The sequence below is a fragment of the Macrobrachium nipponense genome, chromosome 41 (genome assembly GCF_015104395.2).
Source record: "Macrobrachium nipponense isolate FS-2020 chromosome 41, ASM1510439v2, whole genome shotgun sequence".
Classification (NCBI taxonomy): Eukaryota; Metazoa; Arthropoda; class Malacostraca; order Decapoda; family Palaemonidae; genus Macrobrachium; species Macrobrachium nipponense.
In genome coordinates this window covers 13037687-13109775 of record NC_061102.1, presented here as the reverse complement: position 1 = coordinate 13109775, position 72089 = coordinate 13037687, and the positions used below count along the sequence as shown (strand labels likewise).

General features: G+C 44.2%; 1 protein-coding gene across 6 annotated transcripts; it reads left to right on the top strand.

The window, feature by feature from the left end:
* Positions 1 to 12222: 12222 nt before the first annotated feature.
* On the top strand, positions 12223 to 59535 carry LOC135212515 (zinc finger protein 665-like). 6 transcript variants are annotated; one of them, XM_064246034.1, is made up of 5 exons: positions 12223 to 12241; positions 16943 to 18411; positions 22781 to 22948; positions 23380 to 23492; positions 58500 to 59535. In XM_064246034.1, exons 2-5 carry the CDS (start codon positions 17160 to 17162, stop codon positions 59379 to 59381), a joined length of 2415 nt encoding a protein of 804 aa, XP_064102104.1. In that variant the 5' UTR covers positions 12223 to 12241; positions 16943 to 17159; the 3' UTR covers positions 59382 to 59535. The 6 variants fall into 6 exon arrangements, with proteins under 6 accessions (XP_064102104.1, XP_064102099.1, XP_064102100.1 ...); XM_064246029.1 differs by having other exon boundaries at positions 12223 to 12277; XM_064246030.1 differs by lacking the exon at positions 12223 to 12241 and adding an exon at positions 12257 to 12390.
* Positions 59536 to 72089: the final 12554 nt, after the last annotated feature.

Below are 72089 nucleotides of genomic sequence, written 5' to 3'. Positions count from 1 at the left end.
ACTCATGGAATCTGGAAAAGAATCCCAGATTAAACGAGATAAAAGGAAGATGGCTTCTTGCTTTGATTATTAATTCCTCTAATACTGGGAGAAGGAACTTTTAAGGTTTTCACTGAGTATGCAATGACTCCATTGGTCTGGGACGATCACACAAGGGGAAGCATGCGGCCATGAGAGGCAGTGCAGAGGGAACAAAGGGATGAATTCCTTTTGTTGCTGGCAAATTTGATTGGGAGAATGAGGATCACAATGATAATAGGTTGGGAGAGACTGGCCAATATGCTGTTCCACAAGACGTACCTGGATGTCGTGTTCAGTGTGGACCTTTGAAGAAAATGTGGCTCTTTGTAGGAAAGTATGGGTGGGGGCCCCTTTGTCTGAGGCCTGGGTCATCAGCGCGCCACTCACGCCCTGGTAGGCCTAAAGGAAGGCAGGTAATTTGGGCCTCTGTCCGAGATCACATCTCGCAGCCGACTGAGACAGAATTCAGTTGGGTTGCTTGGGGGTTGGAGGTCAGCTTAACCCCCCACGATCAAAGGCAAATCCTGGAAAACAAGCATACAGCCAGCAGAGGGGTCACAGGAAAGAGAGCTTAAGGTATAGGTCTAAGAAGTACCAATCTTGCCTACACCCTTCCCTTTTGAGATACGTCCCTACAGCTGATAGAACTCTTTTCCCCAACTGGGGAACTTCCTATCTCTAGCTGGCGGGTTTTGGGTTTCCCGCGGTTACTGAAAATCAGCTGATATCCTAAAGAAATGGCTGCCGTTTTCCAAATCAAATTATTTAGTTAATTGCGGGGTAGACGAACGATCTATAAACGTCACAGCTCCCCCTGTTAAGAAGGCATTCACTCCCTTTCGGGTGTGAAGGTCTTGGCTTAAATAAATTGATCGTCTCGACTACCCCGTTCTCCTACTCCAACTTGAAGTTTTTTTTGAGCAGCGATACAGCTAACTACAGTGGCCTACCGAACTTATTTAGGCAAAAAGATGCTAAGTTGTACTAACTTAAATTTAGTGATGTAGGTCTTAGCCTAATTAATAACTACGGGTTGTCTTGTGAACGACAGTCTAACTCTTACCCCTAGATAAGGTGGTTTACTTGAAAAGTAACATTTACTTGACTTACTACTAACCTAACTGCCCTGGTACTAAAATCATTGAGCCTAACCTACTCAATACAGTTAAATGAAGACGCAATCATTCCAGAGTGTGGTACGCACAGCAGTAGTTCAGCGACGGAACTGTTAAAATACATAATGAGAGGTAATGATGCGTGGGATGATGAGTGGTTAATTTACCAGGGGGAAAATGCAAGAGGTAATTATATTTAAGTGAGTTTAGTATTACAATGGCTAGGGGTTAGAGGGTTAGTGCTACTGGAGGGATCGGGCTGGCTACCTTCTCTGGGTAGGTGCCAGGATCATTCTGCAAATGAATGTGACACTGTACCTCAGGCACAGGTGTCAAGGAGAGCATGTGGCTCTTGGGTTAGTTTGTTAATGATTGGTTACGTCCCTTCTTCTTCTTCTTCTTATTCCTCCAGGACCTGGCTATACCAGTCCTAGGAGTAGACGGAGGCACCGACTCTGGGGAAAGGCCAGAAACGCCGGCAGGAGCAGAGGCAGTGGTAGCCTGAGGGATTTCAGGAGAACACCCTACTTCGGTATCTGCAGAGCAACCGTCGTAGAGGTGGAACCTACTGCAGGGGAGGCCCTCACTTCGGCTGCTGCAGCAGCCGTCTAAGGGGGAAAACTCCAGGCTGACTCCTGGTCGGGCAGTTCCTGGTTTTCCAGAGGAGGTACAAAGGTAAGGTCTGCCGGAGGTTCATCCTCGGGCGCCAGAGGTAAGGATGAAGAAGAAGGGAAAACTAGTGATTGGCCATGGGCTGTGGTAAGCTCCATGCTGTTGGAGGATCTCCTGTAGGAGGATCCTTGATAAGGTTAGGCGCCGGCGCTAGCTCGGGGATCCAGGCGCAGAGGTCAAGTTCGTGTGGCTCCTACGTCCAGGCTGGACGGAGCTTGGCACTGCTCAGTGCTGCCCAGTGGGCCTGGCAGAGAGTTTGAGGTCGACTGGACCTGTGACGGGTACTGGAGGTGCAATACCTCTCAGCGTGCCCTTGGAAATGGGAGACAGAGGCTCCTGTCTCTTTTGGAAGGCTAAGCCTTGTGGAAAGTGGACATTGTCCGCTGCTGTAGTCGGCTAGGGCACCTAGGCCAATTCGTGGAGTGCCCTATTACGTTGCAGGTTTTGCAACGGAACTGTGAATGGTCAATCTCCCTCCTTGGTAACGGGGAGACTGTTGGTGGACGTACTTCCTGGAGGAGTAGAATTTCGGTGACTCCTTGCTTTGGAGTGAATTGACATGGGGTTAGGACCCCTAGGCTTCTTGAACGGTGAGGGAGACTTCATGTCTTGCCCTAGGAGGAGGTCGTAACCTCCTGAATGTAGCTTGCAACTGCAAGGGTACAAATTCTGGAAAAATGTGGGTCTGGTGACCCTCAATTGGACGGTCGGAAGGATCAGCTTGATATGGTTGATACCTTCAATGGTGATCAATCGACGTCTATCAATGTTAGCCCCTCGGGGAATTCTGTCTTCCCGTATCAGGGAGACTTGAGCGCCAGAGTCGTCGTAGGCTCTGACCGTGGCTTGGCTGATAATGACTTTGGAGGGGTGCGACGGTTATAGGGCCCTTAGCTGGGGGTCCTAGAGAAGAAGGATTAGTAATGGCCATTGCGACGGCAGGAATATTGTGGTTCGCGCAGCCCCTCCGTAATGTGCAGACATGTGACCCTTGCGGCCACAGTCTCGGCAGAACGTGTTCCAGAACCTCTTCCGTGGCACTGGATGATAAGACCGAGATGCCCCCACAGGTTGCGAATCTGTGGAGTCACCAAGGCCTGGCAGTGTGGCTCGGGCACAGGTGAAGAGTCCTCTCTGGCGTGATTGAGACTGGGGAGGTTAAGGAAACCTCTGTTGAATCACCCTCGGAACAATTCTGGGTTAACTGGTGGCTTACCTCTTCCAAAAGGGAGGAGGTAGGCGGTAAAAAGGTAAAAGGCTGGCAGGATGCGGCAGGAATTTCTATCTCCGGCACTGGATCAGGACCAGGCTCGCAAATCGAAAGGATGTCAGGCTGACCAGAGACGGCGGGACTAAGAGAGACAGTGGGTGCAGGGCTGGAAGCTGGCAGAGTGGCTTGAGCTAGGATACTCTCCTTACGGGCCTTCTCCCGCTTGATGTAGAGTTCCTTCTCCTTGAGAGCGAGCTCATGCTTTCGCTCCTCTTCCCTTGCCTTCCTTTCGGCTTCTCTTTCTTTTCTCTCTGCTTCTCCAGCTTTTCTCATGGTTTTCCTTTGCTTCCTTTTCTTGCAGGCGCGCGGCAGCCTGCTGCGCCTTTATCCACTGGTCTAGTGCTGGTCCAGTGTAACCAGCCTCCTTGCCCAGAGTTATGAGGGCTCGAGCTTCTCTAGCTCTCTGGCAAAGAAGTTTGCGGGAAGCAGGGGAAGACATTTCCCTTAGGCTGCAGCAGAGGCTCTGATGAAAATGAGAATAAAGGACCAGGAAAGGGTATTGAATGGAATGGGAGTGCCTACTGTGGAAGTAGCACTCACTTGGAAATGTGTTCTGCGACGTGGTAATAACCAAAAGTGAAAAGACTGGGTGCTCGGTGGCACTTTGTGACTGGCACCTTCTGATGAGGTGGAAAAATCGAATGCAGTGTGCGGCGTACGTCACACTTACGGGCGTTCCCAACTTGGGAGACGTTGGAATGGGCTACCTGTAGGTCCAATACAGGTGCACGGCACTTATGAGGAGGCGTTCCTTGGTTCAGTGATCCAAAATGGCGGATACTCTATAATGATGAGCGTTCCGTAGGACAGACACGCAGGTATAGGGCTACCTGTACGTCTGTACATGTTGCGCGGCACTTATGAGGAGGCGTTCCTTGGGCAGCACTAGTAGTGCTGGTATTGCGGCACTTTGGGGAGGCGTTCCCTTGTTGAGTGTTCCGAAGGATCACTGACCCTTGTACACGGACACACTAATTATTTGGGCGTTCCGTAAGGACGGACACACAGGTTTTAATGGCTACCTGTACGGCCTGTACAGGTGCAATGGCATTTATGGAGGCGTTCCTTGGAGCACTGGTATCGTGCTGGTGTGTCCCGGACACTACATGCAGTATACTTAAATATACTGAAGTGAAATGGCACTGCTCATGGCAGAGGGTAATAGTGGAGGAGAGAAAGTAAAAGGTGGGAGTACTTCAGCAGCCAGTCGATGGACAGTGTCAAGAATTAGTGGCACTGTGAAATGGTAAGACCTGACGTGCACTGGTGGTGGCCAGTCCTAAACTGGTAACGACTTCCCTGTCTGGAAGTAATGAATTTGCGTGGCACACTGTGCGAATTGTGCTTGCGGTATACGCAAGTCTTTCGTGATAAAGAATGAACAAGACAATCGGGGGCAACGACAGGTAATGGGAATTTTAGAAATGCTCAGTCACTCGCTGAGTACTCGATAAATGAAACAAATAAAATGTTTGCAAACTGCAATGGACCCATGCGCGTACGTATCACGCTGTGTAAATGAAAGACACAAGAGACTAAAATAAGGTTAATTCGGCATGCTATAATTAATGGTAAAAAAAAGATGTAGTACTCTTGGCTCGTGAATGGGTTCTGGGTTTTTCTCTCTCTCTCTCTCTCTCTCTCTCTCTCTCTCTCGAGAGGGTGGGTAAATGATATATGAATGAACTCCCTTATATTTGAATTGAACTAATGTTCGTTTAATATGACGCAACTTGCGTTAAATTATCTACTTACGTTAACGTTTTTTTGTGAAAGAATTGCTTTTGATAACGTTTTATGAAAAATGATAACGCGCTCGCGTTGAACGATTTTTACGTTAATGTTAGCGGCTTGCGCTTATGAAATGATTTGCGTTTCAATATGAATTTCACAAAGACGCGTTTTACGTTAACAATTCTTGCAAGTGACTCTACTTTTAAGATTTACGTTAACTTTACGTAAGGACAAGTGAAAAATTACGGTAAGGATTTGAAACGATGTTAGCAAACAATTGTAAATTAGGTTACGTTAAGTGAAAGAAATTTCGCTCAGCGCGCGAGTGAGCGATGCAGGTGCAACACGTGAGGCGAGAAGAGCGGGTTAGCACCACGGTGTGCTAGCATTGATGGCGAATCAGCTGATTCTCTGTAAATGCGAAGGCAATTTACAACACAAAATTCTACTTTCTTATTCAAGGCGAATTACGTTAATTTCTCTGGCAGAACGATAGATACTAGTACCGAGATCGATATTATTTACGTTACTTTGAGACTTACGTTTAACTTTGCTTAAATTGTTGTTTAGGTAACTGTTTAAAGGGATAAAACATGGCTGCCGCTGTGAATGAGACGAAGGTTGGTTGAAACCGCGCAGGCGCGACGAGAGCGCGAAGCTGAATTAGCCGAGAGGTAAGCGGTTACCAACACTTGAATGAAAACTCAGTTAAAATGGATTCCCTAACATATCACAGACAAAAGAATTGTAACACTTCTTTTGGCCGTAACTATTAGTAAAACACTCCTAACTAGCTAGGCTTTCAAACACAGCAATAAACCCTGGCAAAGCACTTCCTAGTTTTGATCTGGTTCTTTCTGGCATCTATCTGCACACGTGTTCGTGAGAGCTCCTACGAGGACAGCACAAAGTAACAGAAAATTCGCTGGGCAAATTGTTTGCTCGCCGCTAAAATAAAGCTCTGGCGCGTTCGCCGTTACAATAATAAGATTTCTACCTACGCTCTTTTAAACACTTCTACAATAAAAATACTTAAACGTACCTTAAGCTAACATTGGTTATAGAATAATCATATTAATGAATGGAATACCTTACCGTGAGTCAGTGTGTCTTCTTTCCCTGCAAGTGTGCTTGATTTACGCTTTGTACATAATTTACAGTTTGTACGTTTTACAACGGATAACGCGATTTACAAGCTTTTTAAGCAAGCCCGGATTCGATCCTCGGCGAGGTCGACAATGTTACGTATATCAGGGCCTTGTGAGAGACTAGATACGTAAACGGAAGTAATTTAGGGATTTCAAGAGGGAATTGCTTGAACTTACCGTAAACTGATTATTATTGATTTCTTTCTTTAAAGGGAAGGTCGCCAGAAAAACTCAGCTCGTTACTTTAAAAAACTATTTATTTACAAAAAGGCGTGCTGGCCTGGAGAAAAGTTAAATGATATTGGCCCCACGTTGGGGCTTATAGTCTCATTCAATTCAAGCTGATTTTCATTCACTTGGGTTAATGCACACTTGCGGCAGAGAGACGGCACGTGACTCATGGAATCTGGAAAAGAAATCCCAGATTAAACGAGATAAAAGGAAGAATGACTTCTTGCTTTGATTAATTAATTCTCTAATACTGGGGAGAAGGAACTTTTAAGGTTTCACTGAAGTATGCAATGACTCCATTGGTCTGGGACGATCACACAAGGGGAAGCATGCGGCCATGAGGCAGTGAGAGGGAACAAAGGGATGAATTCCTTTTGTTGCTGGAAATTGATTGGGAGAATGAGGATCACAATGATAATAGGTTGGGAGAGACTGGCAATATGCTGTTTCCTACAAGACGTACCTGGATGTCGTGTTCAGTGTGGACCTTTGAAGAAAATGTGGCTCTTTGTAGGAAAGTATGGGGGATGCCCCTTTGTCTGAGGCCTGGGTCATCAGCGCGCCACTCACGCCTGGGTAGGCCTGGAAAGGAAGGCAGGTAATTTGGCCTCTGTCCGAGATCACATCTCGCAGCCGACTGAGACAGAATTCAGTTGGGTTGCTTGGGGGTTGGAGGTCAGCTTAACCCCACCCCCACGATCAAAGGCAAATCCTGGAAAACAAGCATACAGCCAGCAGAGGGGTCACAGGAAAGAGAGCTTAAGGTATAGGTCTAAGAAGTACCAATCTGCCTACACCCTTCCCTTTTGAGATACGTCCCTACAGCTGATAGAACTCTTTTCCCCCAACTGGGAACTTCCTATCTCTAGCTGGCGGGTTTTGGGTTTCCCGCGGTTACTGAAAATCAGCTGATATCCTAAAGAAATGGCTGCCGTTTTCCAAATCAAATTATTTAGTTAATTGCGGGGGTAGACGAACGATCTATAAACGTCACAATATATATATATATAATATATATATATATATATATATATATATATATATATATATTATATATATATATATATAATATATATAAGCGAATACCACGGGAAAATGATAGTCAGAAATCCCGTGGTATTCGCTTATTTATGAAGTTTTTCCCCCACTGTGCATCTACTGTGATTTTTTAGGCATATATATATATATATATATATATATATATATATATATATATATATATCTATATATAATATATATTGGATTGAAAATTGCCAATACCTTTCAGTTCTGTGCTAGACGTCTCAGAAAATCACCGACGAAACCAGCCGGGATTTACTTACAGACTGTTTATATCCCCTGTGCCACATCACCATTAAGTCATAACGCGTCAGTATAGAACGCATTTTCCACGTGGCCAGGACATAACGAAGACAGTAACGTACGGGTATTGGACCAAACACGATGCCGTGTGGTACGTTACCACAAGAACATTAGTATGTAGTACTTTGGTCCTTGGCTCAGCATATTAGTTTTAAGGGCGCAACGTAGCACACTTAATTCAACACACTGTTTTTAGACGTATAACGCGTTATTCATTTAGGGACATTAATTAATGAAGGATACCAGCACGAGAAACTTGCGTCGAAATTGTTTTATTAGGAATGGAGGTGCTCTATATCAATGCCATTTCCCCCAAAATAACTAATGATGAATGACCCACTTCAGTATGAGAAAAGTCAGGTGAACGTTCTCGAGTTAACGTATTTCGGCATCGTAATGGTCGACAGACTGCCCCTGTTCTCATGGCAATTAGACTCCTTATCTTAGTGGAGTATCTACATCCATGAATGTTTATCGCCAAACCTCCACCATTATTATTGACTGATATTATGGCAGCTAGCATCGGCAGTCATCATTTCCCGAACCAAGAGGCGGTTTCAGAGGAAATCAAGAAGATAAGCAAAGCGCAGTGATACCAACCGTATGGTAATTGCCCTACACGTAAACTACCAAATATTTTAGACCGTATAGCAATATTTTTAAGTGTATTGTAATTGTAGCAATACTCGTTTTAATCAATATGGTTGTTATTGGTATCATTTATATCACAACCTCAGAATGTTTGGTAATTTTCAGTTATGTTGGGTAATTTCTTGCCTTCTGTAGGGTGCTTATGGTTGGAGAGGTTGGCATCACTGGCAAAGCTCTGCCACAGTAGATTTGACTGCTGGGTCAAAGGTATTCCTTAGGGCTCTCTCTCTCTCTCTCCACGAACTTGCATAAATAAAGTAGCGTAACATGACCTGTTTCATTTAAGACTCATAAGCAGTTCATCGAAATCATCCAGATTATTATTATTTATATATATCAACCCTTTTTCGTCATTTCAGCGTTGAATGACCTCATAAGTCCCAGTGCTTGGCCTTTTTCCTAAGTTCTAAATTCAGTTCGGCTTCGTGCGCCCTCTTGACAATATGTTTCCCTCTCAAATAAATCCGAAAATCCTTTGTGACCAGTTTCCAGTAGGGGGGCAGGGTTGTGCCGTCAGTGCTCCTTATGCGGTGCAATGTAGGCATTACTTAAGGGTCTTTGCAGCGTCCCATCTGCCCCCTAGCTGCAACTACTTTCATTCCTTTTACTGTATACTTCCGTTCATATTCTCTTTCTTTCTATCTTACTGTCTACCTTCTAACAATTGGTTCATAGGTGCAACTGCTTTGAGGTTTTCCTCCTGTTACACCTTTCAAACCTTTTACTGTCAGTTTCCGTTTCATCGCTGAATGGCCTTAGTTGCCTCAGTGCTTGGCTTTATGCCTAAGATCTATAAATCAATCTTTGTGACCATTTGGGATGAAGTATTCACTAGACCTTGTTCAAGCCAACACAAATTAGATAAGCGATCGGCTACGTGATGAGCGTACGCTAACATCAACAAAACTTCCTGCGTCCTTCCTTCGCAGATGACATCTAGAGTTCTCGTTTTTATAAAAGAAAAAAAAAACATGAGATGTAAACCATTAGATATTGGATAAAGAATTTAATCCTAAGCAATATTTTGTTATGCTAAAATTACGACACTTCCTTTCGAGAACCAACCCACCACAATCTATATCCAGCACTAAGTCTTCTCTTCTTTCCTTCTAACACATCCAAACTAGAGACACTTCAAAATCTTATTTTCCTCCCGTCTTTCCATTTAACTTTCAAACTATCTCAGAACACATGACCTATACAGTACAAACAGTTTATATCTACAACTTAAGCCATCACGCCTTCCGGAAGATACTAGACAGCCAGTGTAGGCATAAAGCATCATTGTCTCGGCGTACGTCACGTTTACAACTTCTATACCTTCAGCTTTTCCCATTTCTACATGGGGCCGCTGTTTCTAGTCAGCCAGCGTCACTTTTACAACAAACCGTCCATATTCCTGTCTACATATTCAAGCTTGTTTTTTTTTCTGTACTATTAACCTCACAGTATTGCTTAGAGACACTTGTTTAGCCTTACCCTCTTCCTTTTTCTTTCTATGATTCATCTTACATTCTGGATAGCCATACAACTTCCTTGGTATAGTACTATTAGTATATGCCTCTGATTTTTTCGACCCATCGGCTTTTAATTTATACAGAGGAACGAATATTCCCCCTTAACCATTCCTTTAGATCTTTTTATTCTTCTAAACCCAACTTATATTCTTTGGTCAGCCACTCCAAAGACCATAAGTTGGCTTTGGAAGAGTAAAAAGATCCAAGGGAATGGTAGACTGTCATTCCTTCACCGTGCCGCAGACCGCAGTATCTTGATTTTAATCCCACCAACTCTTGGCGTTTTGACATTCGTTAGATTATTCTTACTATTAACCGTACGTTCCCAAATAGTCACTTTCATGAGTACTCTCAAACCAACATTAACCCTTTCAAGTTATATAGTACCGTTCAGATATCTCCCTTCTATCCTTAATAATAATAATAATAATAATAATAATAATAATAATAATAATAATAATAATAATAATAATAATAAGCAGGGGTTAATATCAGGAGAGGGATCTTCCAGGGCGACTCACTGTCCCCACTACTCTTCGTAGTAGCCATGATTCCCATGACAAAAGTACTACAGAAGATGGATGCCGGGTACCAACTCAAGAAAAGAGGCAACAAAATCAACCAACTGATGTTCATGGACGACATCAAGCTGTATGGTAAGAGCATCAAGGAAATAGATACCCTAATCCAGACAGTAAGGATTGTATCTGGGGACATCAGGATGGAGTTTGGAATAGAAAAATGCGCCTTAGTCAACATACAAAAAGGCAAAGTAACGAGAACTGAAGGGATAAAGCTACCAGATGGGAGCAACATCAAACACATAGATGAGACTGGATACAAATACCTGGGAATAATGGAAGGAGGGGATATAAAACACCAAGAGATAAAGGACACGATCAGGAAAGAATATATGCAGGGATTCAAGGCGATACTCAAGTCAAAACTCAACCCGGAAATATGATAAAAGCCATAATCACATGGGCAGTGCCAGTAATCAGATACAGCGAAGGAGTAGTGGAATGGACGAAGGCAAAACTACGCAGCAGAAAACCAGGAAACATATGACAATACACAAAGCACTACACCCAAGAGCAAATACGGACAGATTAACACGAAAGGAAGGAGGGAGAGGACTACTAAGTATAGAGGACTGCGTCAAACATCGAGAACAGAGCACTGGGACAATACCTGAAAACCAGTGAAGACGAGTGGCTAAAGAGTGCATGGGAAGAAGGACTAATAAAAGTAGACACAAAGACCCAGAAATATACAGAGACGGGAGAATGACAAACAGAACAGAGGACTGGCACAACAAACCAATGCACGGACAATACATGAGACAGACTAAAGAACTAGTCAGCGATGACACATGGCAATGGCTACAGAGGGGAGAGCTAAAGAAGGAAACTGAAGGAATGATAACAGCGGCACAAGATCAGGCCTAAGAACCAGATATGTTCAAAGAACGATAGACGGAAATAACATCTCTCCCATATGTAGGAAGTGCAATACGAAAAATGAAACCATAAACCACATAGCAAGCGAATGCCCGGCACTTGCACAGAACCAGTACAGAAAGAGGCATGATTCAGTGGCAAAAGCCCTCCACTGGAGCCTGTGCACTTGCAAGAAACATCAGCTACCTTGCAGTAATAAGTGGTACCACGAACACCAACCTGAGGGAGTGATAGAAAACGATCAGGCAAAGATCATCTGGGACTATGGTATCAGAACAGATAGGGTGATACGTGCAAATAGACCAGACGTGACGTTGATTGACAAAGTCAAGAAGAAAGTATCACTCATTGATGTCGCAATACCATGGGACACCAGAGTTGAAGAGAAAGAGAGGGGAAAAATGGATAAGTTTCAAGATCTGAAAATAGAAATAAGAAGGATATGGGATATGCTAGTGGAAATTGTACCCATAATCATAGGAGCACTAGGCACAATCCCAAGATCCCTGAAAAGGAATCTAGAAAAACTAGAGGCTGAAGTAGCTCCAGGACTCATGCAGAAGAGTGTGATCCTAGAAACGGCGCACATAGTAAGAAGTGATGGAGCCTAAGGAGGCAGGATGTTCAACCCGGAACCCCACACTATAAATACCACCCAGTCGAATTGGAGGACTGTGATAGAGCAATAATAATAATAATAATAATAATAATAATAATAATAATAATAATAATAATAATAATAATAATAATAATAACAAACTTTTCAACTCAACCATTGGCATAGGACTGCGTTTCTCCATTATCTTCTTGTATTCTGAGGACCAAATTTTTTTCTTAAACCTGCCTTAAATATTGTCACTGCATTTGCTTTATTTAAACACTACCCTTGAAAGTTATGCATGTGCTCTATCTTCGTCGATTATGTTACTAATAGAAGTGTTACAAAAAACAATACGTTGTCACAGGAAATGCGTAAACCATCAGTTGGGTATCTATGAAATAGAATTTCTAGTCGCGCTTCCTTTGTTTTACATTGAATCTGCTGGTGTACCATCCAACAGTAACAAACATAGTCGTGTTCTTCTTAAGTGTATCTGTTAGTTATAGTGCTTGCTTAGTTCATAAGTTCCTGTCACACTAGAAGTTTATTTACAATCGGATGTGATTGTAAACTTGATCGATCAGCTGTGATGATGATGATGTGCTTTTGTAAATGAATATAGTTTTGAATAGTTAAACCCATTAAATATTAGTATATATTATCAAATCCCTGCCCGTTCTGGTAAACTGTCAGGTATCAGAGTGAATGTTAATGTTTATATGAAAAGTGTACTTCAGGTGTCAAATGGTTTACATGGGTTAGACCAGTTTCGCTCTAGGACTTGACGTTAGGTTAAGTCCTGGTATACGGAACTAAACTGAAAACTACTATATAGCCTCCTTTACGCATAATGGTGCAGACTTTGTGATCACAACAACCAGTAGGCTCCCTGGAGTGTAGCTAGCCTAGTACCTAAAACACTTGAAGGTAGATCTATATGTAGCCTAGGTATATAGCTATTAGGTATTATTCCGCTGCGGCCTAGACTATGACAGTTGCTGTTTTTTCTATAGGCTATTATTACCCTATTCCGCTGCGGCCTAGACTATGACAGTTGCTGTTTTTCTATGCAGTTTTAGGTACCTCCTGAACAAGAATTACTAAAGGATATAAGGTGTAAAAGAAATTAAAAGCTGTAAAGTGTCCAGTATTAGAGTACAGGGATAGGCTAAATCCAAACCTAATAAATTACCTAGGTTATAGGCATTCCTAATGAGGGTGGCTCAACATTTCCTTTGTACCTACATTTCTACCTTGACTACCATGTACACTCTGTGCCTCTTCCCAGTCTATTGCAAACGCTCTTCTTCCTTTCTTGTCTCGATAGTTCTGTTACTAACCTCTAAAGCGGTCTATCATTGATTACTAGGGCTACCTAGCTAGTAGGTACAGCTGAAGATTATGCAGTGCACTGCTAAAATGTCTCCCATTGATGGGCTAATTACAAGTGATTCATTGTAACGTAACAATTTAGGGCACAGCATCTTACCTGGGTTATGTTAGGTTAGTTGCTGATGTAGGCTTGGTTGTTTCTAGACCACCATGTTTGTTCAAAGGGGAATACTGACTATCGATATTGATTTAGGAGTAGCCTATTCCTCAGCTAGAGTTGGTTGTTAAAACTTGGTAACAAGCACCCTTTGCCTTCAATTGTTTCAGACAGCAGTAGCTAAAACTTAACCCACTTACCTGGTGTGTGTTAAGGGCAACTCGTCACCCATACGTGGTAGAACCAGCATTACCCCAAGCATGATGTGCATATATGATACCTGGACCATGCTTGTACTGGAGGGTGTGTGCTAACCTACTTGCCTAGTAATACAATACTACCTATACTTAGTGCTAGTTGGTCCCTATACTGTTCACGAGCACTGACAGCGATTTCCTCTCAGAAGAAATGGCTTTCTTTGTGTGTGGTGAGTGCAGTAGCTCTTTATCTTTGTTTGAGGTAGCTTTACCCTTGCATTGAATGCATACATAGTCCTTGGACTGCGTGTATACAGAGGGTTATCATGTGAAGGGCTTCCTTTTTCAGTGCATTTGAATGCAAGGATGATTTGCTTGTATGTGATCGTGTCGCACCATGGTCTACTAGTGGTTTCAGCCAGCGCAGAATCAAAGGAATTTATTTCTGGAGATTAGAAATTCATTTTGTGATGTAATGTGGTTCAGATCCCACAATAAGCTGTGCTAGGTCCTGTTGCAAAGTAACCAATTGGTTTGCCATGTAAATAAAAATTAAACCTTCAGACTAGCCCTAGGAGAGTTGTTAATCTGCTCCGTGGTCTGGTTAAACTAAGATATACTTTACTACTAATGGGTTGCCACAGACCTTAGAGTTGCTTACACATAGTAGCTCTATGTCTGCACTCCTGCAGTCTGTACTATTCATTGTCACTGAACATAGGGAGCTTCCTAGGATGGATGCCCTAGTCAGAACTTTGTTCCATTCACAGGTTGTTCACTACTTGCCATATTCAGCTGGTGCTAATGGTATTGATCATTTACCACCATCATAGCCTATGCTTCTCCTGAAGCTTGCTGGGTTGAGTCACTGTTACCCACTTGTTTGGTCTGTGCGTGGCGCTGAACTATGCTTGTATAAACAGGATGTTTGCATTACATTTCTCTGTTTTGCACCCACAAAAGATGTTCCAGTTCTCTCAAGCCTTGGTGTGCTTATGCAGTATAGCACATGTGAACATGTTTGTAGCATTGTGTTTGGTTTGACCAGTTATGTTGTAGTGCATGGACTGTTGACCATGATTCCAGGAGTGTATGAGATAACCTAAAAATTATTTTACCTGTAGTACAAAAGTTTATTGATTGATGGACTATGATTCATAGTGGTTACAACTGTTACAAATTTCTCTCTCTCTCTCTCTCTCTCTCTCTCTCTCTCTCTCTCTCTCTCTCTCTCTCTCTCTCTCTCTCTCTCTCTCACACTGTTGGTTCCAATTGTTCCTGTCCAGAGTTCAAGAGTGCTTACCAGAACAGTTAATTTTTCAGTTTTCCTTCAAGGAGAGAATCCAACTCTTCCTTTAGAGAATCTGTTTAAAACTAAAAGTTTTGACCTCCTTTGAAAGCACCATCAAGAGATCTGGAACAGAGAATGTTTGCCTCTTTGTGAGCTTAATGATCTTGGAGTAACCATTGTCCATATGTTGAACCTGTCATCGATGGGGCTTTCTTTAGGGTTCACTTAGGGTGTGTCAGTAAGATTGTGTCCATTATCTTACTGCTGTGATTGCAACTTGTTTTTGGTACTTTGGATCAAGTCAACAGTCTTATCTACAGATCAGTGAGTTCCCTGCTATCCAGCAACCAAACAAATCACTTATGTAGTACTACTGTGGGACATGCCCTAGTAGCATCAACCATGGCTTTTATTATGATAATGAAGACAAGCCTAGGCTAGACCAGCTATCCTGCTAGTAGTACATATGAGGAAAGGAAGACTTGAGCCAGGGGCAGGGAATGAGCTCCCAAGCATTTTCCTTATGAATAAGAAGTACAAGAAGACCCATCAGAAGAAGTCTCATGAAACTTCAAATGAGCAGCCTTCCCTGGTTCTTGGAAGTGATGGTGTTAGGCCATTCATGGATAGCAGGCAGGGGTTTTACTGAGTTCACCAAGTACCCTGTCCCAGTCCACTTTCTATTGGACAAAAGAATGGCTCCAGGCACTTCCATCCATGTTTTGCCTGAAACAACTGGTTGAGCTAGCGCTACCCTCTCCTTCTGCGCATTTATGGTCATTATACACACAGACATGTGACAGGTCTTGGCTTGATTCTCACCAATTGAGGATGATCCTCCTTCCTTTAGTCTTGCTGTTCCCTGCTCACCCTGTGACTTACAATGGTTCCCAGGTTTATGTTCCTATTACAATGTGTACATGGACATTCAAACTTTGGGAGGCATATGGGTCACTTGACCATGGCTTTGAACCTCTTTTTGGATATAGGTCCTCTGGATGCATCAATCTGTACTGGCTGTGCTGATTGTGTACCATGTTCCTATGGTATAAGACCAATGAAGTACACTGAAGCAACTGGTATAAGACTCATGGAGTACCACTGCTTTATCAGTAACAGGAGCGTTTACAAGTTTACAGCCCTAAGCTGTATGTTGGCAAATTGATGTTCATGAGAGTTTCCATCCTTGCTTTCAGCTTGGACACATTTGAGTGGTAGTAAATGTGTGCTGCGTTACATAGTTGGCTGGCATGTTCTGGCATCCTCAGAGGTGCAGTTACTTCAGAACAGAGATTGCCTACCCACATATTGTGACAACCTGGGTGATGTTGTAAACTGGGAGAAGTCAAATTTCAAACCCCAAGCAGCAGACAAAGCACCTAGGTATCTTTTCTGTCAACCAGCCTGGTTTTGGTGTCTTCGTAGCCACCTGTTGTATTTAAGTAAAAGTAAGTTCATCTTGCACAAGTAATCGCCTCTGCACTCGTGTCGGTGACAGCTAAAGCAGCAAAATTCAACTCCAAGCGATCCTCCCTCCCATTTTTATCTATGGGCAGGAAGCTCAGAGAGGATCTCACATGGTTCCTGAATGACAGGAACTTCCTTGCTGGAGTATTGTGCAAATCTCCACCACCCATAATGCATCTGCTCACGGTCGCACTGGAGGGGGATTTGAGCACTCGTCTGAGCAGCTCATTCATCTCGGGTACAAAGGCAAAGAATGATCCTCCAATACACATCCCCAGTTGGGGCTAGTACCGTTAGTGTACCTTATGTGGTGCACTGTAGGCAATACAATAGGGTGTTTGCAGTGTCCTTTTGGTCCCGAGCTGTACCTACCCACTTTAAAGCCTTTTATTTTACCTTTCTTCATTCATGCTGTGTAACCTATCTAGTAATCTTAGGTGCAGCTATGGGCTTTTCTTTGAGTTTCACCTTTTGAACATTTTGCTGCATCTCCTTTATTTTCTGGAGCTCTTTATGTTTCTGTACAATCATCTGAACTCACTCATATATCTAAAATTAACTACATTTTATCCCACATTTTAATGACCATTACCAGCTCACATTGTTTATAAATTAGTTTTAAAATTTCTCATATCTGCAATTAATCAAGCCTGTGAATACCCAGTTAACTATACTGTATATATGTATGTTCTAATGTGTCATTTTTCTTCCTTCAGGTTAAATTGATGTGCACGTCAACTGTATTCTATGCCTCTTTTAAAGACAGTACATAGTTGATATTCCTAGGAGAGTGAAAGGGCACACTTCCAACCATGTACAGTAAAAAGTTTAGCAGAAATACATTTAAATTGCATTTTTAAGGTGCCACTGAAAAGATAGCTTAAAAAAGCTAGAGATATTGGAGGTAGACAAAGTCACAATTCAAATAGCAAGATGGAGGAAAGGATCCAGAACATATATCAGTGTGCAGTGTGTCTGAAAGAATTTTCACGCAAAAGCACATGCAAGAGTCACATGAAGTTGCACACAGGAGAGCGTCCCTTTGAGTGTGAAACATGTGGAATGACATTTGCTAGCAAAAGCAATCTTACAAACCATGTTTTGACACACACTCACCAAAAGTGCACCACTTGTGGCAAGACATTCACAAGCAAACCCCTCTTAAAGAGTCACATGATCATGCATTCAAGTGAGAGACCTCATGAATGCAACCTCTGTGGTCGATGCTTTAAGAGGAAAGGAGAACTGCGCTCACATATGGTAACACATACGGGGGAAAAACGATGGAAATGTGAAGTCTGTGGAAATCTCTTCACTGAGAGGCATAGCTTAAAAACACACATGCGCTTGCACACAGGTGAGAAGCCTTATAAGTGTTCCGTATGTGAAAAGACTTTTTCCCGGAAGAGCAGTTACAATAGTCACTCAAGAATGCACACTGGGGTTCAGCCTTACAAGTGTTTTGTATGTGGAAAGAAGTTTGCTCACCGAAGTGTGATGGTTTGTCATTCAAGGAAACACATGATTAGGGAGTGTATCATGTGTGGTATGAACTTTATGAAAGAAAATGAACTAACTTCACACGTTAGAGAACAGCACCAAGATGACTGGCCCCACCGGTGTAATATTTGTGGTCTCCTGTTCACAAATAATGCAAAAGTCAGGAAACACATGAGACTTCACACAGAAGAAAAGCCATTTCGATGTAACGTATGTAGTAGACAGTTTCTTCATAAAAGTGCACTTCAGAGCCATATGTTATCGCACTCAGAAAGTGAAGGTAGACCAACTTGTAATATATGTGGGAAGTCTTACACAGCAAAACTGTCATTGGAAATTCACATGAGAACCCATACAGGTGAGAAGCCATTTGCATGTTCAGTGTGTGGCAAGAAATTTACACGAAGGTCTGGTTGCATTAGCCATATGCGTCTGCACACAGGAGAAAAGCCCTATGATTGTCATATATGTGGTAAACGATTTGCCTATTCAAGTGGAATTCGATCACACATGAAATTACACAGCCGAGCAGAGTGCAACCTATGTGGTGTGAAACTTATTGGAGGGATTGATCCGAAGAATCATGTCACACATCATATTGTTGCTGTTGGAGCCAAGTGTGGTCTCTGTGACATTGAGTTTAAAAGCCTTAATGTATTTAAAAGTCATCTTTACAAGCACACTGGTAAGTATTTAGCCTCTTAACAATACTTATCCCAAGAAAATTTGAATAGTTATTTTTGTTTTATCTTTTTTTGTTTAGTCAGTTTTTCGTGCAACAGATAGACTGGATGCATTCCTGCTAAATGCTATTTATTAGCTACTACCAGTGATTATCCATGAGTAGACCTGTATGTTCCTATGGAAGTACAAACCATTGTCTTTTATACAGATGTATCCTTTGGCAAGAGCTAGTACAGTCATTGATCTCGGTAACAAGGTTGTTAACTTGTGGTTAAGGGAGTTGATTGGGGAGTACCCCACACTCACTCACTCACCATTACTTGTCACTTTTTCATGGGTCACTGGCATGTGAAAACATACTGCTGCACTCCTTCAGACTGCTAAATTGACCTAGAGTTTTTTTGTTTCTGAGAGAAGTGATTTTTACACGTAAGAAAGATTAGTTTCTTAATTTTTTTTTTTAAGATCCCCACTCTTTTTAATGATCCCCCCTTTTTTATACTAATTTTCCTTGGATTTTCAGTAGTATGTATATTGTTGTTGTAGGAGAGATGTTCTTGCCTTTGGGAGGCAGTGGGCAGAAGAGTAAACTTGCCAGTGTTAGCCTACCTCTTCCTCTTCACTGCCAAAGTTCCTTCTAGCTCCTTCCCTGATTACACCCTTTCTGATGCCTTCTGTGAGGACTGATGGTACTTCAACCCTTATGTTACTTGCTAGGACTTCAACATCATTGAATCTGTAATAGTATTCTTCCTTCCAAGGACGACTGCTACCTCTTCAGGGAAGAATCTAGACCTGGGTGAGGAGAGGACGTGCTGTTCTTCTACCACCTCCCTCTCATCGTCAAAGCTCTTCTTCACTACCTCTTCTCCCCTTGTCCCTTAGGGAAGAGGAATAGATGGGGGCAAAGTCTAAGGACCTCTCTCAAGAAGTCTTTGAGGTTTTACTTTAAGTACTGTCCCTTTTCAAAGGAAGGCGAAGGCGCTCTTGTCACCTGTGTGTGATCATTTTAGCCTTTGGCAGGGCAGGTATGGGCCACCCCCTCACACCTACCCTCTTAGTAAAGACTTGTGTAATCTTGAGGTACTGTAGAGGAGTATGCTCATCCTGATAGCTCTGCAAGCTTTTGTTCTCAGGACTGAGCACTCTTGCATACCTGAGACAAACCACATTCTCATTTCACCTCTTTGTGCCTGTGAGGAGAGACACGGGGGTTTTTGCAACATGTTTGTATTGTGTGTGTGTGTGTGTGGAAGTTGCTTGTACTGTCTATGCTTAGGCAACTGAGTAGGGTCATTCCCTTCCTAACTTGCACCAAGCACTCTCTTCAGGGGAGATTTCCTTGGAGTTCTTCTTCCTGTATCTTTATCAGAGACAAACTTGACAGATCCTAGGTCCATACTTGGACCTTGGATCATGTGTGTACCGGAGGTGGTTTTGGTTGTACAACACCGTGCATACTTGGTCTATAATAGACCAGTGTGTGGGTAAATCTTCCCACTGTGCTTCTCTGAAGTACATCTAGTTGAGACAACTAGGCCTATTTACTAGGTGTGTGCGCTTTATCATCTGATCATGTGCATGTCAGTAGTTGGTAGTTTCAAGACATACCTTAAGGGAAACACAAATTCAGAGGTTGTGTAGCAGTGGGTGTGAGTGCTCCTGTTCACCTGGTGAATGCAGCCATTCAACAACCACAGAAGCTGAGAAAGTTGACAGATTGCTGAACTATGACTTCACTAACTCTCCCAGGTGGGGAATGACCTTAAGGATTTTGTCATCTTGAGTTATATGCAAGACCTGCCAGCCTTGGCCTGTCAGATTGCACATTTTATGAAGATATAATGGCCTTCAATATTCCGTAAGAATGTTAATGCCTTGGGCTAGTGATGAGCTATTTGGCCTCTTTTGAAACTTGCTCTTTACTTCAAAACTGCTTTACATTATAGCCTATCTTTTACAGGCCATCTAACTCTCTATAGAAGGTGGCCCCACACAATAGTTTTGGGAAGGAACTCCTTTGTTTATAGCTGGATAGTTATTTATCCTTGTCTGTACTGTGGAACCTTCTTGTAGGAGGATCTTGACAGACCTCCGTTAATAGCGTTCTCAGTGAACTCTACCACAGCTATCCTTCTCAAGTCCATTGGTGTTTGGTCTTGACATCCGAGGGAAGTTTAAAAGGCATCTAGTATTTGGACTGCATGGAAGAGAATTTATGGGCTGAGATGAAGGGTGAGTCCCATGTCACCTTACTGGAATTAAGGGAAACATCTTGTCTGCTTATACACTCCATGCCATCTATATGATATTTGGTTGTCCATCTTAGGATTGAGGTTATGTTGGACAGTCCCTCCATAATGACTTACTCTTTGGACCAAAAGATACAGTATTCCCTGGGATGTACTGTTCTTCTTTTTGAAGTTTCGGTGATGGCAAAAAGGACAAAATATTGTGGTGGTTCTGAAGTACCTATGTGATAGTTAATGAGAGTCAGGTGGTTGATGGTTCTAGTGAAATGGAACACTCCCTACCTGCTTGTGGTTTCAATATACCATGGAACCTACATCTTGATAGTCTGCTAATTAGTGTTCCTTGACTCTAGCTGGAGAATTGGCTTAAAGAAACTCCTGGTAGGGTCTACTTATCTTTTCTAGCCTTTAGTTGAGTTCAACATCCATAAGCTGGTACAGTGGTCATGGTAACTCCTGTTGGTTTTGTCAGATGGGGGATCCAATCTTATGACTAGTTTAAGGACATGCCTGCCTTACTTCTTAGTTATTGGAACCTGTACTGAATGGCTTCTTTAACCATTTTGGTTGAAATGTGAACCTCCTCGTCTGATTTTCTGAAGATAGGTTGGGTGATGTGGTAATGTTGAAATTTCAACTGAAGCAGTTCTTTCCAAAGAACCAAAATAGGTTTCGTTTTTTTGCTCAAGATCATGGATCTGCAACACTACAAGTTTTAAGACTAGAAATTATTATCTTGTGGAAGCAAGGAAGGTTCATTGGATATGCCATGATTTAGGAAGAGGAACCACCAGGACCACTAAGGCTTTCTTAATATATTTATTGCTCATTCATAGATCCTTACAAACCTCCGCTTATATTACAATTGATTAATATCCTTTGAGAAATTTAGAATTGTTTTACTCTACTCTCTGGATGCAGGATGAGTGCTGGGATGATATGCTTACTACGGCAGGGATTCCATGTTATTAGATAATGGTATAATCTGGTTCTTGCCATTTCTAATTGTGACAAGAGGGGCTTATCTGAATTTCAAGCATCCCAGCTGATTTTCGAAGATTACCAAGTCTGAGTCTACTCACACTTTTATGGCTAATGAATTAAGTCGCATGATTATGATTTTAATTTATTGGTTGCTAAGCATATCAAAACCTTTCACCCACTGATTGTGGAAGGCCAAAATTGGGGTGAGTGGGAGGTTTGCATGTTAGTCTCGTCCTCTTTGTCTGAGTTGCATTCCATTTAGCTGTGTAAGTTCCTCAATGGGTGATTGGACGTTTAGGGCTTAGTTAATATATTAGTGGAGGTATTGGTCATGTTATAATATTCCTAATCAACTTTCAACCCAGTGTTAGTAGTACAGAGATCTGATTTCCTGGCCTTGTTCACTAAGCCCCCGTCTTTAGATTTTCTTTCTTACAAAAGGAAGGCTCCCCAACTAAATTGCTTTCAGGCTTATGTAAACAGATTGTGTTGTATGAAACAAATAAAATTTTGAAAATATTTCTTCATTCAAAACTATCAATTTACATCATAATGTCCTCCCAACCCCACACTTATAGAAAGTCAGGGCAATAGAAGGAATAAATTAACTACCATTTTTACCACTGGAGATGCTCCCCAGAAGGGTATATGGTCAAAAGAGGGTGTAGTTGTTCTTTTTACATGTTCCCTGGGAGCTGCTGGCCTGACTTTAGGTATATGTGTATGTAAACTGAGGGGGTTTTATTAAAAAAATCGTCATTTTGTTTTTAAACATCTCTTATACAGCACTGTACTATATGATTAAGGGAGTTATACTAAAGCAAACATGACCTTCTTGACTGTGGTAGTACGTAAGCAGTTTGTCTGCTTTTCATTTCCCTGTCATGGAGTATTTAGATTGGAGTAGTCATTTTATATCAGTATCAGTTAATTTTGCAGTCTTGAATTGCTGTATTGAGATATATAATGTTATGCCAGTCATTAGAAGTTTTAAAGAGCATAAAACTCATTACAGTAGATTAAAATTATTTTGAGCACTATGCAGTGTATGTATTGTTTGCTAATGACTAGTGTGTCTTGTTAGTTTTACCTCATTTCACTAGGAAAAGATAATTCAGTAATAGCTTTTTTCAGTGGCTGAGAGAGAAGAGGAATGTCGCAAAAATGCAGAAACAATGGGTATTGCACTGGGCCAAACAGATAACAAAGATGATATTGATGGAAACCATACAACACAGCCACCAGAGCTACCAGTTCTGGTAGAGGAGGATGCAGTAGACAAGAAAGTGAATATTCCTGAAGGTAATATTTGTCAATATGAGTTACAAACCTCTTGGTTATACTTGTGCAGACAGGTTAAGAGCGGATGAGCTGAATATCAAAAAGGTGCTGAGAATAATGAAATTGTTATTAGTGAATGATGAGACTTTCCTTCACTAACTTATTGTAATTACAGTACTTATGTCGTCCTATACACAGTCGAGTAATATATATTAGTTTCATCAGATTACAGAGTGCTTGAAGAAAGATATTTTTGTAAGATTTTGGTTAACTTTTTGCATATGTTGGTGTCACCAGTAGCTATTACTTAACCAGTAACTAGCTTTTTATGTCAAGTTTATTCTTTATATGTATATAATTAAATGTGTGTATTTTATATTTTCAAAGAAACTACTACTATTGATTTATCTCAGGATATACATTTCAGTGATAATCTTTTCATTCTGCTACAGTTGCCATGTTGGAGGCTTTTCCAGACCAGGAGGACCTTCTGCTTTCACCAGAAATAAAAGAAAATGAGAGGAAAGGAAATATGAGCACAGTTATGCAAAGTGTAGTGAAGGTGGTACGTATTATGGTTTGTCTATGAAGGGAATTTACCTCAGAAGTAGAAACCATTGATTTACTAATGCCTTTCTCTCCTGGTAATGACAGGTTACCTGTTATATTTCTTTTTTATAGTTAACCAACAGTTGAAACAGCCATGGGAATGCTTCTGTTACTTTGGTTAACACTGTCTGTTGTACATTTGACTGAACTATGAGCATTATTATTCAGTCCCCGGTTATCGGCGGGGGTTCCGTTCTGACATCTTGATGCTACGTAAGAGAAAATTGCAGACAACCAAAAATCGTTGGCTCTTCAGAACCCAGCGGAAGCCATCCTTCTTGGCATGGAGTGTCTGAGATTTGCATGGATGCACAGGTAAAACTAATGGGGTTTTACTAGAAGAATCAATTTTTTTATTGAAAACTATTTCTCGTGTAATTATGCAAGTTCTCTATCTCCCTAATGGTTTGGTTAAACCATTAAACATTCCCTGATATGTAGTCTTTCCCACCTAGCTTGGCAGGATCCTAGGAATTAGTCCTGTAAATTGAGAGAAAGTTAAATCTCACAATTTGGTTAGTAAAGTGTGCATTCCACAAATCAGAATACAGTATGTTGAATTAAATTTCAATATTTCTTCGTTAAATAAGAATTGAAAACTTTCAGCAGGGTAGACTAGGAATGTTGCTGAGTTGGAGGGATCTCAGCCAATAATAAAGTACAGTCCAATCTCCTAAATCCAACAATCCTCGGTCTGGCACGCCCGGGATCCAGGATGTTTTTGAATCAGCTGCCATTAGTTCTTGAGCAGCTACAAGGGTGATGCCATGACTTTTCAGTTTTGGGATTTTTTTTATTTTGGAACTGAATCTTGCTCCATAAACATACATGCTCAGTTTATTTCCAATGAAAACATTCTGAGAAACTCATAAGTATGTATCATGCAGTCAATATGTCCAAAGACAAGAATTCATACACATTGTGTATAGTTTGAGATGCGTTTTCGGTGGTTTCTATGCCTGACTCAGTTTTGGTAGATACCATTGATAATGCATATTACTACGTATGTATATCCAAATTAGCTTTTAACTAATATATAGGCCTAGAAGCAAAAGTTTATTAGGTTAAATGCAAATCTTCATACATTAAATCAGGCTTACCAACCTTGTGATTTGTCTAAGAATTCATTACTATATTTATTGTAATCAACAACCACTTACGACTGCATACAAGAAACTGGCATAAACAACAGCAAGTACTGATTTAAAATTGAATCGAGAAACAGCCGTTTGCTGACGTCAGTTATGGAAACTGACACACATTAATTTGTTGATTTGTTAAAAATTTCTCATTGATTTTCAATGGTGACATCCTTAAATTAAAATAAATCATTATTTTTCCTTCACACAATGGAGAGGAAAGTGTTATGGAGGTACATCACAAAATTTATGGCTGTACTATGTAGATGTAGCTGAAAAAGTGATGATCATAGATTAAGCCAGCCTTATGCTGGCATGGGCTCTTGCTCCTCAGCAGCCTGTAAAAAAAAAAAAAGTTAATAATGTGCAGGCCACAAAACATTTCAGAAGAGGCAAAAGCAGCGTCTGATACCGGAGAAATCAGAGCTTTACTTCCTTTAGTTTACTACATTTATAAATAAAGTACTAGTAGTAAGTTGCATTTCTGGGTCGACCTGTGTTCGCCGGTGAAAAGGATCCTGCTATCCACTTTTCTAGTATAAATCAGGATTGCAGATGGCGCTCTGGTCAGGTAGTAGTAGTAGTAGCGAGAGAGAGGGGGAAATAGTAGCCGTTGGGTCGGCTCCCCCCATGAGAGGGATTTTGGGGAAGGAAACCTCTAATTGGCAGGAGACCTGTGAATAGTGGCTTCCGCTCGCCTTGTACTTTATACCCGACACCCTTAGGGTGCTCGCACGAGGGCAGTAACCTCAGCATACCATGCTAGCTTTTTTCTCTGGTATATTTAGAACCTATTTATACTAGAAAAGTGGATAGCAGGATCCTTTTCTCTGGATGACACAGGTCTCTCCCCAGAAATAGATTTTCCTTCGTCAAAATCCCTTTTTTAAACAGCTCTGATAATTTATGAAAAAACCAAGTTCCAAAATGTTTCATTTAGCAACTAATAGCTGAGTAAGCTGATGATTTTCATACATTCAACTTCCCTGTCAGATATATACTTAGCTATAGACTCCGTCGTCCCCGACAGAAATTCAAATTTCGCGGCACACACTACAGGTAGGTCAGGTGATCCCGCCGCCTGCCGCTGGGTGGCAGGAATAGGAACTATTACCGTTTTAAGCCAGATTTTTCTCTGTCGCGGTACTAGTAACATCGTTGCTAGTTCCTCCTGACTTGAATTTCGAATTTCATTACGCCGTTGATCTTTTGGACTGCTATTTGGTGACGTATTGGATCTTTGGTTTGGCATACGCTATTGTGGACTTTTCTTTTGGATTTGGCTTTGGAATTTCTCATAATGTCTGACGTGTCGATTTCGTTCAGAGTGTGTGTGAATGAGAATTGTTTTGTGAGACTGCCGAAAGCTTCGGTGGATCCTCACACCACTTGTAAAAATTGTAGAGGGAATGTATGCTCTCAATTGAATACATGTGATGAGTGCAAGAATTTGAATGAGGAGGAATGGAAGTTGCTTAATTCCTACCTAAGAAAGTTGGAGAGAGATAGGGCTAGAAAAGCCTCTTCCAAGAGTGTAAGTAGGTCGGTCTCTAACGAGCCAGTTAGCGGACTATTGCCTATTGATAACCCTATTGTTTCCTCCCATACAGCTTTACCTTCCCGATTATCGGACTCGGCAAGCTCAACATCTGAAATTGCGAGTCTGAAAGCTTCGCCTAAACATATGGAACAAAAAATTAAAGAACTGGAAGGTAAGTGGCAGTGAAAGTGTTCCCAGTGAAGTGGAGGGTGCGTCTGATCGGCTCTGTCTCGCTCCCAGGCCTAGACCTCTTTCAAGCTCCCAAGACCAGTGAGAAGAAATGTCGAAAGCCGCAGGGAGGTTTCAGAGAATCCCCACCGGTCAGGCGTCCCCTCAGCAGATCCTGTAGTTACGTCCCGGGCTGCCAAGGATAGTCGTTGGAAAGACGTCCTGAAACAGTGTTTTTCTTCGTCTGATTCCTCATCTAAAAAAGGATGGAGTTCAGATAGATTGTCGAGACCTTCGAAGAGAACTTGGAAGTCTCTTTCATTCGACTCAAGCCCTGAAGAATTTTCGGAAGAATATCCTCCGGAAAAGAGGAAGAAGAATGTATATTCAGAAGCTTCTTCTCCTGCATCGGAGGTTGGAAAGAGAGACGTAGCTACGAAGATGTTAGAGGATATGCAGAAACAGATATCTTCCCTAGTAGGAGTTCTTAAATCTGATCAGCCTAGAAGGAAGGATAGATTTCTCCCTATCAAAAGATCCCGTCCTTTAGAACTATCTGAGAGCTCGGACGAGGCGCCTGCCAGAAGCCTGGCGCCAGCCAGACGTCAGGCTACTGTCAAGCGCAAAACGCCGTCAAGGCGACAAGATGTGTATAGGGAACTTCCTACTAGAAAGAAAGCACATGAGATGTCCGTATCGAGGAGTAAAATTGGAACTCCCGAAATCGGACGAACTCCTGAAAGGAAGCGCAAAGAGCCTGAAGCGCCTGAAGGGAGGCGCAAAGTAACTGAAGATCCTGGAACTCTTTTGGCGAGGCGAAAAGAGTCTGGAGCGCCTGAAATGAGGCGTAAAACTCTTCAAGTAAAAGAAATGAGGCGCAACGCGCCTGAAAGGCCTGAAGTGGCTAAAAGGAAATTTTTATGCATGACACTTACCTGGCAGGTATATATATAGCTGTATTTTCTGAAGTCCGACAGAATTTAAAAAACTTCCGACACACGCAGTGGTCGGCCAGGTGGTTAGTACCCATTCCCGCCGCTGGGAGGCGGGTATCAGGAACCATTCCCATTTTCTATTCATAAATTTTCTGTCGCCGGTACTGAAAACACCTGTTTTCAGTACCGGCTTAGGATTTTGGAAACTTCATTTGCCGCTAAGTATCCTAATTGTCTTTTAATTTATTTACTTGGATTTGTGGCTAGGCATACGCTATCTTAAATTGATTTGAATTTGATTCATTTTTGCATAAGATATCTGAATCTAGTTAGGCTAGTTTCAGAGGGTGTTGTCTGCAAAGATAGGGTGTGGCTACCGAAAGCTTCGGTAGTTCCGCACTTGGGGGGTGCAATTAATCAGTAAACATGTCTATTTCCGTAAGGAAAAAGTATGATTCGTATGTACGCAATTAATCAGTAAACGTGTCTAATTCCGTAAGGAAAAAGTTTGTTTAGTATGTACGCAATTAATCAATTACGAAAGTCAGAGTAGTGATACTGCTAACCTTCCGGTAGACTTTATTTTGCCTAACGCTGTAGTATGGCCTACGGGTTATGACTATGTCTGCGAGAGGTGATCGCTCTCCTTCATTGTTGTGAAGAGTTCTACTTCTGTTTTTGTTACGCCTAACCCGTTAATGTTGCCTTCGGGCCCTAAAACAGTGTCTGTAGAGGTTATTGCCCTTTCTCTTATACTATTTCGATTCGTAACTTAGAATCGAAAGTGCTTGCTTTAGAGAGCAATAGTGAAGTGGCTAAGTGCAGTGACAGTGCCCCTTGTGTAGTGGAGGGTGCGTCAGATCGGCCTTATAACGCCTCTAGGTCTAGACCTCTGTCGAACTCCCAGAACCAAGGGAGAGGGCATGTCGAAAGCCGAAGGAGGGTTACAGGGAACCCCACGATCTGGCGTACTTCGCAGTTTCTGATGAAAATCCCCAGACTGCCAAAGTGCGTGCACATGCACGAATCCTGAAGGATTGCTTCTCGTCCTCCGAGGCGTCCTCCCGCACAAGGGTTGGAGCTCTCGGAAGGACTCGCGCCCTCTAAGAAGCTTTATAGAAGAGGACGCTTCACGTCCCCTCTCCCTCGTTATGTGTTTCAGTGAGAAGTAAGAAGGCGAAAGTTGCCTGATCACGTGTACGTCTTTCCACCAAGAAATATGAAAAAGAAGGCAGTTTCTCTCGCTTGTTGGACGCATGTCAGGAGCGTGACGCTTTTCTGCACGCTTATTTGGACGATCGGCTTGAACAGGACGCTCGGATGGACGCACGCACCAGTGGACGCCGAGCGTCCTCGCCAGTGGCCGCCGAGCGCACACCAGGACGCCGAGCGTCCTCGCCAGTGGACGCCGAGTGTCCTCGCCAGTGGACGCCGAGCGCGCACCAGAACGTTTCTGTTGAACTCTTCAAGCTCTTGGTTAAGATTTGAGCCTCAAGAAGTGAACAGAACTTCGTCTTCGAAACCCAGCAAAGACCTCGGGTTTTCGTGAATTCAAGAGGTCTCTGTCATATTATATTGCTTTTCGCAAAGGTGGATGGAGTTAAGGAAAGCTCAAGGGAAGATCTCGTTTTCTCTACCTCAGTCAAGACTTTGAGATAAGACAGTTACGGGTTATGTAAAGGCTCGACGTCCTGAACGTCAGGATTTTCGGCAACGTTCAGTAGGATTCTTGCAAAGGCACTCATCAAAAGGACGCTCTTCAGGAAAGCGCAAGACAGGACTTCCTTTGCCATACTGCCAATAAATTTAAAGCTTTTTAGACCATCTGAAAGGGTTTTTCAGATGATAGATTTTGTTAGTTTCTAGTCGAGACTTCCATGCCGATTGAACATCGTCGTTCTACCTACCGTAAGCCCAGTCTCTTAACAGGATTCTTGTACCTTCCTTGTTTGAGACGGGAATCGAAAAATAAAAGGCTCGACTTCCTGGATTACGTTTTGTCAATTCAGTGACTTTCCCCCATTGACAATATACTATCGTTTTGTCAAGTAAGTGGGTCTCCCCTCATTGACAAAATATCTCTCTGTACCGTTAATGGGTTAGTTCTCATTGACAAACATCTCATTAACTTGATATTGCGTAAAGCGAATAAGGACAAGGTTCGGAAGAGCTCTCATTCCTCATTCGCAGCTCGTACAAGAATAGACTTGTAGACTACGTCAATGAACGCTTATGTCCAGTATCTTAAGAAGCTTGAGCTGTCTGCTTCGATTCTCTAAGTTTTGTTCATGAAACTTGCCTGTCAGATATGTATGTAGCTGTATTTCCGAATTCAGCTATATATATGTCTGCCAGGTAAGTATGAAAAAACTTTATTGTGATATATCATTTTTTTGCCTTGCGTTATTTTACTACTGGTTGGTTCAAGTCATATACGCTTGCTGTAGTTACCGCTTCGGAGGGCAACCGAGAGCTCTATTGGCTATTATTTTAAGGACATTTAATCGTTACTCCCTGCAGACTTCCGGGAGTTTCCAATTTATCTTTTACCGATGTATGGTAGTGTTCTGACGACACAAACGCATCTATATATTTAGCGTTGTCGGTTGCGCTTAAATATACCAGTTTCAGAGTCTTTCTGCTCAATAAATAACGGACCGATCTCTTCGTAGAATAGGGTAGCTGGCAACCCAGACATAAAGTTAGAGACGACGTTCGTAAGCTGCTGGCGGCTGCTGTCACGCTGTGTCTGACTCTGTCCTCCAGTCCATCCGAGCCAGTAACAGTTCGTGCGCTGTCATGCGCGGTAGGTTACGTCTCTCTCTCCTGCGGGATTGACTGACTAACCTATCTCTGTGCTAGCGGTTGCGTCTCTCCTGCGGGATTGACTGACTAACTGTTTATCTGTCCTACAATCACGGACTTTAGCCTACGATTGAGGGGATTTCTTACGTGAATGAATGAACGTTGCATTCGTTTTGCTTTACTATGTTCAACAGAGTTATCTCTTAATCCTTTCGGTTCTCGTTACCGCACGGTATAGAACTACGAGTCTACCGCAACATTGCACTTTTATATGCTCTCCTGCTTAGGCAACCGCAGCCTTATTAGGGAAGTAAGCAATACTCAGTGGAGGGAATGGATGAGCTTGCTGGGGACCATTTCCTTCCTGAAGAAGTTTGTTTCCCCGAATAGACTGCAATGCAGACCACAGTTTTTTACTACCGGGAAACTGAAATATTATTCAAGATCTAGGAATGATTCTGTACATCTCTCAGTGCATCTATCACCTGAGGTGATAGAAAGAAGGTGCCGGACATCTGGGTAGGGTTTCAGATGTCCTGGATCTTAATCTGAAAGAAGTAAAAAGCGATTCGGTAGTCCCTCCAGTCCTCGAAACGAGTTTTTTGGGAACCAGTGGTCCAGATCAACTCTGATATTCCACAGCTCTCTCATATCTTAAGAAGTATCTTCTCTCGGTCCCTGTTCGAGTTTACGAGAAAGAGCCTATTATAACAACAGGCGTAGAATGTAACGATCATCTAGAGGTTCGTTACAGGATTGCAAAAGTCCGTACGAATCGTCTCGATCGACGGCAGCAACGATAGATTACTAACATGCTAGGTATTTTAATTAAGTGGTGTTCTTTTTATGGTTTGTCCTGAGGGTTATTTCCTCTTCAGTATGTGAAGTGTAATGTGTTACGTTAGCTTTGTGTGTGGTTCAGGTGGTCTAACTTATCCTAGCATGAATGCCCCTGGTAAGAGAGGGCTAGGGTTTCCTGTCAACAAATTGGTCCCGTCCAGTGTCAGACCCTTGTTGTTAGCTTTCTCAACAAACAGGTCACATCCTAGTTGAGAGCTACTAAGGTTTAGCAGGCTAAGAGGCAGGACCTACGAAGTCAGCTACCTTAGCAGGTAAGGAACTTAATAAATAATTTTAAAAATTAGTTTAATTTTTGAATTATGACGATGTTGCTGTCTGTAGACCCACCTCCAAATGTGTCAATCAGCTATATATACCTGCCAGGTAAGTGTCATGCATAAAAATGATATTGTTATGATACAATAAAGTTTTATGCATACTTACCTGGCAGGAGGTATATATTAATTAAATTCCCACCCTCCTCCCCTCAGGAGACAGGGTTCAGAGAAAATCTGAGGAAAACGGGAATAGTTCCAACGTACCAGCGCCACGGGAACGTGGGGGAGATCACCTGAACTACAGTGGTCTAGCGGTTGCGAGAGTTTTTGAAAATTCTGCCAGTTGGCGACAGACAACAGAGAATGTTGTTTGACAGATTTGCATCTGTCAAACAACAAAGACCTTCACGATCATTGAGGTCTGTGGAATCTCGATTCTAGCTCACCATCTACTTTTTGTCTCGCCTGTTTTCTCGGAGTCAGACACTCGTGCGAGATCAGGCGACATATAGTAGCCCTGAGTTTCTTATTGACGAAGTCGATTGCGGACGACGTTGGGTTGCGTTGATACACCCCCCCCAAGGTTTGCTTAGATTGAATTGCCCAGGCAGTCCAGACACTCATCCTTCAGCTAAGAATAGTGCCTTTTGGTCTTCAGGGTACAGCCTTGCTGTCCTTGATTCGTTTGACTGGTCAACTGGTCGTTCACCTGACTTTAGTACAGACTGTGCATTTCCGGATCGAAGCTTTCAATATGGAACTTAGACGTAGTCTGAAGTTCTATGATGTCAAAGCATTCGAACTTCTCCTGCCTGTTAACTTCTTGCATGTGATCAGGAAGGCCTTCTTCTAACCACCCTAGATACGACAAAGAGGGTTAGTGAGATTTTAAGCCATCGTCACAAGTTTTGGCTTTAGAGAACATAAGGCGGTGTGCTCTCTAAGCCTTTCGTTATGGCCTAAGAATGGAAACCCTTTTTGTCCTTGGGCCAGGATCTTGGAAGCAAGGATGGCACAAGTTAGTGAGCAGGAGCCAGAGAGAGTCCTGTGCCCTGTCAGGTCTCTCAAGTTTTATCTACTTAAAATCAAGAAAGTCGAAGTCAGTCGGGCAATCTGCAGTGTTCCGAAAAAGACCAGACTTGCCCATATCGAAGTACACCCTGGTTTTAGGGTTAAGGAGTTCTTTCAAAAAAATGCTCCTTCATTGTGTTTGCACAAAGATTTGAAATCTTTTTATCTGAATGCTCACGAGGTGAGGGCGCGGCCTCGGAAGCATTTCAACAGAGCATGGCACTCAGCAACATCCTGAGTACCATGTTTTAGCGAAGCAACTCTGGGTTCACTTCACACTCCCTGCGAGATGTGAAGATGGCATATGAGATCTGCTGCTCGCTAGGGCCATACGTGTCTGCAGACACAATCTTGGGGGCAAGAAGTACCACTCATCCTATCCTGTAGAAAATGGTTAGGAAGAGCTCTTAATTTAGTTGTGGAGTCGCTGACAACGGCGACTTCTTAACTCTGAAGCCTTAGTTAACACACATTAAACTTTGGCTAGGTTGGTCAGGTGGTGATATATATAATTATATATATATTTATTTTACTTCTTAGCCCCCCTCATGTATGGTCAATATGGTCTAGTCACATTGTGGTCACGCCCCCGTTGACAGATCATCTGGAGTGCACCAGCTTTATAGGTCTCTACCTCGCTGGCAACTCTAGTAAAGCAGAAGCAGACGTGGGTGACAGTAATCACGAAGTCGGCTATGCTAACAGGTGGAACCAAGATGTAAATCATCTGCATGCATTTGTGTCCCAAAATCCTTCTATTCTGTCCCTTCCCACCTCCAACGGTGGGGTTCAACTATATATATATATCTGACAGGTAAGTTCATGAGCAAAATGATATTGTTATGATACAATAAAGTTTGTTCATACTTAACTGGCAGAATATATATATAGTTCAAGTACCCACCCACCTCCCTCAGGGACAGTGGAAAAGAAAAATTATGAATAGAAATGGGAATGGTTCCTGATACCCGCCTCCCAGCGGCGGGAATGGGTACTAACCACCTGGCCGACCACTGCGTGTGTCGGAAGTTTTTTAAATTCTGTCGGACTTCAGAAATACAGCTATATATACCTGCCAGGTAAGTATGCATAAAACTTTATTGTATCATAACAATATCATATTTAACTCCTGGAGAGCCTAGAGCGCCTGATATGAAACGTAGAGCGCCTGGAGAGCCTAGAACGCCCCAAAGGAAAAGCAAAGAGCCTAGGGAGCCTGAGGCGCCTGAAAGAAGAAGTAAAGCGCCTAAAGAGCCTGAGGCGCCTGAAACGAGGCGCAAAGCGCCTGAAGAGCCTGAAGCGTCCAAATGGAGGCGCAAGGCGCCTGCAAAGCCTGAAGCGGCTGAAACAAGACGTAAAGCGTCTAGAGCGCCTGAAAGCAGGCGCAAGGATTTGTACAATCCAGAATACAATTTGGATGAGTTATCGGAGTTTGAAGCGGACTTGGAGCTCCTCTTTGGGATTTTTCTCAAAGATCAATTTCCCCTGAACAGGGCCCTCTAGGTGTCGCACAGGTGATCGTAGCCCCTGTCGGGAAGGAATTGATCATGACAAAAGGGAACGACATTTAAGGACTTCTCCTGGTAGGGACGAAAGTTGTCGCACAGGCGGACCGTCGTCCTTGTCCAGAGGGCCTTAGGGTAAAAGAACAACATCGGCCTTCTCCTGGCAGGGACTCAAGATTGTCGCACAAGCGACCGTAGCCCTTGTCAGGTTGCAGCCGGTGTTGCTGCAAGCCCTGTGCATTCCCGAGAGAGGAGTCCTCCGGTCGCACACTCTTCTCCGAATAAAACTCAACCGGAATTAGAGGATGTTTCGGACTCTGAAGAAAACAAGGGGGCAGGTCTTTCTGATTATAAGATACTAGCAGCCCTCTTGTTAAAAGAATTTGGAGAGTCTCTGAGTCCTGCTGCCCCTCCTTCTCCTCGGTCTTTATTTTCGAGTACGAAGGCTGCGAAGTCTTCCTCTTTCTTGAAGATGCAACCGACCATTTCAATGAAGAGGGCTTTGCAGTCGGTCGGGAATTGGCTTTAAAACCAAGGAGGAGGCGGGGAAGACTGTGTTTACCTGTCCCCCTTCCAGGCTATCACGGAAGAGGGGGATTGTATAGCACAGGAGAATCTATGGGACTTTCTCTTCCCTCATCTGCTGAAGCGGACTTCTCAACCTTGGTGGATTCGGCAAGGAGGCATGCACTTCCATCGGCCAAAACAAGCTGGACAATGTCTGAAATGGACCATCTCCTCAAGGGAATATTCCATGTCTTGGAAGTTTTTAACTTCCTAGATTGGTCCCTTGGGGCTTTGGCCAACAAGACTCAAGACCCTCAGTTTTTGGAACCAGAAGTCTTGCATAGTGTTTTGGCATGCATGGACAAGGCAGTCAGGACGGATCGGCTGAAAGTGGCATCCTTGTTCGGGACAGGAGTATTAAAGAAGAGGGCTGTCTTTGGTTCTTTTCTTACCAAAGCAGTCTCTCCAGTACAGAGGGCTTCTCTTTTATACGCCCCTCTGTCTAAACAGCTGTTTCCTTCTCAGTTGTAAAGGACATTTCCCATACGCTTACTGAGAAGGCAACACAGGATTTGCTGGTACATTCTGCTAAGAAGCCTAGCCAGCTGCTTCTGTCTCGAAGAGGGAGCCAAGACCTGCCCAACAGCCCTTTCGAGGTAGAGCTTTTAGCCGAGCCCCAAGGAAGAGAGGAGGAGAGTAAAAAGAGAAGGAAGATCTTCCATTAGAGTTCCAAGAAGAACGCAAAATGAGATTCCAGTCCTCCAATCACCAGTAGGGGCCAGACTTCTGGGATTCTCGGAGCATGGGCTTCAATGAAAGCAGATTCTTGGTCCCTGCAAGTGCTGAGGAAAGGATACCTCATCCCCTTCAAGAACAGACCTCCATTGACGACGACTCCGAGGGAGCTGTCCAGCGAGATACAAAGACCCTGTAGAGAGATCCTTCTTGGACTGGTGCAGCAAATGTTGGAGAAGGAGGCCATCGAGGTAGTACAGGATCGCACTCCCGAGGTTTTTACAATCGCCTATTTTTTTGGTGCCGAAAGCCTCGGGGGGGTGGAGCCTGTCCTGGACGTGAGTGCATTGAATCGCTTCGTGGAGAAGACAAAGTTCTCCATGGAGACATCCAACTCGGTTCTCTCTGCTCTCCGTCCAGGAGATTGGATGGTCTCCCTCGACCTGCAAGATGCATACTTTCACGTCCCCCTGCATCATTCGTCGAAGAAATATCTTCGATTCATGGTGCAGGGAAGGATTTATCAGTTCAGGGCTTTGTGTTTCGGCCTCTCGACGGCTCCTCAGGTGTTTACAGCGTTGATGAGAAATGTAGCAAGATGGCTACATCTGAAGGGGGTGAGGATATCTCTTTACCTAGACGATTGGCTTATAAGAGCGCAGACAAGACAAAAGTGCTTGGAGGACTTGGAGATAGCTCTTCAATTGACCAGATCTCTCGGATTACTCGTAAACCTCGAGAAGTCTCACACAATCCCCAGTCAGACTATCGTCTATCTGGGGATTCGGATGGATTCTCGGGGTTTTCGAGCGTATCCATCCCAGGAAAGAATCTCGAAAGGGTTGGAAAAAAATCTTGGTCTTCCTAGAGAAAGAACGAAGCTCAGCGAGGGAATGGCTCAGTCTTCTGGGCACTCTCCTCGCTGGAGCAGTTCATCTCTCTAGGGAGACTGAATCTGAGACCCTTGCAGTTCCATCTCAGAAGGAGTTGGAACAGAAGAAAAGGAGATCTTTTGGTTACCTTTCCTATAGGAGAGAGTATCAAAAACCACTTACGATGGTGGTTAGGACCACTGAGAAGAAACGAAGGAGTGTCCTTGGCCCTTCAGAACCCTCACCTAGTGTTATTCTCAGACGCTTCGGACACGGGGTGGGGAGCAAACACTAGGGAACGCAGGGAAGTGTCAGGCAGTTGGACAGAAGAACAGAGGGCCTGGCACATAAATGCAAAGGAACTCTTAGCAGTGCACTTAGCACTGCAGTTTTTCGAGAACGAAGTCAGAGGCGTGGTGGTCCAAGTCAACTCGGACAACACCACGGCTCTGGCTTATATAAGAAAACAAGGGGGGACACACACTTTCTCCCTTTACCAACTAGCAAGGGATCTGTTGATATGGACAGAAGAAAGAGGGATTCGACTCCTGACGAGGTTCGTTCAAGGAGGGAAGAATATAAGAGCAGACAGATTGAGCAGGAAAAACCAGGTCCTTCCAACAGAGTGGACCCTTCATTCACAAGTCTGCCAGCAACTATGGTCTCTTTGGGGGAAGCCTCAAGTGGACCTGTTTGCAACATTCCTATCCAGGAGGATGGAGAACTTTTGCTCGCTGGGGGACGATCCCAGAGCCCTATCCATAGATGCTATGCTCATGGATTGGGAGGGCATAGACGCGTATGTGTTTCCCCCATTCAAGATGCTGGGGGAAGTAATGAGAAAGTTCGTGTCCTCGGAGGGAATGAGGATGACATTGATCGCTCCTTATTTGGCCTGCAAGAAGAATGGTTCACAGAGGTACAGGAATGGATAGTGGACTTCCCCAGATCTCTTCCCGAAAGGACAGATCTGCTCAGACAACCCCACTTCGAGAGGTATCACAAAAATATCCACGCTCTCGCTCTGACTGCCTTTCGACTATCGAAAGATTGGTTAGAGCGAGAGGCTTTTCTCGCGAAGCGGCAAAAGCAATTGCTGGAGCAAGAAGGTCCTCAACCATGCGGATATACCAATCGAAGTGGGAAGTTTTCCGTAGATGGTGTAAGGCGAAGAAGCTGTCCGCCTCCTCCGATACCTCTGTGACCGAAATTGCTGATTTTTCTTTTGTTTTTACGAGAAGAATCTCATCTGGCAGTGTCAACCATTAAAGTTATAAGAGCATGTTATCAGCTGTGTTCAGGAATAGGGGCCTGAACATAGAGAATAACAAAGATCTGCATGATTTAATTAGATCATTTGAAACTAAAAAATTAAGAACTTCTCTCGCCCCTAGTTGGAATCTGGATGTGGTTCTCAAATACCTTATGTCGGAGAGATTTGAACCTCCCGATAAAGCTACGTTCCGGGACTTGACTAGAAAAAGCATTTTCTATTAATAGCTCTCGGACCACTGCGAAAAGAGTGAGTGAGCTGCAAGCGCTTTGACTCTAGAGTGGGTTTTAAGAAGGATTCAGCTGTATTGTCCTTTAAACCTTTATTTCTAAGCAAAAAATGAAAACCCCTCGAGACCTTGGCCTAGGACTTTTGAAGTAAAAGGCCTTTCTCAATTAGTTGGGAATGAAATGGAAAGAACTTTATGTCCTGTGAGAACTTTGAAGTTTTACCTGCAGAAGAAGAAGCAGTTGCAGGGTTGCAATCAGAGTTTATGGTGTGCAGTTAAAGACCCTAGAAGAGCTATGTCAAAGAATGCCTTAGCATTTTTTGTTAGGAACATCATAACGGAAGCCCACATGAGCTGTGATAGTGAGGCATATAAGACCTTAAGGGTAAAAGCACACGAAGTACGTGCAGTCGCTACATCATTGTCGTTCAACAAGAACATGTCAATGAAGAACATCTTAGCGGCCACGTATTGGAGATGTAACTCAGTGTTCGCCTCACATTACTTGAAAGATGTGAGAGTGACATATGAGAAATGCTTCTCTCTAGGACCTTATGTATCAGCGGATACAGTGCTGGGGAAAGGAGAGAAGACTGATCCTTAATATTAATTTTTGTCCTTATAGTTTATATTGTGATTTAAAAATTATTGGAGTTGAGTTTTTTTTAGGTTGTTTGAAAGGTGTTTGGGGATAACGCCTTTCAATCATATTTACTAATCCACGGTTAGGATCGGGTGATCGGGATCAGTATTTTACTCCTTTATATGCCAAGAGGCATAGGTATATTGTCATGTAAGTGAATAAGACTCCAGTTGACAATTGCCATTAGGTTCTGTTGAGTAAGTGGATAAGACCCCATTGACAGTCCTTTTCAAGAGTTCTCAGCCATAGGGCACACCCTCGCTGAAGCTTTGGAGGCGAAGCAGACTTCTCAGCACAAGCTAAGAAATCTTCCGCCTAAACAGGTAGGAACTAGGGTATTATTAATTAACTTGTATTACCTACAACATATGTTGTTTACCTATTAGGTCAGTAATTAGCTGTCTCTTGCCCTCCGCCAAAGGTGCCAATCAGCTAAGTATATATCTGACAGGGAAGTTGAATGTATGAAAATGATATTGTTATTGTACAATAAAGTTTCATACATAGTACTTACCTGGCAGATATATACGATCGTATGGCCCACCCAACCTCCCCTCAGGAGACAGGTGGAAGAGAAAAATCTGGCTTAAAACGGTAATAGTTCCTATTCCTGCCACCCAGCGGCAGGCGGCGGGATCACCTGACCTACCTGTAGTGTGTGCCGCGAAATTTGAATTTAATGTATGACACTTACCTGGCAGGTATATATATAGCTATATTCTCTGTTCCACCTGGCAGAAATTTTCAAAACTCGCGGCAAACGCTAGTAACCTATTAGTAGTTCAGGCAACCACCACCCCGTTACCGTGGCGCTAGCGCTAGGAACCGTTCCCATTGGGCCAGATTTTCTCTGCCAGCCGAACCGGCAACATTGTTGGTGGTTCCCTGCTAGGATTTTCATTCTCGTTGCTGACTTTTCATGGATTTTTGGTATTGTACTCGGAAACGTTAGCTTGGCATTCGCTTTGGATTGTTCTTTAAAGATGTCTGATACTGGAAGTATGTTTAGAGTGTGTGTAAAAGAGGGGTGTAAGGTAAGATTGCCGAAAGCTTCGGTCGACCCTCATACCATTTGTAAGAAGTGTAGGGAGAAGGTGTGTACTTGGGAGAATAGATGCATTGAATGTGAGAATTTATCAGAGAAGGAATGGAAGATATTTATGAAATATGTTGAGAGACTTGAGAAAGATCGTGTAAGGAGATCTGTTTCTCGTAGTGAGAAGTCAAATTCTTCTAGTAAAAGGAGTGAATGTATTTCCTCTCCAGCTCCTTCTAATGTAGAGTTGGTAGTTCCTTCTCCCCAGGTATCTCCTGCGCCCGCTGCTGTATCGGAGGAGGCGAACGATACAAATATTGTGAAGGTGTTCGCTGCCCTTGCGTCCATGGGCGACCAGATACAGCGACTTACAGATAGAGTTAGTGCTTTCGATGTCAGTGAAAGTGTAGTGGAGGGGGCGTCTGATCGTCTCTCTCGTGCTCCTAGACCTAGACCTCTGTCAAGCTCCCAGACCCAAGGGAGAAGGCATGTCGACAGTCGAAGGGAGGCGAGAGGGGTTTTGTCGCGGTCAGGCGTCCCTTCGAACAGTCCTGTTGCAAGTTCCTAGGCTGTTGCAGTTCGCCGTAGAAAAGGCGTAACTGGGAAGTGTGCGTCCTCGGAAGGTTCGACTTCCGAGCGAGAACGTCGGTATGCAGTGGTGTCTCGCCCCCTCAAGAGGACTTTCAGGACATCAACTGCTCTCGAGAGACATGCTCAAGATCGTGAGGCTTGGAGTAGTCCTGAGGTGTTGTCCTCCTCAGAAGACGGGGACGCAGTTCCGATCAAGAGGAAAAGGATTTTTCGTGCTAGAGAGGACTCAGGGCGCACTGGCGCTATACGTCCTTCTCGGCCTGGTATTTCGATGGGAGAATCTCCTCCATCTTCTTGTGTTTCTTCCCCTCGTCTTTCTCCGTCGGGTAGAGTGCAAGATCGCTCTCCGTTAGGTCGCAGTCCCGCTCGTAATCCTCCTCCTTCGTCGTCTACCATTCAGGAGGATAGTACGAAGGGTTTCTTAAGGGAAATGCAGTCCAAGCTGGCAGTTCTGGTGAAGTCCTGGGATCCGCCTGAGCAAGCATCTTCGAGGCGTAAGGACGATTTCCTTCCCATTAAGTCTTCTAAAACGGAATACAAGGACGCGTTCGCCGAGGACTCAGGACGCAATAGCGCTAGGAGGACAAGCGATCGCTTGGTTTTGCAGGACGCAGAACACAGGAAGAGAATGCTTTCGGAGGAAGCAGGACGCAAACATCAGGACGCGGGACCATTTGTGGACGCAGGACGCAGGCGACAGGAAGCAGGCGTGTCTACGATGGACGCAGGACGCAGGCGGCAGGACATCGAGAGGCGGCAGGACGCAGACTCCTCGGTAGCCGCAGGACGCAGGCGGCAGGACGCTATTCCGTCAACGAAGCGTCAACACGACAATGAGTTACAAGACATTTCTTCAGCAGAAGAAGAATTGGAATTAGTTGAGGAAAAGAATACGGAACCTTCTTCAGATTATAAGGTTCTAACTTCACGTCTTATTGCTATTTTTGAGGGGGAATTTAAACCGACAGCTCCGTTATCCCCCTTATCACAGTTTTCCAAGACTAGGACTCCAAAGAAGTCCTCTTTCCTTAAAATGACGATGTCAATTTCGGCGAAGAAGGCCTGGGGAGCGACATTAGGCCCTCAAGAGGTGTCGGGACTTTGGAGCAAGGAAGAAACAAAGTGGCACATAAACAGGAAGGAACTGATGGCAATTTTCTTGGCTTTGAAGCACTTCAGAGAGTTGATTCGAGACAAGACGGTGCAGGTCAACTCGGACAACACCACGGCGCTGGCATATATCCGAAATCAAGGAGGGACTCATTCCTTTCCCCTTTACAATCTGGCAAAGGAAGTTCTGCTTTGGGCGGAAGAGGAGAAGGTCGTGGTACTCACCAGGTTTATACAAGGAGAGAAGAATGTGGGTGCGTACCTGTTGAGCAGAAGAGAACAACTTCTCTCGACGGAGTGGACGTTGCACATGGAGGTTTGCCAGAGCCTGTGGAAGTTGTGGGGCCGTCCAGTAGTAGATCTGTTTGCGACAGCCAGAACAAAAAGGTTACCAACCTATTGCTCTCCGGTTCCAGACCAGGAAGCAGTGGCGGTCGACGCATTCCTGATGGATTGGTCAAACTTAGATCTGTACGCTTTTCCTCCGTTCAAGGTACTGGGGAAAGTGATGAAGAAGTTCAGGGAGAGCCAAGGAACGAGGATGACCTTAATAGCCCCGTTTTGGCCGGCCCGAAGTTGGTTCACAGAGGTACTGGAATGGACAGTGGATACGCCAAGGACTCTTCCTCTAAGAGTAGATTTACTCAGACAACCCCACTTCGACAGGTTTCACAAGAATACCCTCGCTCTGGGTCTGACTGCGTTCAGACTATCGAACGTCTGGTCAGAGCGAGGGGATACTCTAGAGAGGTGGCCAGTGCAGTGGCTAGAGCCAGAAGAACCTCCACAATCACAGTATATCAGTCGAAGTGGGACAATTTCCGGAAGTGGTGTAAGAACAGGAAAGTGTCTTCATCCAGTACCTCTGTGACCCAAATCGCAGATTTCCTTCTATACTTGAGGAAGGATTTACGCTTGTCAGTTTCGACAATTAAAGGTTATAAGAGTATGCTAACCTCAGTGTTTAGACATAGGGGCCTAGACATCTCGAATAATTTAGACCTTCGAGATCTGATTAGGTCATTTGGTACGAAGAAACAATCACAATGCAGGCCCCGTGCTTGGAACCTTGATGTGGTCTTGAAGTATTTAACTTCTAGCAAATTCGAGCCTTTAGAGGAAGCCTCTCTGAGAGATCTTGCTAAGAAGACTTATCTTTTTAGTAGCATTGGCAACTGCTAAAAGAGTTAGTGAGCTTCAGGCCATATCGAAGAAGGTGGGATGGAGACATGGCAACGCAGTGTGTTCATTCCAAGAAGGTTTCTTGGCCAAGAATGAGAATCCAGCTAATCCTTGGCCAAGATCCTTTGAAGTTTTGGGTTTGGCTGAGTTAGTGGGTCACGAGCAAGAAAGAGTTCTCTGCCCAGTGAGAGCGTTGCGGTGTTATACGGAAAGAACAAGAGGTATCAGAGGGAAGTCTGATGCTCTGTGGTGTTCAGTTAAAGACCCCAGTAGACCCATGACGAAGAACGCTCTAGCCTTCTTCATGAGAGAGTTAATTAAAGAGGCTCATATGCTGTGTCAAGAGCAGAGCTTTGGTATTTTGAAAGTGAAGGCTCATGAAGTCAGGGCAGTGGCGACTTCATTAGCTTTTAAAAAGAATTTAGCCCTCAAGGAAATTATTGAATCCACATATTGGAGAACTAATTCAATATTTGCGTCTCATTATCTTAGGGATGTTCAGACAACCTTTGATAATTGTCAGACGCTAGGTCCATACGTGTCCTCTGGTACAGTATTGGGCAAAGGAGTTACTACCCCATAACCTTCTTTTAAGCTAGTTGATTTTATTAGGTGATGGTGTTTGTGTTTATTGGTCGTCTGAGAAAAGTGTGCGGTACTTTTCTCAGTCTTGTTAGTATTATCCGGTGATGGTGTGTGTGTAGTTCAGGTAAATGATCTATTACTAGCTTGAATGCCGTGGCATAAGAGGGCTGTACGGATCTGTCAACACATTGGTCACGTCCAGTTGTCAGTTCCAGTCTTAGCTTCTTCAACATACAGGACACTTCCTTGTTGAGAGCTACTAAGGTTTAAGCAGGCTTAGAGGCAGGACCTATGAAGTCAGCTACCTTAGCAGGTAAGGAACCTAGAGTTTTAATAATATTTTAATAATATTTTTATACTCTAAGGATGTTGCTGTCTTTGACCCACCTCCAAATGTGTCAATCAGCTATATATATCGGACAGGGAGTTGATGTATGAAAATGGAATATTGTTTATTGTACAATAACAGTTTTCATACATACTTACCTGGCATATATATACGATCGTATGGCCCACCCAACCTCACCTCAGGAGAAGGTGGAAGAGAAACAAATCTGGCTTAAAACGGTAAGTAGAGTTCCTATTCCTGCCACCCAGCGGCAGGCGGCGGGATCACCTTGACCTACCTGTAGTGTGTGCCGCGAAATTTGAATTTCTGTCGGGGACGACGGAGTCTATAGCTAAGTATATATCTGCCAGGTAAGTATGTATGAAACTTTATTGTACAATAACAATATCATTTTAAGAAAGTAAGCATAGCAAGAACGAAAATGGCACTGTATTGCTGTGTTCATAAAATATAATACAATAATGTGACAGTAATGTATGGAGTATAATTGCATATACAGGTAGTCCCCGGTTAACGACGGTTTCAGCTTATGACATACCAAGTTGTTCCGACACGGGATACAAACCTTTCGGTCCTTTTACGATAGGAAGGTTACTAGCAGCAGCTGGATAGGTCGTAAGCTTTCGAACAAGGGGTTTGGTAGTTAACTGCTTGTCCGACAGTCCGCGCGCCGCGCGACTGGGAGGTGAAGAATCACTTTTGCTTTCGCATGATTGTGTTTTCTTGTTCTGTTTACATTGTGAAACTGATCTGTAAGTACAATCTTTTCAACTTTATTTTGTGTTTATCAATTGGGATTGATCGACAATGGATTCACCACGCCCTCCGATTGTCTGGTGACTGTGCCCCGGAACTGAAGGGTGTAAGTGCGGAAAATTCCGCAGTTTTCTGGAGATCGATCCCCATGTTATGTGTGCTCGGTGTCGGGGGCACGAATGCTCTCGCACCGAGCCTTGTGAAGTGTGTCAAAATAGGTCGGAGGTGCAATGGGGCTTGTACGAGGGCAGGAAGAAGCGAAGGCCTGCAAAGGAGTCGTTGGAAAGCTCTCCCGCGACTCCTTTGGTAACGGACACTTCGTCGTCTTTCCTGCCCCCTGCTCAGCTGTCACGTATGGCACCTTCCCCTTCGGGGAGGGGTATCCAGGTCCTTCTCCTCACCCAATCCGAGTGTGGAGGAGGGCGCTCGGTACCCCGACGTCCAGCTGTACTCGGGGTCCTCTATCCGTTCGGGGTGGGCATCTTCCCCTCTCAATTGGTTAGAGACCCCCCCCTAATAACCCGACCGTTGCTTCCACAGGTGCTTCTGCTGCGAGGGACGACCTTGGTCAGGTGTGGGCGTCTTTGGGTTTGCAGGGCGTGCCCAGTGTCCAGGGGTTGCTGTACCACCTGGCTGGGTCTGCTGCGGTCACGCATGCTACGGTGACCACCACAACCACCACCCTGTCAACTCCAGGGTACGCCACCCCCCCTCACCTGGTGTATTCTCCCCATGCTGTGTATGTATCGCCTACCTCCTCAGTGCAGGGTCCGATCGCCGTACCGAGGGGGGGCGTGCCGCCGCCCAGGTTAGCCGTGCTGCCTCGGCCTGACTTCCGCTGTCCCAAGAGCTCGCCCCTGGACCTGCCGCCGATCCCTAAGATGTCGCTGACGTTGGCTCAACCTCCCATGATGACTGTACCGCCTGCCGTACCTGCCGTACCTACTCAGATGTTGCCGACTGTCCCTGCCGTGACTGTTGTACCTGCCGTTCCTGAGATGTCCGCACCTGCCGATGTCGTTCCTGCTCGTGGCGTTGCTGTTCCCAACGTTGGTCTATCCGGACAGGTGCGTCTGGGCCTTGGATGGTAGACTTAACGTCGGTCCTGAGGAAGCTGACGAAGAAGAAGAGTAAGGTGTCGTCGTTGTCTTCGTCATCTTCTTCGTCGTCGTCGTCTGCCGCCTCTCCCCCTTCGACTTCTAAGGCTTCACAGCCGAAGAAGAAGAAGGTTGCCTCCGCCCCCCCTAAGAAGTCTCCTTCGGGAGCTTCTCAGGGTCCGTCTCACTCCGGTGTGACGGTGGGTTCTTCCGCTGGTCCTCCTGCTCCTTCGGGAGCAGGGCCTGTCTCTTCTTCCGCAAGGAAGAAGACTACGGGGACCAGATGGGTACCGGCTAACACCGGTACTTCCTCGCCTGGTGTCAGAGGCTCTGCCACTGCATCAGGTTCCGTCTCGGCCTCTCGTTCGCGAGAGGTACCGAGTGTACGGTCGCCTACCGGTGACCGCACAGCCAAGAACCAGACGTCAGAGCTCGCTCGGCGTCAGGTTCACGGCACGGAGCGGAAGACTGGTGACAGCCGCTCAGGCGACTCTCACCAGACCAGCTCTCGCTCTCGCGGCGACCAGCTGGCTACCCAGGCTAACGCGACGGTCTCTGACCGGCCACGGGCCGAGGCTGGGAAGAGGTTCCCCTGATCGCCGGCGCCAGCGGTGTGACGCGCCGTGAGGACAAGCACCGGTCTCACCGTGACAGTGGTCTCTGTAGGTCGCCCGACCGTCTCTCCCACAGGGAACGTACGGGTATGGCAACCAGCAGCAGCTTCTCTGACACCCGAGATCTGGGCCGCTGTGCTCGGTCCAGCCGTTCTCCTCAGGGAGATGTCTCGACTAGGCCTGCAGCTCGATCACCACCGCGGGTTGGCGATCGCCTGCAGCCCTCCAAGCCCACCGGTTCTGCCGGTGAGCGAGGGGAGAGCGTCAGGTTTGCCTCTCCCGTACCTTCAACCTCCTCGGGTTACACCGGGAGGAGCGAGGTATTGCGGAGTGATCGTGAGGGGTGCGCCCCGCATGATCCCGTCACGACGCCGTACGTGCCAGGCACGGTCCTCGGACCGACCAGGACATACACGCATGTGGCAGGAGGAGACCGAGAGGGGTCTGTCGCCGTTCCCCCTCTTGAAGGGGGAGGGTCTCGGGAGGTGCTCCTGTTCGAGGGACTGTATGGTCCTACTCCTCAGGATGCAGTGACTCCCGAGATCCAGAGGAACTTTGCCGAGGTTATTGCGCTGATTCGTCAGCACAACGACCTCGGGGAAGGGTCACCGCTCCCACCTTCAGAGCCCATGTCCCGGCTCGAGTCGTTTTGGGGCCCGAAGAGGGAACCCAAACCGACGGTGGGGTTGCCGCGATCGGAGCTTGCCGATTCTGTCTTGAACCAGGTTGAGTCTCTCGTCTCCGGACAAGAAGGCTCTCTCAGGTCAAGCAGATCGAACAAGCTGCTTCCACCTCCTCTGCTGCGACAGTGGCGTTTTTGCGTGCCGTCAGAAGATCCGATGCCGCCCAAACAGGTAAACCCAGAGTTAGCCAGGCTAACTCCGGGTGTGTCTCTGCAGCAGCTCCTGTCTGAGAACCTCTGGTTCTCGCAGCAAGAGGCACTTGGCCTGGAATCTACCGCCATGGCAGCTTTCCAGGCCGTCTCCTGGATAGACCTGTGGTCCCTTACAGTGGCTAAGGTCGCAGCCAACTCCGGGGGAATTTCCCCCGAAGAAGACTCTGCTTTCAGGAGGCTTTGCCAGTCTGGAGGAAGAGCCATCTCCTTCCTCGCCCACCAGACGGCAAACCTGTGGGCCAACCTGGTACGTCACCGTAGGGACGCAGTCCTTACCCGGGTATCCAGGGCGGCTGGGCGTGAGGGGGCGTTAGGACTTCAAAATGGACCAGTACGGAGTTCCTCCTCTCTCTTCCCAGGAGAGATGGTGGACGCTGCGGTGGACAGGCGGCGCACTGACGACAGTGACCATCTTGATCACCAGGCAGTTTCAAAGGCTTCTGGGCAGCCTCGAACTGCGGCCAAGCCCAAGAGCTCGGCTAGCGCTTCCTCGGCTGCTAAGACGATAGCCTTGTCGAAGCCCCGAGGAAAGACTCTGTCTTCTTCGACGTCTGCTAAGGGGGCCCGTAACCAGCCCTCCTCCCAGCCATCCTTTCCACGAGGAGGGTCAAGGAAGAAGTCGAAGAAAGGGGGGAAACGCTAGGGACGGTGTTCCCCCTCACCTGCTGCCGGAAGTGGGGGAGTGCCTGGCGAGCCATTGTGCAACTTGGCAGCGCTACGGCGCTGAGACCTGGATAGTAGATGTCCTTCTGGAGGGATATCTATTACCCTTCGAATCTCGGCCACCCCTCACCTCCAACCCGGTCCAACAGCAAGCTTATGTTCCAGGTTCTTCGAAGGACGTGGCACTACGACAGGAGATCCAGTCCATGCTGAGCAAATGAGCTGTAGAGATCGTCACAGATCAGTCACCAGGCTTCTACAGCTGTCTTTTCCTGGTGGAAAAGTCTACGGGGGCCTGGCGCCCGGTGATAGATCTCTCTCCCCTGAACCGATTCGTTCGCCAGACTCGGTTCACGATGGAGACGGCACGCTCCGTGCTCGACTCCATTAGGGAGAACGATTTCATGCTTTCAGTGGATCTGAAGGACGCGTATTTTCAAATACCCATCCATCAATCCTCCAGAAAGTACCTCCGCTTCATCCTCGACGGGACGGTGTACCAATTCAGGGCACTTTGATTCGGTCTCTCAACCGCCCCACAGGTGTTCACGCGAGTGTTCACTCTGGTGTCTGCTTGGGCCCACTCGCACAGGATACGTCTTCTGAGGTATCTCGACGATTGGTTAGTCCTGGCGAGCTCCCGCTCGCAGTTGCTGCAGGACAGGGATCGACTACTCAAGTTTTGCCGCGATCTGGGGATCGTGGTGAACTTTGAGAAGTCAGATCTCGAACCCAAGCAGAGGATGAAGTACCTGGGTATGCTGATCGACACGGTAGCAGGGCGAGTTTTCCCCGCAGACTCGCGGATCAACAGATTCAGGGAGGCAGCCAACCAGTTCCTGTCTCAGCAGGAACAGGCAGCTCAGCGATGGCAAGTCGTGATCGGCCACCTGTCGTCACTCGAGAAGTTAGCCCCTCACGGGCGTCTACACCTGCAGTCTCTTCAGTGGAGACTAAAGGAGAGTTGGTCACAGGCAACAGATCCTCCATACTTCCCCGTGTCCCTGACACTGGAGGTAAGGCAGGACCTAGCCTGGTGGCTCGACGACAGGAACCTCTTAAGAGGAGTGCCTCTACGCACTCCTCCCCCGGAGATGCTGCTGTTCTCAGACGCATCGACCGAGGGATGGGGCGCACACCTGGAGGAGTTGCTGACTTCAGGAGTGTGGGACGATTGCGACAAGCACCTTCACATCAATGTCCTGGAGCTCAAGGCAGCGTTTCTCGCTCTCCAAGAGTTCCAGGACCGCTTGGTGGGACACTCAGTGGTGTTGATGTGCGACAACACCACAGTAGTGCCTTACGTCAACAAACAGGGGGGCCTAGTGTCTCTCCCGTTGTACCAGTTGACACGGCAGGTGCACGAGTGGGCCGAAGCTCACTCAATAGAGCTGTCAGCATGCTACATTCCAGGGAAGAGGAATGTAGTAGCAGACAAGCTCAGCCGTCGGGATCAGGTGATAGGAACCGAATGGTCCCTACACCAGGACGTGGCGGAAAGGCTCTTTGATCTGTGGGGGCGACCAGTTATGGATCTGTTCGCCACCCGGCACAACAGAAAACTTCAGGTTTTCTTTTTAGCTGTGCCAGACCCATGGGCAGCTGCAGAGGACGCTCTTCAACATCTGTGGGACAACCTCTTCGCGTACGCCTTTCCCCCGTTCAACCTGATTCGCAAGGTGATCAGTCGAGTGCTGACCACCCCAAATCTCAGGATGATCCTGGTGGCTCCCAAATGGCCCCAGGCCATTTGGTATCCGGACCTACTGGCTCTTCTCGCAGGAGAACCGAGAGAGATTCCCCACTAGCACAACCTTCTCGCCCAGCCACACGTAGAACGGTACCACCGAGCAGTCCAGTCTCGACAACTTCACGGCTGGCTGTTATCCACCATCTCTTGCGAACGAGAGGCTTTTCTCGTAGCGCAGCAACAGAGATGGCTGGAAACGTCCATCAGTCCTCTGCAGCTGTGTACCAGGGGAAGTGGGCCGTCTTCTGTGGTTGGTGTCGTAGACGGTGTCTATCTCCTCGCAGAGCCACTCTTCAGCAGGTAGCGGATTTCCTCGTATTTCTTCGCCGAGAGAAGCTCCTCTCAGTCCCCACAGTGAAAGGATATAGAGCCGCCCTGGCACTAGTCCTGAAACTGAGGGGATTGGACATTTCAAATTCGTTCTAAATCTCCTTGCTCATGAGGAGCTTCGAAAGGTCTTGCCCACCCAGGGAACTCAGGCCCCCTGAGTGGGATGTGACTCTCGTCCTTAGGAGTTTGACTCGAAGACCCTTCGAGCCACTCTGAGAGTCGTCAGACAGGGATCTGACCCTCAAGATCCTCTTCTTGCTGGCCCTGGCATCGGCGAAGAGAGTAGGGGAACTTCATGGTCTTTCCTTCGACGTACGACACTCCAGGGGATCGGGATCTATGACGCTCGATTTCGTCCCGAACTTTGTTGCGAAGACTCAGAAGCCGTCGATCCCTGACGACAGGTTTGAGTCTTTCACAATCCCCTCCCTAATGGACTTCACCGATAATGATGCGGATGAGATGCTGCTTTGTCCTGTTAGGGCACTACAGAGCTACCTGAAGAGAACTCGACACCTCAGGCCTGAGTGTCGACGCCTCTTCGTTAGCACCGGGGTAACCAAGAAAGAAGTATCCAAGAACACACTTTCTTTCTGGCTGCTTGAGGTCATCAGGAGAGCGTATGAGGCTGATGGTAGTGATGACACCCGTATGCTCCGTCCGAGGGCCCACGAAGTCAGGAGCATTGGTCCTTCCCGTGCATTCCGCAAGAACTTCTCCGTGGCGCAGGTCCTGAAGGCAGGGGTCTGGGCCAACCAGACTACCTTCACCTCCTTCTACCTCCGGGATATTGCCCACAGTTCCTTGGATCGTTTTCCTTGGGACCCGTGGTGGCTGCTCAACACGTTGTGTAGCTAACCCAGACCCTCGCAGGCTGAAACAGCATCGAGTCCTGGTGTGACTGTGAGAATGGATGTGCAAATGAGAGTGTGACTGGCTCCTCTTCCCATCTTTTTCTTCTCCTCTACCTGTGGGCAGAGGGTTACGGTCGTCACTATGCTGGATGAGGACGAGATGCAGGTGAGCTATATGACAGACCCCCATCCTATCCCTTTCATTAGGGATAGGAGCAGAATATCCACCACTTCCTCCTACAAGGGGGGGGAAGTGGATGCCAACAAGAGACAAACCCATAACTTTATGTTGCCTCTTGCAAACAGGAACTTGTTCTTGCTTGCTGGTACGAAGAGATACGCTTGCCTCTCTCTTAGTACTCGGTCCAGAGGTCTGACCATTGATCCTGCGATGCACACCCCGATCAATTGGACAGAGGCTTGGATCCCTCCCTCGCTCTTACGACCAGGGAGGCATTCCAAGGTTGGGCGAACACCAGTCTGTTCACAAAAGACTCAGATTCCTCCCACCAAGAAGTGAGTCTTCCAATTGTAAAAGGACCGAAAGGTTTGTATGCCGTGTCGGAACAAATGACAATTTGTCCAAAATTGCATTTTTCCTAACTATACAAACCTGAGGTCCTTTTACACATAGCCCCACCTCATGCCACCCCTCACTCTGCAGTTTTTGCTTGGGCCAAAAGCAAAAGTGATTCTTCACCTCCCAGTCACGCGGCGCGTGCACTGTCGGACAAGCAGTTAACTACCGAACCCCTTGTTCGAAAGCTTACGACCTATCCAGCTGCCGCTAGTAACCTTCCTATTGTAAAAGGACCTCAGGTTTGTATAGTTAGGAAAAATGCAATTTCATACAATCAACTTACCTGTCAGATATATACTTAGCTAAGACTCCGTCGTCCCCGACAGAAATTCAAATTTCGCTACAGGTAGGTCAGGTGATCTACCGGCCTGCCCTGGGCGGCAGGACTAGGAACCATTCCAGTTTTCTATCATATTTTCTCTGTCGCCGGTGGTATCAACATTGTTGTTATTACCTCCTGACTTAGATTCTTATTTCAACCTTTTGATCATCGTTTCTCGGCTTTTTGGTGACGTATCTGGATCGTGGTTTTTGGCATTCGCTACTGTGGACTGAATTTGGACTTGCTTTGATTTTCTCAGTATGTCTGACTCAAATGTGAGTGTGAGAATGTGTGTGAATGTAGGCTGCAGGGTGAGGATACCGAAGGCTTAGGTTGATCCTCACACTGTATGTCGTAAATGTAGGGGGTTTGAATGTTCTTCTACTAATACCTGTCATGAATGTGAGGGGTAAATGCAGAAGAATGGAAGACTCTAACTTCTTATTTGAGGAAGTTAGAGAGGGATAGGGTTAGACGTTTGAAGAGTGTGATTACAAGGCCTATTGAGCCTTTTATTGACCCTATATCTAACCTCGATGATTTTGATTCTCCCTCTGTTTCGAATTCACAAGCTTTACTTTCAGAATCGGCCTCTGAAATCGCCGATCTGAAGGCTACTATCCATAAGATGAAGTCCAAAATGGCGGTCTTACAAGGTAAGGATAGTGAAAGTGAAATGTTCAGTGAAGTGAGTGCTCCCAGTGTTGTGGAGGGGGCGTTTGATCGTCCCTGCGACGCTCCCAGGCCTAGACCTCTTCCAAGCTCCCATGCCCAGAGGAGAAGGAAAGTCGAAAACCTTAAGGAGGTCGTGGGGAATCCCCAACGGTCAGACGTCCCTTCAGCAGGCTGTTTCGCTTCAGGTTGCTCAGGGCCGCTATAGAAAAAGCGTCCTGCGAGAGTGTTTCTCTTCCTCTCCCTCTCCTTCACCTAAACGAGGGTGGAAGGATTCGGACCTTTCTAGGCCACTGAAACGGCATTTGAGAGAACCTGATTTGAATTCAAGCCCGGAGCGCTTCTCAGATGAAGCTCCCTCTTCTATCAAAAAGGCGAAGGTTGCGTCAACGTCTCCCTACATGGACGTAGCGGACCGCTTGCCTTCGACTTCTCCCCCCATTGAAGATGACGTGGGAGAAGCTTCAAGGAAAATTCTCCTTGCTGTACAAGAACAACTAGCCTCATTGGTGGGAGTTTTGGCTAGAGATCCTCCTCGCAAGAAGGACGTTTCTCTTCCGATCAAAAAGTCTCGTCCTCTTTCTCCTGCCAAACGCGAGGCGTCTTTCAGACATGAAGCTTCGTCTTCCAAACATGCTGAAGAAGTTTTGCTTTCTAGATCGAGATCGAGAGAGCCATATTTCAGAGACGTGACGCCAGATAGACGTGAGGCGTCTTCCAGGCGTGAGGCGTCATACAGAGCGTCATATAAGCGCGAGGCGCCAGCCAGAACGCCAGTTGAGAGCGAGACGTCTTCCAGGCGCGAGGCGTCATCCAGACGTCAAGAGTCAGCCAAGCGAGAGGCGTCATCCAAGCGCGAGGCGTCATCCAAGCGCGAGGCGTCATCCTTTTATGGGGAGAAGCCTAGGCTTTTGGCGCCAGCCAAGAGGGAAGCTTCTCACAAAGCTCAAACTTTGAAGAGGAGGGATTATCATTCCCTTAGTCCCTCTCCTATCAGGAGTTTGTCTCCCCCAGAGGAAAGACGTCCTGATTTGTCTACGGAGTCTCCTCTAGACCCCGAGTTGGAGGAAAACTCGGAAGACGAGTATCGTGGAAGAGAAGGACTATCAAGCTACAAAGTCTTGACAGCCCTGCTTCTTGAAGAATACGGAGATGCTTTATCCCCTGCCACTCCTCCTTCTCCGTGCTCTCTGTTCTCGAGCGCAAAGGCGAAGAAGTCTTCATCTTTTCTAAGAATGAAGCCCACCATTTCTATGAAGAGGGCTCTTCAGTCTTTGAATTCGTGGATGGATTCGAAGGAGTTGGTCAGAACGGTCTTCTGCATGCCCCCAGCGAGACTCGCTGGTAAACGGGGCATTTGGTATCAGACGGGAGAGAATATGGGTATTTCTCTTCCGTCTTCGGCGGAAGCGGACTTTTCAACTTTAGTCGATGCGTCAAGAAGGCAAGGATTGAACTCTGCCCGTGTGACTTGGGGCATTTCAGAACTGGATCATCTCCTCAAGGGACTCTTCCATGTATTAGAAGTTTTCAACTTCTTAGATTGGTCCCTTGGGGTGATGTCCAAGAAGGCCCATGATTCAGAAGGACTCGACCCAGAAGTTCTCCTGTGTATTCTGTCATGTATCGACAAGGCGGTACAGGATGGCTCGTTTGAGATCTCTTTATTTGGAGCGGGACTTCTTAAGAAGAGGACAGTCTTCAGTGCTTTTTTGACTAAAGCAGTCTCCCACTCTCAAAGGGCAGCACTGTTGTACTCTCCCTTATCGGACTTTTTGTTTCCTTCTCAGTTAGTGAAAGACATTTCCCGTTCATTAACTGAGAAGGCGACTCAAGACCTTCTTACCCAGTCATCAAGGAAGAAGAGACCTGCGACTGTGGTGGAAAAGAAAGGACCGAGTACGTCGGTTCAGCCCTTACGAGGTGGCCCTACCTCCAGAGCACCCTCAAGAAGGAAGGCTCCTGAGAAGAGAGGTAGGTGTGCCTTCCGTCCCTTTAAGAAGGGAAAGCGAAGAAGAAAAGTGATGCTTCTCTCCTCCAAACACCAGTAGGTGCCAGGCTCCTGGGATTTGTGGAGTCCTGGGCACGTATCAACACAGACGCCTCATCAATGTCTGTGATAAGGAAAGGATATCTTATCCCTTTCCTGGACAGTCCTCCCCTGACTTCAACTCCGCGGGAACTGTCAGCCAAGTACAAGGATCCTGTGCTGAGAGATACTCTTCGACTGATGGTGGATCAGATGTTGGACAAGAGAGCGATATAAGTAGTACTGGATCAAAACTCCCCGGGGTTTTACAATCGCCTTTTTCTGGTTGCGAAGGCCTCAGGGGGCTGGAGGCCGGTACTAGACGTCAGCGCTCTGAACAAATTTGTTCAGAAGGAGAAGTTCTCTATGGAGACTTCTGCCTCAGTCCTTGCGGCTATGCGCCAAGGAGATTGGATGGTGTCTCTGGATCTCCAGGACGCCTATTTTCACGTCCCGATCCACCCTTCATCGAAGAAGTACCTCCGTTTCATGACCGGGGGAAGGATCTTTCAGTTCAGAGCCTTGTGTTTCAGCCTTTCCACAGCTCCTCAGGTCTTCACAAGCCTGATGAAGAATGTGGCAAGGTTTCTTCACCTCAAAGGAGTAAATATCTCTCTGTATCTGGACGACTGGCTCATCAGGGCCAGATCAGAGAGACAGTGTTTGGAGGACCTTACGTTGACACTAAACCTGATCAGATCGTTGGGATTACTCGTAAACCTCGAGAAGTCACAGCTGACCCCCAGACAGAACTTGGTCTATCTGGGGATTCAGATGGATTCTCGGGGTTTTCGAGTATTTCATTCGCAAGAGAGAATAGCAAAAGGCTTGCAGAAAGTCTCTCTCTTCTTAGGGAAGGAACAGACTTCGGCGAGGGAATGGCTGAGCCTTCTAGGGACCCTTTCCTCGCTCGAACAGTTCTTCCCGCTAGGAAGACTTCATTTACGTCCACTTCAATTCTTCCTCAAGAGGTCTTGGAGTTGGAAGACCGGACATCTTTCAGACACCTTTCCCATTCCAGTGGAGATGAGACCGCACTTGGAATGGTGGTTGCCCCCTCTGAGGGAGAACAAGGGAATCTCCCTGAAAATCCAGAACCCAAGCCTAGTGTTGTACTCCGACGCGTCGGAGAAAGGTTGGGGAGCAACATTAGGCTCGAAGGAAGTGTCAGGCACCTAGGAAACAGCGCAGGTGTCTTGGCACATAAACTGCAAAGAGCTCTTCGCCGTACACCTGGCTCTGAAGAGTCTAGAACCTCTTGTGTCAAACAAAGTAATTCAAGTAAATGTGGACAACACCACAGCACTTGCCTACATTCGGAAACAAGGAGGGATTCACTCCTTGTTCCTCTACGAAACTTGCAAGAGATCTTTTGCTTTGGACGTCCCAGAGGAACATCTCCCTGCTTACAAGGTTCATTCAGGGAGAAAGGAATGTAAGGGCGGACAGACTCAGCAGGAGGAACCAGGTCCTTCACACAGAGTGGACCCTACACAAAGATGTGTGTCAAGATCTCTGGTCTCTTTGGGGGACCCCTCATGTGGATCTCTTCGCCACGTTCCTCTCCAAAAGGCTGGAAGTCTTTTGCTCGGTCGTGGAAGACCCCAGAGCTCTGATAGTCGACGCCTTTCTACTAGACTGGTCTCACGTAGACGTCTATGCTTTTCCTCCTTTCAAAATCCTGGGACTAGTTCTGAAAAAATTTGTGGCTTCAAAGGGGACGAGGATGACCTTGATAGCCCACTTTTGGCCGGCACAAGATTGGTTCATGGAGGTGGTGGAGTGGATGGTAGATTTTCCCAGATCCCTCCCAAGAAGGATGGATCTTCTCAAACAACCACACTTCCAGAGGTATCATCAAAACCTCCCCGCTCTCGCTCTGACTGCCTTTCGACTATCGAAAGACTCGTCAGAGCGAGAGGGTTTTCTCGTAAAGTTGCAAGCGCGATCGCGAGAGCCCGCAGAGCCTCCACTAGACAAGTATATCAGTCCAAGTGGGAGGTTTTTAGAAGGTGGTGCAAATCTGAGAAGTTGTCCTCCTCCACTACCTCTGTAGCAGAAATTGCTGTATGTTCCTGCTGTTCCTGGAGAAGAATCGAATCACCTATCTGTATCCACAATAAAGGGATACAGAAGTATGCTTTCGGCAGTCTTCAGGAATAGAGGATTAGATCTGGCAGATAACAAGGATCTCCACGATCTCATAAGATCCTTTGAGACTACAAAGTCTAAGGAACCGGTTCCTCCTAACTGGAACCTAGATGTAGTACTCAAATTCCTGTCATCCGAAAGGTTCGAACCTCCTCATCTGGCGTCGTTTCAAGACATCACTAGGAAATGCTTATTCCTATTATCTTTAGCTACAGCAAAGAGAATTAGTGAATTACATGCTCTGGAGGATAGAGTAGGATTCAAGGGGGACTCAGCTATTTGCTCGTTTAAAACCTTGTTTTTAGCTGAAAACGAGAATCCCACGAATCCCTGGCCTAAGTCCTTCGAGGTTAACGGCTTATCGAGTCTCGTAGGCAGAGAAGCAGAGAGGTCTCTATGTCCTGTAAGAGCTCTAAAGTTCTACCTTCAGAGAAAACACCAGATGGGGGGCTCTAGACAAGGTCTTTGGTGCGCGTAGAAAAAAAAAAAGATCCCACAAGACTCATGTCCAAGAATGCTCTTGCATTCTTTGTGAGAAACGTCTTTACAGACGCGCATAAGATCTGTCCTGACGAAGAGTTTCGACTGTTGAGAGTGAAAGCTCATGAAGTGAGAGCAGTAGCGACGTCTCTCTCGTTTCAAAAGAATATTTCACTTAAAAACATCTTGGATACGACATTTTGGAGATGCAACTCAGTATTTGCATCTCATTACTTGAGAGACGTTCGTGTGACCTATGAGAAATGTTTTTCTCTAGGTCCTTTCGTGTCTGCGGATACGATCCTGGGTATAGGAGCCAACACCAATCCTTAAGTATATACTTACCTTCTTTTTAGATATGTTCTAGAGTCTCTTCTAACAAAAAGGGCTTGGTGTCGCACTGGCGGCCAGTCACTGTTGTTCAGTAAGAAACTCTTGTGATATCTTATTAGATGAGTATAAATTTTTTTCTTTTTTTTTTTAAATTTATGTATGTGTGCGTATTGTGTTTTTTGAGTTATGGTTGTTGTAAAGAGTTCGGGGGATAACTCGGAACAATCTTTATTACTAACATGTGGTTAGGATCAGGTGGTCAGGATTGGTTGTATGCTCCTTCATAAGGTGTATTGTCATATAAGTGGATCAGCACCCATTGACAAGTCCTTTCAGGCTCTGCCGAGTAAGCGGATAAGACCCCATCGGCAGACCCACAAGAACTCTTGGCCATAGATCATATATCTCACTAAAGTTTCTTGAGGTGATGCAGACTACTGGGCAACACCCACGAAGTCTACCACCTACCAGGTAGGAACCAAGGTTTTATTTATACCTACAACATATGTTGTTTACCTGTCTATTCCAGAAGTAGCTGTCTCTTACCCTCCACCAAGGGGTGCCAATCAGCTAAGTATATATCTGACAGGTAAGTTGATTGTATGAAAAGGATATTGTTATGATACAATAAAGTTTCATACATACTTACCTGGCAGATATATACTTAGCTAAGACTCCGTCGTCCCCGACAGAAATTCAAATTTTGCGCCACTTGCTACAGGTAGGTTAGGTGATCTACCGGCCTGCCCTGGGCGGCAGGACTAGGAACCATTCCTGTTTTCTATCATATTTTCTCTCTTCCACCTGTCTCCTGCGGGGAGGCTGGGTGGGCCATAATCGTATATATCTGCCAGGTAAGTATGTATGAAACTTTATTGTATCATAACAATATCATTTTTGGACAAATTGTCATATTACAATGCTTTTCAATTATATTCATCTGAAATTATTACCATGTTTACGATGTATGTTCCAGGGTTATGACACTTACAATGCCGATCTGATGCAAATTAATCAATATATGAAGGTTTCTTGACAAAAAATGCAATAAAAATGCAGTTTATATAGTTTTTAATACTCCCAATCCATAGAAAATAATGTTTTCTTAGGATTTTTGACAATTGTTGACGATGTTCTGGCCTACAACGATTTTTGGTCTACAACGCGTCTCAAGAACAGAACCGCCGTTGTAAACCGGGGACTGCCTTACTAGTATGTAAACCAGTTTTATTAAGATTGTCTTTATTCTTAATACAGCTGTATTATTTGTCTTTTGCAAGTAAATATCTGGCAGTATAACAAAATAACTGGGTCAATTCTCTCTCTTCTCTCCTTCCTCTCTTCCTCCTCTCTCGTCTCTCTCCTCTTCTCTCTCTCTCTCATATGCAGGTTTAGAAACAAAAGTAGCAGATTTTTAGATTTTTGCTGAAAACAAAAGCTAGAAAAGTTTGCGGTGCTGGAAAACATTAAAAGGTGCCAGTAGATAAAAATTCGACCTTGCACTTATATGCTGGTTCAAATTCCGATGTAGCGAAGGTGTAAATATTTCTAATGAGATACTTATGGGAAGGCCAGAATTTTCATGACGAACTAAACCTAATCAATGACTGATTATTTATAAACTTTGTACTGTTTTTGATAACAGCCATATACGTAGATTGAGCTGGCACAGACTTTGTGTAGAAAGGGTGTTTTTAGGGGAGATTTCTGTCATTCGGGATTTTCGGTAGTCTGGCAGGGGCCTGGTTCCAAGGGTGCCAGTTTTAGGAGGTCAGACTCAAACTGTACCATGTAGCTTATTTCTGCTACTATTACCACATCCACTAAATGAGGCACTGAAGCATAAGTAAAAGTAAGAGGTTTGTATTTATGTAACAGAATTTGTTGTATAAGTTTTATTTTTTATTTCTGGCTCTCACTGTGCAAAAGATTCTAAATATGTGTGGATAATTGATATTGCTCTTAGAAATTAGTTGAAACACATTACACAGTATTAATATATGTGGACAATTGAATAATGATGCTCCATTTTTTTTTCTTAAAGAAACAAGAGAATATTGAAATGGAAGATCCAGAATTTTTTGACACTGCTGTTCTGGAAGTTACAAAATGCAGTGAATCACAAGCTGGAATCACCACTGTCAGGGTCACAACAAAACAGGAAAAGAATAATTCCGATGATGATGTGGACAAAGCATGTCATGACTTTGACACTCACCCTCAAGACATTAACTTTGATACTGCAGCCCCAGTTTCACCTCTGAGAGATATTGATTCACTCCAGAGTTCCCTGTCTCCTTCGTCTCTCTCCAACCCCCCATCACCATTGCCTAAACTAACTGAGCAGGTAGCTTCCATTAATTCCTCTAATATCAAGGAATCTATTACAGTGAATGACAGAGACTTTTTCACTGGGAGCTCAGGTAGTCCCGGTAAAGTTATAACTATTAGCACATCTAGTCCTAGTAAAACTCCTTTTGTTTGTGTAGGGAGCACCAATGAAAAGTCTTTAATTGCCAAAGCTTCTTCATATGTGGTTACATTGCAAAAGAGTAGCTCTGCCAATTCATCTTTGAAAGCTAACATGAAGACTACACCTACAGAAGTAATTAGTCCAAAAAATGTCTATCTTAAGGAAATAAAATCTAATCGTTCAGTGCTCAGTGTTATTAAGGTTACAGCCAAAGGCAAAAAGCAAGAGGTGCCTAGTACTAAATCCCCACAGGGAGATGATGTGAAACCAAGGTTAGCATCCGCAACTAAGAAACTATTTGACAGTGAAGATATGAACCTAGCCAACAGTTACAGTGCATACGTAAAGAAAATGTTGAATCTCATAAATCCTCCAGAAAAACAAATGGCTCTCATAAAGGCACTAAACCATACCATGGATGACTTTATTGAAAAATATAAGTCTTGGAAATAAATGCAGTTATATGATCTCTTAAATTATGTATATGAGTACTGTGTAGTGACTGTATATATTTGTTTTTATTGTTCTGAATGAAACTTTGCCTGAAAGATGAAATATATTGTTGTATGTGTAAAAAAATATTCTTTAATAAACTGACCAACACATTTCCTGGATTTTAGTTGACAGCTTATTTTACTTAAATAAAGGTATGTATAGTATATTGTTATGCATTCAGTATGATTTTCTTCAGTTTGTTGGTTTATCACTTTGTGTTTTAATACACCAACTGTTTAATGAAAAAGAATTTGCAGTGGATTGATATCACAAAGAGTAGAGGTATCGAAATGATCTTAGTTGGTATTGAAACATGCAAACATTAAAAGGAATGATGAGGCAGATGAGCTTGCAAAGCAAGCAGGAACAACATAATTAGTACTTCCAAGTATCAGAATATCAATAAAGGATACTTAACTTAGCAACAATGGTGGACCATATGGTTTCTCCCTAGAAGTATGGAAATATACTTGGACAATTAGAAACAGTTACTATTGCCTGTAGATTGAACACATAACTTACCCATGGTGTCTTGATGTCTGGTGCTGACAAGTTGCTATGCAAGAATTGCACAGCCTCATTGACTGTAAGGCATTTGTTGATCATTGTTCTAGTCTAGGGATCTGAGATACTAATTTCTCTTTTGAGACATTGAGACTTACATTGATGATGACAGGTGCAATTTCACAACAGTTCTGGAGAGTGTTAGTTTTAACTTCATGTGTTTTTAAATTTGATGCAGAAGTTTGCCTTTACATCAAATTTAAGCTTTAATACTGTAATTATATTTTATGTATACTATGCAGTACTATGATTTTTAATCTTTTAAGTTCTAATTTTAATTTTGTTTTCAATTTCGTTGTAGAAACTGAACTCCTGCAACAAAATAACATACTTTGAATCACTGATCAGCCTCAGCAGCCCATGATGCCAATCTCGTCTCTGGTGATGGGGCGAGAGATCTCAAAGTGGGAACCTTTTTCTGAATATCTCCAGTTTTTCTTTAGTTTTCATTATTCAACCTTTCTTATTTTATCTAATTTTTCTCATCGTGCTTTGATTATATGATATATAATTATGAAGACCATTTTGTTCTTTTGTAATTACATTGGACTGCATTAATTTCAAGTTTTAATAAAAACAAACATTAGGAATTGAAAATGTGTATATTTTCAGTTGAAAAAGAACAGAAATATTTATGAAGGCACGACATTAGTCTCATTTTTCTCAGTATTTTGCATATATGACCCCCTTTGTTTATTACTATAATCAACCTTTTTGGCACAGAACTAACAAGACTTTTGCACATTAATTTCATGGTGTTTAAGCCTAAGTGATTTGCATATTGAATTTACATGTTTAGTTTAATCTAGCAGTGGCAGATCTAGAAATCTTTTAAAGGGGGCCCACATAGGATTATCATTCATATATAATATATATATATATATATATATATATATATATATATATATATATATATAAGTAACAAATCCCACAGGAAATGATAGTCAGAAATCCAAGCGCTTTCGTCTTTACTAAGACATTGTCAAGGAGCTAATGAAGTAGGATTGGAGAGAAAGGTCTCAGGTACAAAACAAGATCAAGAATACCAGATGGTTAATTGTCAAAAGGGTGAAAATTAAAAGAGATAATCCAGGATTATCGGATATCACACGGTCACAAACCTAAAATTTGACCCTAACTGAAATTACAAAGTATCTTTACAGTCTAAAACATGTAAAAACTTAATATATTAATTTTGTTGCTTATATTTATTTACAACTTTTTTCATTATGAAAGCATCAAGTTTAAATAAACCAAGACTTAAATTTAGAACATTGCTATTAATTGACTTGATGAAACAAGATTCAATGATATTCCTTTTAACTGTGTCATTACATGGGATTAAGGCTCTTGCTTGACTCCAGTTAATAGGATGGTCTAAATCTCTCATATGTACGAATAATGCATTCGATATTTGCCCAGTTCTCACAGAATATTGATGCTGTTTGAGACGTTGTGAAAGAGATTTACCGGTCTGTCCGTAATAGACTTTATCACACTTTTTGCAAGGAATTTCATATATGCAGCCTGGAAGATCTTTAGGAGAATTTTTGATTACTAAACTCTTGACATTAATATTACTGAAAACAACATTTATGTTAAAAAGCTTTAAAATTCTAGGAATATCTAAAAACCTTTCATCATAGGGTAATTTTAGAATGTTATGCTTACTAAATTCAAGTTTGTCATTAGTTGAATAAAATGTTTTTCTTGCTCTTTTCCATGCCACATCTACAAAAGTCCTTGTGTATTTAAGTTTCAATGCAATATCATAAATAGTTTTAATTTCTGACTATCATTTTCCTGTGGGATTCGCTAATCTATGAAGTCACGGGCATCTGCTGTGATTTTTTTTTTTAAGCCTTATATATATATAATATATATATATAGAAATATATCATATTATATATATATATATATATATATTATATATCATATATATATAAATAAAGATAAATGCCACGAAGGAAAAATAAATGAAGGAGGTCTGCAAGATCTTTTGACTTTAAAAGTCCTTTACTGAGCAGATACCGACATAAATACGAGAAAAGACAATACAAGAAGGTTCGTATAACTGACAGATAGGGATTAAAAAGGGAGTAGTACCTAGAATCCGACACACCTGGAAGATAAGAAACCTTCCCAAACAAGCATAAACAATGGGTGCAATTAAAGGTTTAAGACAATCATCTCGGATACAATTTCCAGGCAATTAAAGGATTATAGTGACAAACTATTCTGAAACTTGGTAAACAAAACCATATTCAATACATGACAGACATACATTACAACAAAATTTAATGACTCTAAGGCAACTGATTTGTATTTAAGTCAGTACGTTAATTTAGAGAGTAAATCATTTACATCAATACCGACAGGAAGAACAGCTAAACAATAATCAAAAAAAAAAAAAAAACGTAACGATACCACTTTACAGGAATATGAATGATATTAGGTAAGTAGCGTTTTTCAAAGAATTCCATATACAGGTTTGAGAGTAATGGTGATAAAGGATTTCCCATTGCCATGCCAAAAATTTGTTGATAAAATTCACCATTGAATATAAACTTACAATGGTGAATTTTATCAACAAATTTTTGGCATGGCAATGGGAAATCCTTTATCACCATTACTCTCAAACCTGTATATGGAATTCTTTGAAAAACGCTACTTACCTAATATTATTCCTATTCCTGTAAAGTGGTATCGTTACGTTGATGATTGTTTAGCTGTTCTTCCTGTCGGTATTGATGTAAATGACTTACTCTCTAAATTAAATAACCAGGTACCATCGATTAAGTTTACTCTAGAATTAGAAAAAGACAATTACCTCCCTTGCTTAGACGTTTTGATACATAGAGAACCATTTCAATGTAAATTCAGTATTTATAGGAAACCGACTAACAACTTAACTTATGTTCATTTCTTCTCAGGCCACCATCTTAATATAAAAATATAAATTTTTTCCTCTATGTTTTTACGAGCATTGCGAATTGTCAGTCCACAATATTTGGATCAAGAAATTGAATACATAAGAAAAATAGGGAAAGATTTATGCTATCCTTCACATATATTAGACATTTGTTATAATAAAGCCCACAAAAAGTTTTATACTGTAAATAACACACAGAAAGAAAATTCTAAGAACATTCTCAGTTTGCCTTATTTTAACGGATTTGAAACCATTAAACCATTGTTAAAAGCTTTTAATGTCAACCTTGTTTTTTCTTATAATAACACACTAAAAAGAATGTTAATAAAAAATGGCCCCAGAGAAAGCAACAACATAATAATATAAAATTCCCTGTATGGATTGTCCCTCATTCTATCTCGGACAGTCCAGCAAAGGCTTAGAAGTAAGGCTAAGCCAGCATAAATACTCTGTAAAAACTGGGCAAAAATCTAATGCATTATTCATTCATTTAAGTGAAAACAACCACCGAATTAATTGGATTGATAGTTCAGTAATTGCATGGTCAAGAGATGTCTTATCACGAAATCTTTTAGAATCTGCTTTAATACAACTTACTTTTCATTGTAATTTCAATGTTAGTCGTGGCCTTTTTCATTTAGACCCTTGTATCTGTAGCATGTTTAAGAATGACCTCAAAGATATAATTACTGACTTAAATAAAAATCAGTTGCCTTAGAGTTATTAAATTTTGTAGTAATGTATGTCTGTCATGTATTGTTGAATATGGTTTTGTTTACCAGTTCCGAATAGTTGTCACCTATAATCCTTTAATTGCCTGGAAATTGTATCTGAGATGATTGTCTTTAACCTTTAATTACACCCATTGTTTATGCTTGTTTGGGAAGGTTTCTTATCTTCCAGGTGTGTCGGATTCTAGGTACTACTCCCTTTTTAATCCCAATCTGTCAGTTATATGAACCTTCTTGTATGTTGTCCTTTTTCTCGTATTTATGTCGGTATTCTGCTCCAGTAAAGGACTTTAAAGTCGAAAGATCTTGCAGACCTCCTTCGTTTATTTTTCCTTCGTGGCATTTATCTTTATTTATGGATTTATCACGTTCCTAACTTTCGTGATTGTTATACACACACACACACACACACACACACACACACACACACAGGATACGAAATTAATCTGTTCCGAGGCAGCCTTCGTAACCTGAGTTTTTCGTATCTTGAACCGCATTTTACAAAATGTAAATTGCCATCATTTCGTTCCATATATAATATATATATATATATAATATATATATGATATATATATATATATAAAAATATGGATATATATATATAATATATATATATATATATATATATAATATATATATATATATATATATATATATATATATATCCAGTGGTACCTCAGAATACGAAATTAATCTGTTCCGAGGCGGCCTTCGTAACCTGATTTTTTTGTATATTGAAGTGGTTGGTTTGGTGTTTGCTTCTCACCTCGGTGATCCCGGGTTCGATTCTCGGCCATTCCATTGAGGAGTGAGAGATGTGTATTTCTGGTGATAGAAGTTCACTCTCGACGTGGTTCGGAAGTCACATAAAGCCCAACGTTGGTCCTGTTGCTGAATAACCACTGGTTCCATGCAATGTAAAAGCACCATACAAACAAACAAACCACATTTTACATGTAAATTGCCTATTTCGTTCCAAGCCCTACAAAGACACCCCAGTAAATTTTATAATAAAGCTAAATTGACCAATCAACAATGAAATACAACAATTTGGACCATTCTGTACCTAACTTAAACACATATACTACTAATATGTACTACATACCTGTAAATAAAGTATATTAGTGTACATGGTATACAAGACATACTGTACGTATATACGTACGTATGTAGTAAAATTTGGAACCTTACCTTTCGAGTGAGGTGATCTCCGAAAGTGGCGACAGAGGAGGAGGACAAATGGCAGAAAACTTTAACACTTAACCCTTTAACGCCGATTGGACGTATTAAACGTCGACTAAATTTGTCTGTTGTATGCCGAACTGACATATGGTACGTCGACGAAAAAAAGTTTTTTTTTTTTAATTTGTGGAAAAATAGTTATAGGCCTACTAGGCGAAAACTTTTGAATCACGCGCCTTGGGGGATGCCAGGAGTTCACGGATCAAGCTGTTGTTTTGTTTACAAGCGTGACCCAGGTGCGCATGCGCAAAATGCCTCCTTCTCGCATCAGCCAGCATCAGTGATGCGTCGTCCGAGAGCGATCTTTTGCCGCAATCGTGTTTTGTCGAACTTTTGTGAGAGTTTGAGTATTTGTGGTGGTACAAGACGTACTTAGAGATGTCTGAACATCGTATGGAGCACGAAAGGCGCGTTTTACCCCTCGGGAGGGATCGTGTGAGACGTATTTTGGACTTGGATGCTGGCAAGGGACCAAGTACCCAAGATGACCTCGCTCCTCAACGCCGTTCCGTTAACATCGTCTAGTTTTGTCACTGATGACGACACACGGCAGTACCTGGGCTCACTGTACCTGTTCCTCTCACTGCTCTGGGGTTCATTCAGCTGTTCCTTATGCAGGAATTGCTGGAATACCTGGTAGCAGAGATGGCGGACTATGCTCGGTACTGCCGTGACGAACTACGGACGACATTGTCGTATCGCTGGCGGGGCTACAACCTCACTGACATGGCACATTTTTTGGGACTCCACATTTTTTTTGGTATGATGCCTGCTGCCGACGTCAGGCAATATTGGAGGCAGAATTTTTTTTTAAGTACGCCCAATGTGCCCGGCGTTATGCCCCGTGATAGTTTCCTGGCGTTGGACAGGTATTTCAACACCTTCAACCGAAGGGCCATATGTAATAGATACATTTATTAAGTTTACAAGATCTGTAAATATAAACCCATGACCTGAGGTCATGGCATAAGGAGGGTTCTACGTGACCAAAGCAGACCTAGATTACGCTATGCGCTGTCTGCAGTAGCCTGATCTAGCTCAGAGCTTTGTCAACATTTTATGTTTATGATAACTTTGCACAACAACTTCCATGGGAAGCGGTTGACCTGTTAACCTACGCCGGAAACTTGTAACTTCCGAGCCGGCGGACTACGTATGTTTTTTATATGAATTGCTGAGATAGCTAATGTTCCGCTATCGACGCGATGCTTTAGAATGGCAGTTCCACGCCAACCATCAAACATATCGGTCTTCCGACCGAGCTGCATCTCCTAGTATGGAGTTACAGAATAAAGTTGTTATCTTTGTTCAACTTATCTGTTTGAATCATCTCCTTTAGTTAAGAAGAACCACTCTACTAAGATATCCAAGGAGATGGGAGGAACCAGAAATACTTACGAATGACAGTCGTAAGGAGAACACAAAAAAAAGTCTATCGTCAAGAGATAAGACTTACACATACACCGAAATAACCCCGATCGCCTCATCTTAGTCTGCCCAGTGTTGGAGTACATTCGTGAACGGTGCAAAATTCTCGTGGTTCCTGGCAAGAACCTTTCTTTGGATGAGGGGATGATGCCTTACAAAGGACGTCTTAGCATTAAAGTGTGTAACCCCAAGAAGCCGAAGAAATATGGAGTGAAACTTTTTTTTATTACGGAGTCCAACACTGGGTACGTCGTAGACTTCTCGGTGTATTCCGGGGTCTTCTCCATGCTGCGTGACACTGTGTTCAGTCTTGTGGATCGTTTCCGTAACCAGGGGTACCACCTGTTTATGGATAATTATTATAACTCGGTATCCCTGACCCAGGAACTGTATGAAACAGGTGTGCATGTCAGCGGTACTCTTCGGTTGGTGTGTGAGGCCTCGAATGTCCTCAAGAGGTTCGCTAGCCAGCCGCAATATCTGGCAAGAGGAGAGACAGAGTGGCGGCGGAAGGGAGCTGTCTTCGTCATCTGTTGGAAGGGGGTCCGACTTGTCCCCATGATTACGACGAGTCATGAACCCATCCAAGAAGAGATCGTCCAGCAGAAGAAGACAAGTCGGCAGGGCCGAGTTATGTATGAGGAGTTTCGTGTCAAGCGGCCTACCGTCATTGGGCACTACAATAGGCACATGGGAGGAGTTGATCTCTTTGATCAACTCATCCAGTATTATCCCTTCGCCAGGAGAACCAGGTGGTGGACACAGAAGCTCCTCAAATACATTCTTCAGTTGGCCCTCCAGAATGCCTACATCCTCTACTGTGGGTACTACAATCCAGACCTCCGGAGGTTTTCCCACATCCAGTTTCTCGAGGTAGCTGTGAATGCCCTCATCAACTTTAATCCCGATGAGTGGCCTTCCATCACTGGCCCCCCTGCCCCGAGCTGCAGATCTGCCCCTAGAGGAAAGGGCAGATGTTAGGAGGGCCAACTTCGGTCGTCCTGCTCTTACTGCTGCTGCCGCCGCCACTGCTGCCGCCACTGCTGCCGCCGCCACTGCTGCCGCCGCCGCTGCTGCCGACGCCCCTGTTGCCGAGGCCCCTGCTGCCGCCGCCCCTACTGCTGACGCCCCTGCTGCCGCCGCCCTTGATGATCCAGCCCCCGCTCAGATTACGACTTCTCTTCGGATAGCAGACCCTGTGTGTCGGCTGCAGCTAGGGGATCACACACTGGAGCTCCTACAAGGGCGCAGGCAAAACAGTGCCGGGTGTGCCATATGAATGGCAGAAGGAGAGACACCCGGTTCTTCTGTCGCACCTGCAATATAGCTCTTTGCAGGTTCGGGGAGTGTGACCACAAGTACCACAATGCGGTCGTATATTGGAGTGCGCCTGACGTAGCGACAGCTGTGGGCCGCTGAAGGGCAGCGGCCCATCAGCAGTAAGGGTGAGCGTCTCCCTCCTCTTACATCTTGTTCGGGTTGCCCCAGGTCCCTCAGTGTGTTGAGAGGAAAAAAATGCAAGACTCTTCAATGGAGGAGGGAGAAAACAAGAATAGTATGAAGAGTCAGGATTACGAGTGAATATTCTACATTTACTTTATATTTAGTTTTATATTTATCACAAGTTTATATATATCTGTATTTATTGATGCATTTTATATGTTATTTCATTTAATGTAAAAAGAAAAGTTTCACCTGCATTCATTTTAGTTATGTTTTCGTACCAGAATAGAAAAATGTAATATTAATATATATATATATATATATATATATATATATATATATATATATATATATTGCTACGTTTATAGAACGCCTCGCCTTCCCAGCAGGTTTTTATTAATATTAGTTATAAAGGAAGCAGCCATGCCTTCTCCTAAAGCAACTGATGTTGGGAGAGAGCATGTCGTAGGGAGGTATTTCCGGTCTGACGGAAGCTTAGGGTAAGAGAGGCAAGTCTCAAGAGTAGCTAGGCTTCGAGATGGATCTTAGGGACCTCTACAATAAGACCTCTTTTTTCCTTCCCAATTTGCTGGCTGTTGTGATCACTTTTCAGGCAGTGCCCAAGGCAGTATTTGGAAGCCCCGTGATACCAAGACAAACAGTATCTGTCTCAGTCGACTGCAGTCTGTGACCCCGGACGGATGTCCAGCCGGCCAGCCTCCCACACTTAAGCCTATCGGCTCGGCGTACTGGCGGGCACGAACCCCAGACCTGAAACAAAGTCAGGCCGCATTCTTCCACAACGATACCCTGAATATTGCATCCAGGTACGTCTAAAAGTGTAAACTCCAACCCAGCACCTTTTACTACCATACAACTCTTGCTAATTTCACTTTCAAGTCTCATTTTTATCCTCCTACATCAAAAGCCCTTTGTCCTCATCGGGCCACGTGCTCCCCCTTGTGACTTATTAAAGACTAAGCCTTCAGTGCACACCTCAGTGGAACATTAGAGTTCCTTCCCCCAGTGTTAGAGAATTAATTATCCTTAATCAAAGCAAGAAGTCATTTTTTTATTTTATCTTGTGTAATCTGGGATCCTTTTCCAGATTCCCTGAGTCACGTACGAAGTCTGTCTGCCCGCAAGTGTTGCATTCCCGCAAGTTTATGAAACCAGCTTTATCAATTCCATTTTGAGCCATCTAATATCCATTTGTGAGAGATTATAAGTCCACGTGGTGACCAATAGCATTTACTTTTCTCCAGGCCAGTACGAGCCTTTTGTAAATAAAAAGCTGTAAAGTAACTAGCTGAGTTTCTGGTGACCTATTCCTCTAGATTAAATATTCATTATAAATCAGTTTTATGGTAAGTTCAATTAATTTCATCTTGTCCTCCCTCAATTATTTCTGTTTACGTATCGAGCCTCTCTCAAGGCCGGGCTCATACGTAAAATTGTCGACCTCGCCGAGGATTTGAACCTAGCTTGCTTAAAAAAAAGTTGTAAATCGCGTTATCCCTTGTAAAACGAATGTAAATGTTTTTCAAAGCAAAAAAAAAAAAAAGCACACTTGCAGGGGAAGAAGACACACTGGCTCACGGTAAGGTATACCATTCATTAATATGATTATTTTATAACAAATGTTAGCTTAAGGTAAGTTTAAGTATTTTTATTTACGAAGTGTTTAAAAGAGTGTAGTTAGAAATATTATATTGTAACGGCCAGAGCGCCGAGTGAATTCTATTTGTAAATTGCATTGTTCTCGTCTGTCGAGACACTAACACATGTGTAGAATAGATGCCAGAAAGAACCAGATCAAACGAGGAAGTGCTTTGCCAGGGTTTATTGCTGTATTAGAAAGCCTAGCTAGTTAGGAGTGTTTTACTAATAGTTACGGCAAAAGAAGTGTACAATTCTTTTGTCTGTGATATGTTAGGGAATTCATTTTAACTTAGTTTCATTCCAAGTGTTGGTAACCTCTCAAGCTGCCCAGCTTTCTCAGCTTCGCACCTGCGCGGTCTCAACCAACCTTCGTTTCTCACAAAGAGGCAGCCATGTTTTGATCCCTTTAAGCATTATCTCAACGATTTAAGCAAAGTAACGTAAGTCTTGAAAGTTTAACGTAAATAATATTAAAATCGGTACTAGTATCTATCGTTCTGCCAGAGAAATTAACGTAATTCACCTTGAATAAGAAACTAGAATTTCGTGTTGTAAATCGCCTCCCGTTTACAGAGAATCAGCTGTTTGAAGACACGCTACCCAGCCCGCTCCCGTGTTTCACCTCGCATCGCTCACTCGCTCGCTGAGCGAAAGTTTCATTTCACTTCGCACTAAACGTAACCTTTTCTTTTTACAATTGTTTGCTAACATTTTCATTTTAAAATCCTTACCGTCATTTCACTTGTCACAAGGACCTAGTATACTTACGTAAAGTTAATGTAAATCTTCAAAGAATAAATTACAAGAATTGTTAACGTAAAACGCGTCTTTGTGAAATTCATATTGAAACGCAAATCATTTCATAAGCGCACGCCGCTACCATTAACGTAAAAATCGTTCATCGCAAGCGCGTTATCATTTTCATAAAACGTTATCAAAAGCAATTCTTTCATTAAACGTTAACGTAAGTAAATCATTTAACGCAAGTTGCGTCATATTAAACTAACATTATTAGTTCAATTAAATACAAGGGAGTTTTTCATATATCATTTTTCACCCTCTCAGAGAGAGAGAGAGAGAGAGAGAGAGAACCCATTATTCACGAAGCCAAGATTACTACGTTCATTACTTATAACATGCAGAACTAACATTATTTTAGACTCATGTGTCTTTCATTTACACTGAGCGTGATACGTACGCGCCTGTGTCCATTGCAGTTTGCAAGCATTTATTTCATTTACCGAGTACTTCAGCGAGGGACTGAGCATTTCTAAAATTTCCATTACCTGTCGTTGCCCGAGTGGTCTTTTCATTTTCTTTATCACAAAAGACTTGCGTATACCGCAAGCACAACCCGCACAGTGTGCCACGCAAATTCATTACTTCCAGACAGGGAAGTCGTTACCAGTTTAGGACTGGCCACCACCAGTGCACGTCAGGTCTTACCATTTTACAGTGCCACTAATTCTTGACACTGTCCATCGACGGGCTGCTGAAGTACTCCCACCTTTTACTTTCTCTCCTCCACTATTACCCTCTGCCACGAACAGAGTACCATTTCACTTCAGTATATTTAAGTATACTGCATGTAGTGTCCGGGACACACCAGCACGCTACCAGTGCCCAAAAGGAACGCCTCCTCATAAGTGCCATTGCTCCTGTACAGGCCGTACAGGTAGCCATTAAACCTGCATGTCCGTCCTTACGGAACACCCAATTCATTAGTGTGTCCGTGTACAAGGGTCAGTGATCCTTCAGAACACTCAACAAGGGAACGCCTCCCGAAGTGCCGCAATACCAGCCTTAAGTGCTGTCAAACCTGCGTGTCCTTCCTTACGGAACGCCCAATCCATTAGTGAATCCGCTATCCCGGATCACCCAATCAAGGGAACGCCTCCCGAAGTGCCGTGCACCTGTACAGACGTACAGGTAGCCCTATACCTGCGTGTCCGTCCTACGGAATGCCCATTCATTAGAGTATCCACCATTTTGGATCACTCAACCAAGGAACGCCACCGAAGGTGCCGTGCACCTGTATTGGACCTACAGGTAGCCCATTCCAGCGTCTCCCAAGTTGGGAACGCCTTTAAGTGTGACGTACACCGCACACTCTATTTGATTGTCTCACCTCATCAGAAGGTGCCATTCCAGAAGTGCCACCAACTTACGGGACACTTCCCAAGTGACAGAGCACAACCCATCTTTTCAGACCCTTTTCTCTACCACGTCGCAGAACACATTTCCAAGTGAGTGCCACTTTACCCAGTAGGCACTCCCATTCCATCCATTACCCTTCCTGGCCATTATTTTAAACTTTATCAGAGCCTCCACTGCAGCCTAAAGAAATGGCTTCTGCTGCCCAACCACATATATCCATGGAGCTGGAGAGGCTCCAGACACTCCTGGCTCTGTGCGAAGGACGCCGGTTAGCACTTGGGCAGGAACTCACCCAGTGGGTGAAGGGGCAGGTGGACGATCTGCTCCTGCAAGAGAGAGCTGCCAGAGAAGAAGAGAGGAAGAAAAAAGAAGCAGAGAGGAAGCATGAGCTAGCTCTCAAGGAGAAGGAGCTCGAGGTGGAGAAGGCACGACAGGTGAACGCCGAAGCCCTAGCTATGCAGCCAGCTCCCAGCCCCACACCTACGGTGTCGTCCAATCCTATAGCCA

Bases quoted from the DNA above. Each gene is read 5' to 3' on its own strand.
- LOC135212515 (XM_064246034.1), top strand. From the start codon at position 17,160: ATGGAGGAAAGGATCCAGAACATATATCAGTGTGCAGTGTGTCTGAAA. The intron at 22,949-23,379 runs GTAATATTTGTC...ATTCTGCTACAG, and splicing joins GAAAGTGAATATTCCTGAAG to TTGCCATGTTGGAGGCTTTT. The intron at 23,493-58,499 runs GTACGTATTATG...TTTTTCTTAAAG, and splicing joins TGCAAAGTGTAGTGAAGGTG to AAACAAGAGAATATTGAAAT.